Source organism: Saccostrea echinata, unplaced genomic scaffold (assembly GCF_033153115.1).
Source record: "Saccostrea echinata isolate AGI-Se365-2 ecotype Australia unplaced genomic scaffold, CSIRO_AGI_Sech_v1 ptg000033l, whole genome shotgun sequence".
NCBI classification, from domain to species: domain Eukaryota; kingdom Metazoa; phylum Mollusca; class Bivalvia; order Ostreida; family Ostreidae; genus Saccostrea; species Saccostrea echinata.
In genome coordinates this window covers 26,263,457-26,335,545 of record NW_026889782.1, presented here as the reverse complement: position 1 = coordinate 26,335,545, position 72,089 = coordinate 26,263,457, and the positions used below count along the sequence as shown (strand labels likewise).

General features: G+C 33.6%; 2 protein-coding genes across 2 annotated transcripts; both read right to left on the bottom strand.

Annotated features, from left to right (window-relative positions):
- Positions 1–15,345: 15,345 nt before the first annotated feature.
- On the bottom strand, positions 15,346–17,764 carry LOC133198333 (ficolin-1-like). Its single transcript, XM_061334438.1, has 4 exons — positions 17,738–17,764; positions 17,542–17,635; positions 16,200–16,364; positions 15,346–15,596 (listed from the first exon to the last, which is right to left on the bottom strand). Exons 1-4 carry the CDS (start codon positions 17,762–17,764, stop codon positions 15,346–15,348), a joined length of 537 nt encoding a protein of 178 aa, XP_061190422.1.
- Positions 17,765–56,316: 38,552 nt separating this feature from the next.
- On the bottom strand, positions 56,317–59,431 carry LOC133198332 (tropomyosin-1, isoforms 33/34-like). The gene is made up of 3 exons (XM_061334437.1): positions 59,386–59,431; positions 57,497–57,834; positions 56,317–57,114 (listed from the first exon to the last, which is right to left on the bottom strand). The coding sequence occupies exons 1-3, from the start codon at positions 59,429–59,431 to the stop codon at positions 56,317–56,319; spliced, it is 1,182 nt and encodes a 393-aa protein (XP_061190421.1).
- Between the last annotated feature and the right edge of the window lie 12,658 nt (positions 59,432–72,089).

Genomic DNA, 72,089 nt, shown 5'->3' with positions numbered 1-72,089 from the left:
ACGACGCATACAGTTATTACAATGACAGCTGTGTCTTATACTGTTTAATTTCAAATCTTGACATTTAAATATAAAACTCCAAAACATACATGACATTGTTCTATATTTCAATATTCAATAGGTACCATTTCGGGAAATAATTATATCTCTTGTGGACTATAAACAATGTTCAAACGTTATATGCATGTGTAAATATGTGAGCTAACGATTGCGTTTTTTAAATTTCTACTTAAAAATTCATACAAATTTAAAACAAACAACTGACACTTATTCAGAGAGATATGTTGAATGATAATTTCACTAATTCATCATCTTTGTGTGTCAATATTCATGCTTACCTTGCAATTTAACAGCTACCTTTTCTTCTCTCGGTTTGTTTACACGCTTCGATACGCAAGAACTTCCGCTATATTTAGTATGTGGGTTAGATACTGTGAATACCGAAAACGGCTGTCAAATACCCACCAAAGCAAGGCCTCGGTGCAGTAGTGTTGAAAAAGAACATGTGTTACCTCAAAGAATCTTAAAAACACTAAATTAGGGTTCACTTTATAAACAAACAAGCTGCAAACATTTCGGTGAATAACGGCTATTTAGGACTTGTAATATATCTGTTTTTACACAATAAGACCATTTTTGTTATTTAATTGCAATAAAAGAAATTATTTCTATCTTTTATTATTTTGCCCATCTTAAGTATTCTTGATCATAAAAAAGGCCAGTGTTTAAAAAATCCATTTACTTTCACCTGATGTTTACAGCAAACTTGTGACTTGCATACATGTGTAAGGGTGCAAACACATCCACCTACGAAATTATGCCTTACAATTATAGCACTATTGTTACTTTTAGAAAAAATAAAAGCATTTGACACATTCGCATTTTGCAAGACTCCAATTTCAAACTTAAAACATTCCTCAAATTGTGATCAAATTAAATTTTTAAAAGTATTTCATATAAATACTAATTAAAGAGGTTCGGTAATGAGCTTTGAGCAAATTTTTGTTTTGATCTCTATTTAAAAAATCTGCATAATGTTTTAGATCTTACAATAAATGTGGATTCTACAATGCTGATTAACCTATATTCAATTAAAACCCCATGGTTTTGTGGGGGAAGTTTTTTTTTTTAAAGAAAATGATTAATTTTTCTTTTTCGAAGTATTTACAGTATTGCTAAGTCTGGATTCCTATTTTTACATCCAGCCTGCACACAGAGTTAATTTGTGCAGTGACAAGTTTTATGCTGGTCCTAAATTATATATTTAATTTACTGTCATGAATTCTATCATCATATTTGACAAATATAGCAAAAATATTCTGAAAGTCCAGGGAAAAAAATAGCCCAATTTAAGCTTGAAATTAACACTATTTTAGTAATATGTAAAAATTAACATCACAGTCCGCACTTTTAATTTTCTTTTTTGAATATATAAGATGATTTTAACCATTCTGCTTACATTCGGGAAAATGTCAGAACTTTCAAATGATTTTATTGCTTGTTAATTTTTTAATGCCGTAAAAAATGACATTTTTTGAGTGCAGAAAGGTCAAATAAATGACTATGCGAAGTAATTTGAAACTTTTTTGTAGTCACAAATTTTAATGTGACTATTCAAGATGAAAAATGACTGTTCCCATAATTTTTTTGGATAAAAAAAGTAGAGGAAAAACTGAAAAAATTGATTTATGTACATAGTTAGACGCGATTACAGTGCAGAAAGGTTATATTAAATGCTCCGTAGCACCAAAACAAGTGCATTGACACCCATTTTTTGTTCTGATTTTTAATTAAGCTATGTGTGAAGATTTTAAAAATTTACTGCATAAAAAATTCTCATTACTTTTGATAACAGGATCCAACCTCCTTAAAACAATGACCGTCACGGTGGCTCAGTCGGTACAGCGCTTGCTCCGTGATCGGAAGGTCGTGAGCTCTAATCTCGGCCGCGACTGTCCTAAGTCGATAAAAAATAAGTAGCAACTGTTCTTTCGCCATGCGCTCAGCACTTTGAAGTGAAAGTTGCGGGTCTTTTGGATGAGACCTTAAAAAGGTTGAGGCTCTCTGGTACCGCTTGCAGGGTGGCTGGCAGGAGTTATCTCTCCATAAGTGCGTACGAGTTATCTCGCATTACAACGGTGATAACCATGAATTTGTACCCTTATTAAAAAGTTCCACATCAATCGCTCTATAGAAAGGTTAATGTTTATTTAATATGTAAAACGTAATAATTAAGAAAAAGAAAGGGATCGAGACAAATAAAGTCCTCTAATTACTGATTTGGGAGCATATAGTGCTCGAAGCCCTCCCCCCCCCCCCCAAAAAAAAAAAAAATGTATGATGAAGTTTATTTTTTAAATTATTTAGTTATATATATATATATATATATATATATATATATATATATATATATATATATATATATATATATATAATTATTCGTATTATTGATTAATAAATATAAACATCAGGAAAAAAAATAGATGTGCAGGTACCTGTAACCATTCCAAACAAGTTTTGTTAAGAATAAAGGTTTTGTATTTCACTTCAAATTCAAAAACCTCGATAGCTCAGTGGTTAAAGCGTTCGCCCTCAAATCTAAAGATCGTGGGATCGAATCCTGTTGGGAGTGCTCTTTCTGTTTTCATTTATTTTTTTTTTAATTTTCTTTCTTTTACATTATTTTCGCCGAATTAACAAATGTATAAACTCGACATTTATAATTTTTGTGAAGAAATCATTATAAAAATAATATTTAACCTGTAAAAGCAATTTTATCGACTGCGTAATGGTGACTTAATGGTGGCTTAAAGGTGGTTTAATGGTAGCTTAATGGAGTTTGGACATTAAGCACCTATAAGTCTGGCTTAATGGTGGCTTAATGGTGACTTAATGATTGTCTAGAAGCTACCATTAAGCACCTATAAGCCACCATTAAGCCACCATTAAGCTACACTACTGGCTTTCAAAACCCCTTTCCGTATGAAAATCCCCTGTCTTTCTCTGTAACCTACAGCATTTCCACAATTATCTACGGTATATCTACAGTATGGTACGGTGTGTCTCCTCTGCATATACAGTAATTCTCAGTATGCCACTGTATGTCTCCCCAGCATGCCACAGTTACCTACAGTAGGTCCCAGTACGCCTACGGTAGGCCCCAGTATGGCTACTGCTTCCTACAGTGATCTACGGTATGCCACAGTATATACCCCAGTAGGCCCCTGTATTGTTCACCGAAGCAAAACGGTAGAAGTACACAATGTTTTAAGAAGCAATGTTTCTACAGTTGAAGCTATTCATCGCTAAAAATTATTTATGAAGAAGATTATGATGATTTATAGAATTGTTTTTGTACATTACATCTCTAAAGTAATGATATACTTGCTATGTTGTAACAAATAAAATTTAAAAAAAAATAGTATAATAGATTTATTTCTGACGGGGATGATTACGGTCAATATATTAGAAATAACGATAATTAATCACTATTATTTCAAGAAAAAGTTCTGTCCTGTTGTAAGTGGCTGAGAATCTTTATATGACTTTGAATCATCGAATCATCAGCAAGGTCAGTCCGTTTTGACACATTGAATGTACATATTTGGACTTTCTTCGAACTTATTAAAAAGAAGAATTAGTTCGTATTAAGCCCGCATGTTTTTCAATCAGATAAAATGAACATGTTTGTAAAGAAGGTTTTTTTTTTAATCTAGGAGTATAATTCCCGATAAAATTGTTAAAAATGATGTCATTAATAAAAATGACAGTGGCTAATGAACTGATGGACGTGATAACAAATTATTCTTCCTGACGCTTACTTGATAAAAATGAATTATAAGTCGTATTCAGATAATATTTAATTTTTATGTATTTATGTAACGAATTCAGAAACAATTATTAACAGCACTGAAATGTTATTATTCTTTTCTCTTTTTCACGTTATTTTAAAACGGCCCAGAAATCATTTGAATGTAATTTTCCATTCTTTTTTTGTTGCATTTCTGACGACTCCTAATCTGCGTTTTGATTTACGTAATATTCTGCAAAAAGTCAATCAAGTTTCGATTGTGAAATCGATCAATCATTTTCTTATTAATCTATAGGCAACTTTTATAAATATTTCAAACTGCTGAGAGCTCATACTATTTATAATTGGAGGATAGTATAAAGCTTTTAAGTTTATAAGCCACCCCCTCTTGTCTCCGTAAAATACGCTAAAGACAGGACCTGATTACTTGTACACAGTTTTAGACATTAATTCTACGTCACCTTTTTGTTTAATATCGTGATGAGATTCTACATTATTTGGACCTTATCAGAACAAAATGTTCCGATTTCCGATCATAAAATTAATTAGTATGCACTTATGGTGATACAGAAGTAATTTGGTTTAAAATGAAATGAATTTATAATTCAATAATAATTTCATTAACTCTATCATCTAGTTTCAATTTTCAGACCCACTTATGATTAAGAATCATTGATCCGCCCCGCTCTTTTCTTTTATCAACTTCATTGTATGCACTGAGGCAGAACCAGGGTAGGTTCTAGTATATATATCTAATGTAATTTGCAATGGTCAGCTTAACAATAGGTCCTAATCATGCTAATTGCCTATTGTTCTCTATCTGCGTCTGACCACTGGCGTTAGGACTAAATAAACGACTGACCACTCGTAACAAGACTGTTTTCAAATTCACTATGAAATATCAGTTTAATTTATAGTATAGATATGCTAGAAAACTTTAATTAAAAAAAAATATCAAAAAAACGAACACTGAAAAACAATATATTTACAATTATTTTGTACTTTATCCTTGCTAATACTTTCAACATCGATGTTGTTTCTTATGCGCTTCTTTAAGGGGTGAAACGCATGACTTAAAAATGTATATAAGTTTCGGCTATATAATTTCTGTTTTAAGAATATCATATATTTGTAATGTAAAATGCATTGAAAAGCAAGCACGAATGAGTATAATCGTCTTATTCATAAGTACATTGAAATAAGCAGTCATTAAAGTAATTCGAGTCCAGAGAGAGAGAAAAAAAAAACATAATTACACTTTAGATTATGCAAAATAAATGAATAAGAAGTTATTTTAAACAAAGGTCAGCGAAAACAGTTGAGAAATAAGGAAAAAAAGATCCGTACATGAACCAAAATCTTCCGTCAGTTTTATATCAAAATCTACTAATTTAAAATTTACTCTGCTTTATATGCAGTTTGTATCGTACGCTAATTGATGTGAAAAAAAAATCGGAATATAAAACACCTGGATATATCTGTCAAACCTTTGGGAAAAAAGAAGATAATTCAATACTAAGTCTTTATTAATTCCTGAAATGCTATAAGTCGTATCATTTATTTTGAAAATTTATTTTAAATTGTGTCGTATCAAAGTCATTCTTTCTGACTATAACCTCAAGAACATACTTAGACACAAGACAGGGCACGGAAATATGCATGACTATTTTTTTTTTCTTAAACAATTCAGAGCGTCAAAAAAGAAATCTGACTTTTTAAAAACCCTAATTCCCCATTTCCTCACCCTCAAAACGGTGTCGGGGTTAAAAAAAAAAGATAACGTTTACCCATGGTCTATTCTGCATTACAGAAATCAGCAACATTTATAAATTCTGCTAATCATGTACATGATTCTACAGTCCACGGGCTCCTGATCAGATCATGGTCCGGTATACAAATTGGCGCAACGAACTAGCATGTTATTTTCAATTTATTCTCAGAAATCAAACACCGAAGAAAGTTTTTTTTACCTGAGATGACAAATTTCTGACTCCATTATAAATACCAAGGCACTACAGATGCATACGCTCTTTTGTCCTTTAAAAATATACATGTAGATCGATATCAAAAAAAAAAAAAAAAAAAAAAAAAAAAAAAAAAAAAAAAACAGGTGCAGATCCAGAAATATTTTTCCGAGAGAAGTTTTGGTGGGCGGGTGTGTTGTTTACATCAACTATTATAATTACACTTTGCTCGATCCTGGGAAACCTATTTCATGGAGGGGAGACTCTTTAGACATTTTCGTTTCTAAATTTTCTTCAGATACACGACTCTCCTTTCTATTATATGAGGAGCCCTTGTTTCCGGGGACAAAGTAACTTTAAAAATTTTCAGAAAATTCACTTCTCTTAAATAATTCCAGGGAGGCCAAAACTCACATCCGACATAACCCCTTTACACCCGCGCATGAAATAGACCTTGAAAATTGTGACACGTGCGAATATGAATTACGATTCTCCCGGCATGTAGACTGGCCCGAAGGTGTAAAAGTTTATATTGTTTGTAAATACATGTAATTAAATAAAGACATGTCAGCAATTTCAAAATAATCAAACATTTAAAATCAATAATTCGATTATTCAACATAAATTAGAGTGGGTTATCAATTTTCCCAACACCAACGCAAGCTAAGCGAGATCGAAGTCTGATATTATTCTTTGAACTGTAATTAAGGACAAACGGATTGAAATTAAAGTCCTTGCATAATTGAATTATCTTATATTAGAATTCATTGAACTAAACAGTGAAAATAAGAATTAAATCCTGTTATACTGTAAAAGAAATTATATATATAAGAGCGAATGAAATCTTAAACATGTACGCTGTTTCTGGGGGGGGGGGGGTAAAAATTATATTTCCATGTATACATACATCTACAATGCAAAAACGCCAAAACAAACGGAGTTGTTCACATTCGTTATTTGACACATGATATGAAATGCACGACAATGCTGGGGAAAGGATCGGACTTCCCCACCAATACCTGTTAATGTCATGTCAATGTGATACATATACATGTACATTTATCCTTCGTCTAACAGTATGCGATAAATATCGTAATATCCTAAATCCCCAATCTATAATGCTTACTTTACGAACTCCTTGCTCTTTACTACGTTATCATTATTCTAGACATAAGTATCGACAGCTAGCACTATGAACAGTAAACGAAGACTGTTCTTCAATCTAGTTACTTATTATGATTTTATGTGCTGATTTACTGCAAAGAGAATGGAAACACAAATTCTAAATTACAATTAACTTAAGATGAACAAATATAAAAGCAATTTTTTTTTGTAAACATGCATTTTTAGTATATACATGCATATATATGTATATTCATCCCTGACAATTAGAAATAACCCCCCCCCCCAAAAAAAAAAGAAAGAAAGAAATTAATATCAAATACTGAGTAACATTTTTTTAATTGCCACGACATGGCAAAATAATTTGTAGGGTCTCCATTTCTTGAAATTGTCGAACATGTTCAATATATTTTTAACACAGCTATAGACCTATATTGTGTTTCATAATATGAACATCACAATCACTGACACAAATAACGAATTCGTTTTAACTAGAGATTTTTCCATTAATCTAAAAAAATGTCATGCTACAGTAAACATAATCCATGCACATTGATCAAAATGTAGAAGTCAAGTCACAACAAAGTATTACTGTTACACTGTACACTATTACGTTAGACTGATACAGGTAATCAGGTCAATTTGCATCGTCACTGTCACCACCCCGATCACAGAATCCATACCATTTTCTGATTTTTAGCAGGAACAAGTGGCTTGCTAAGTCTGCTTACATGGAAAAGCTGTCCTCTAACTGGATTGTCTTCCTACTAAGGATTTCGGAAAACAAATCACTGACAATTACTACGTACGTTATTGATAATGGAAGTTGTATTACCAGATTATTTACAGCCTCAATCACAGGAGTTCGCAATTTTATCAATAAAGTTAATTTTATAAATAAAGTAAAATCATTCGATTGACCTAGCATCGATTGACCTAGCATGAGCTACATGTATGCGTTAGCACAGCGAATATAAGAACGCATAACTCATGCTTGGTCAATCGAGTGATTCTATTGACTTTATTGATAAAATTCCTGTGGCAACCAGTGTCCACTGAGTAATAAAAAAAGTAATGAAGTCCCGCACAATCATGACAATTGCACCTTTTAGGATTCACTATGAGAAACACACACTACAGCTTGTACTTACTATAATATATTCAGAAAGATGATTATGAAGAAAAATGCGTCCTCGTTTAATTCATCTGTCAAGGTCAGCCTCTTGCGATTTCTTTTGAGGAGTTTTTCCGGATCTCGATCCCGTAACATTATGATGAAACATTTGTGATGTTGTTATACTATTTAATCAACATTCAACATATTTGTAGTTATACCCTTTGATGTTTTTGCCCCCTAGCAAAAAAAAGGGGGGGTTCGCATGAATTTTGCTTTAAATTTATATACAATAAGTAAATATTTTATTATAGTGACTTGTGTATACAATAATTTTACGTTCATTAGACAAATAAGCATATATGTACAACACACGGCCCATCGGACCTATAAGTCACTTTTAGCAATATATATCAATTACATGCGTTTGATTTTTCTTTGTGTTACAGTGTATGTTATATGCATTATATATGATACTCGCAGTTTGACGTGGGAAATGAGTTAATAGATATTTGAATAGAACATTTAAATCGTTATTTTGTAAATTTGAAATGCCAATATTTCTAAGAAAATCATGTCTACAGTTTTTATACAGATTACACAATTAACTGTCCGTCCCATTGAGCAATTACATATAATTTACTTGTGCCTCTTTTGCATAAAATGATTTTGTATTATACGTTTAATATTGAATTCTCCAATTAGAATTAATACTGACAACATGCTCTAACCTAGAAAGGGGGGGGGGTCCGAACAAGTTATATTGAAGCAAATAAAAAATGACTTTGACCCCCCCCCCCCCTTCAGAAAGCGTGGATCCCACCACGAAATTTATAGGGTTTTTTCACGTTAAGGAAATGGAATTTGCGTTAATTTTTTTTGGAATTTGGGTGGAATATCCCCCCTCCTGGAAAAATTCTTGGATCCGCGCCTGGACAGCATGTTATTATACATGTATGTAAAATATAATTGTCAAAAAAAATGTTAAAGTTGAAGATAATGAACAAAGGTCGAATGAAAAAAAAAATTAATCGGTTGACAACAAAGAAAAAGAGCTGTGTTACCTAAAGATACCATGTCATTAGATACCATGACAGACACACTGCTGTCGTATACAGCTATGTTCATTTATTGGAATGGTTACATGTACCAAGATTAAAAGACTTTTTTTTCTCGCTGAGCAGGCAGAAAATCTAAATAAAATAAATTTTACATTCCTGTATCGACGCAGATTGCTTTTCAAATATATGCATCGGTGAGATTTACTTACACCAGGGACCTTTATACTAAAGATATAGGTCATTAGTTACACGACGTGTTCAAGTTTATTAAAACACCAAGGAATATATTTTACAAGCACATGTAGCCACTAGCCAGGAGCATATCATATATTAGCATATACATTTAGGTCTCTAATGTAGCCGTACTATAAGTGAATAAAATCTTCATTGCAGAATTATTGGTCGTAATGCATGCCCTTCCCAATTTGATGTTTTAAATTGAATATTTTTTGAATGAATGAAGGAATAAACTAACATACAAATAAATAAATAAACAAATAAATAAATAAATAAATAAATAAATAAACAATGAAAAAATAATGAATAAAAATCATAAATTGATTTTTTTTTTTTTTTTTTTTTTTTTTTTTTTTTTTTGCTTGAAGCAGTGATATGTAAACTTTTCAGAAGTACAGAATAACCTTATAAGTCTCTTAAGAATTCTAAACATAATGAAATGTACGAATAAATTAATAATTATAACAGTTTTAATGTTTAAAGCGTATTTTTGTTATTTTGTCAGCAAGAAATGTATACTTAAGAGTATTGACCATTTCGATATTTTCTTTGTGGCAATAAAATATGCGTGAATTTTTTGCCTAATGTGGATCACGAGACCCGTATCAGTTGACTACAGTTGTATTACTATGTATATAAAATAATGTTCAAAAGTTTCTCAAAGGAAAAACCCTGTGTACTGAACTGACAACCTCACATCTTAGACAAACAGTGCCTCTGGAAGTGTGTATACTTCTTCCGTTTTGCTTCGGTGAACAATACAGGGGCCTACTGGGGCATATACTGTGGCATACCGTAGGTCACTGTAGGAAGCAGTAGCCATACTGGGGCCTACCGTAGGGGTACTGGGGCCTACTGTAGGTAACTGTGGCATGCTGGGGATACATACAGTGGCATACTGAGAATTACTGTATGTACAGAGGAGACATACCGTACCATACTGTAGATATACCGTAGATAATTGTGGAAATGCTGTAGGTTACAGAGAAAGACAGGGGATTTTCATACGGACAGGGGTTTTGAAAGCCAGTAGTGCTACCTTTAAGCATCCATTAAGGACTTTGAGATGGCTTAATGGTAACTTAATGGTGGTGTATTTATTACTTAAATGTAGCTTAAAGGTGCTTAATGGTGACTTAAAGACAACCATTAAACCATCATTAAGGACCTATAAGCCACCATTAAGCCAAACTTAAAGGAAGTGTTTCATCTTGTGAACAGTGTCAAAGCCTGTAACATCATAGTTAAGTGGTTGAGAGGTCATACCTTAGCATTTGTGTACATGAAAACACTGTAGCCATTAGATTTCAACAACATAATTGTAGAAACTTTGGCAGTCTAGTCTCTATCGGGATTTATTTACTTTATCTTATAACAGACGATGGAGTATTTTTCACAAAACACTTCGTGAATGGAAGGAACTTTTACATTTTTGACACTGTGTCAGACCATCACTTTTATTCAATAAAATGTAAGTGCAATACTTTATCCATTATCGGTGAGTTACATGTACATACACAGATTTTAAATTTGAATTTCTTTGTTAGACCAGCATTCTACAGAATATTAGTCCAATAACAATATCAGCAGAGGAACGATTGTCTTTATATCTAAGATTTAAAAAGAATCAGGCCTTGATGAACTGGTAGAGATGTGAAAAGACATGGAGTATACAGTATCGTACAGTATAATGGAATTTGAATTTTTGTTTTTGTCGTCTTATGTTTCTTTTTTGTACTTGTATATCTCTTATAAATAAAATGTCAAGTAAACTGTACAATTTTGTCTTATGTAATCGGAATGCAAAAACAGCAAATACTGTACATGGGTTGTCATTAGAAGACTTAATATATTCAAAAGCAAGTTCTATGGCTTTTGCTTCTGCTGTAGAAAATGTTGGTTCCTTTGGAAGCCGTGATGAAAAAAAAATATTCTTAATTACTGCAGGCGCTGCTACTTTATTTTTCTCTTTTGATCTATCTGTATATGTCTCAACTGTAGAATTCTTAGATTGATTTAATTTAGCTACGCAGCACTGTTCAGGCGTACTTCAAAGAAATCAACAGAATATAAACGTGCATAAATACATACCTTTTTAAAATGAACTTTAATTTTGTAAAGGTTCTATATTATCTTATGACTTTAACATTCTTTGAAATAACATTGTTTACCCCGCTCTGTACTGAATTTGGTTTGGTCACGTTATTTGATAGTCAAGTGATAAATGCATATAATGTGTACTGTATGTAGGTCACAAACAAATTTCAATATCGCAAGGGCATACCCTAGTTAAAATTAAAAATTAAAGTAATAGACTGTTTCTACATAACTTGTAGTTAATGGAAAGTGCTGCTGCTTTAAATAGAATTCGCATTTTATTAGTTTAAATTTCAAGTTATCTTGCTAATGTCGAAATATGTGTGACCTTTACCAAGTATTTTATGTATTTATTAAGTTATGCTATCGATTTCAGGAAAGCAGCAGCACTTTTCAAGTTAAGGAATATGTCCATTATGTGTATTCAAAAAATTGTCAAGATCTCTTAAGTGTATGCCCTTGCGAAAAGGCGATTTAATGAGGCACCTCGGCGTGAAAGATGCACACCCTGTAGACAAAAACACGGTAGAATTAATTCAATACATTCTCTCGATATTTTTTGAATAATGGCACTAAACAAACGTTTCAGATCTGTATTAATAGTCTACCCAAGATTTTCAAATAATATTCTGTTTAATTATAAAATGCATTTTTCACTGTGAAAAAATTACTTGATCCGCCTTTCACTGCACATAAAATGCGTCAAACTTTACCATGATGACGTCATGTCGACAAGTGCATTGCGATCAGTGACTTGTTTATATCTTGTTGTGTGGGATTTAACTAGCGACAAAAATGAATGCAGTGGTAAGTTTTGATGTAGCTCATTACTCATATGCAGCTTAGATTCGCAAATTATTTCATTTCTGTTATTGTGAGGAATTGATATATTTGTGTGATGTCACAGTAATCTTTTCCCGTATAAATTAGGCCACGCCCCCTCAATGCAGCCTTAACAGAGCTGCGTAATTTCTGTTCAAAAATAAAAAAATTCGTTTCCGATTTCTAAATTTCTGTTAAAGATGTATTTACTTTTGGTTTAATTAATTTCCATGTGGCATTTTAGAGAAATTTATGGGTTTTATTATGTCCAAAGGTAGGTCAGTATCCCTGATATTTTTTTTTTTAATTCTTTTTCTTAAATCTGACTAAAGAGCGATAGAGTTTAAAAAGAGCATTTTTATCTGCCCCTATCTTGTACTTGAAATAACTTCTTAGCATCTAAATCCTTTTTACATTTCTCTTTGAGCATTTTAATTTGTGGCATTTTAGAGAAATTTATGGGTTTTATTATGTCCAAAGGTAGGTCAGTATCCCTGATATTTTTTTTTTAATTCTTTTTCTTAAATCTGACTAAAGAGCGATAGAGTTTAAAAAGAGCATTTTTATCTGCCCCTATCTTGTACTTGAAATAACTTCTAAGCATCTAAATCCTTTTTACATTTCTCTTTGAGCATTTTAATTTGTGATACAAAAGAGATTTTACTTTCAAAGATAATGCCTAAAACCTTTTTCTCTTTATTTACTTTTATAGGGATTCCATCTAGACGCAAATGTGATATGTGTGGTCCTTTCCCGGTAAAGGAATAGGAATAATTGTAGCTTGAGTCAAGGAAGGTGGAAAATGATCACACTCCCAGATCGTATTAAAAATTCGTATAAGACGTTCTTTACTGTTTAAAGGAAGGTGTTTTATTAGTTGATAGTGGATCTGGTCCGGTCCTACCGCTGTATTACAAAATTTATCCAGACACTTGTAGTTCATCTATAAATGGATAATTATAGCATTCATTGCTTTCAGATGTAAAATTAAACGTTATTTTTTTTCTTGTGGATTTTTATATTTACTGAATTTAGGGCTTATCTTGTTTGTGGAGGATTTTTTTTTTAGGAATTGCATTATCTATTTCATTTTTATTTGTAATAATTTGATTTTTCAACATTAAAATGTTGTTTTTCATGTTTTTGAATAGAATTATTTTCTGAGGAATTATTTATTTCAATGATAATTGGGAACGTCGTGTACTGACCAACTAAAATCCAAAAGTAAAGAAGGATGTACGAAAGTAATATCTATTGAGGAATACGAACCATTACCCGGATGCAATTAAGAAATAGAGCCGTTATTAAGTATACAGAGATTATGATGTGATATTGTATATTGTATTTTCAATTTTTCCCATTTATCAGTTATTTTGTCGCTACCCCATAGTAGATTATAGGCATTACAGTCACCCACAATCAAAAATAGAGCAGGAAGTTGTTTTAATTTTGTAAGTTCTAAAGCTTCTTAATGAAAGAGTTTGGAGGTAGGTACCTGTAGACAGAACAAATGGTTATTGTTTTTTCTAGAGAAAAGCGTACAGCTACTGCCTGGAGATTTGTTTGAAGATCTGATAGTACTCATAAGTACTCTAAATTGATATTAAAAAGATGCTTTAGTTTCTGATTTGCAATATCTATGTGGTTTTTAGAGTCAGGGTCTTTAGAACTTTTGTACTACAGTATATTCAAGAAGAGGTTAAATCAAATGTGGAAAACTCATCGAATAAACAAAATCTATAAAAGTACTAAAAAATAAAATTAAACGGGTCAATTTTTCAATGAAGTCATTTAAACTAAAACTATATCTGAAATAATAATTATATGCTTAATCAGGTGAATATGTAAAAGGTATTGGAAAGGTAAATGCCATAGGTGTCGGAACCGGGGGGAGGGGGGCTTAACACTGTACAAAAGTTAATATTTTTGTGAGTAGTAAAGATAGGGGTTTTGTGGGGCAGTTGAATAACGGAACTTTTTATATTTTACTCGCTCAATTTCCCTTTCATTAATTGCAGAGCAATAAAAACGTAACTGTTTTTTTTAAAGATACATTTCTTCTATCTTTACATTTATTCTACATAAGTGTACAAAATTAGACATAAACAAACACAAGAATATTTCAAACACTTTTAATATCTATTTACAGATTTCATAAATTAATATATAAGTGTCTTTGATTTTCATTTTCCTTCCTCTAAAAAATTTGAAGTCGTGAATGGATTTATTGAAGTTTTATTTAAGAGTTCAAAATAAACTTTTTTACTACATGACATCATACACTGTTAATTGTCTTTTTGCAAATGCTTTCATTGAATACAGGTGTATTCTCACTCATTGGAATATTAAACAATATAAGCTATAGAAAAAAAGGTTGATGTTGAAAAGGCCTACAGACCTCGTAGCATGCATCTCTAGATGCGTCATCACTGGAGATCTCTAAAAGTAGGATTGAAAGTTAATAAGAAATATAACTGCTCCAAAAACTTAAACCTTTCCATATAGTATAAAAACATTGAAGTCTTTCTTAGTCCCCTACCGGTGAAACCGGAGGGGACTATAGGTTTCCTCTGAGTCTTTTCCGTCTGTTTGTCTGTCTGTCAGTCAGTCTGTCCAACTTGGTTTTCCGCGCTATTTTCCTAAACGCTTGCAGATACTGAGCTGATTTTTGGTACGAGAGTGAATCTTAATTAGTTACAGATAAAATTTACATTTCATGATTCAATGATTTTTGACGGAAGTAGGACCTTATCAATTTTTCAGGGTTTTCCGCAATTTTTTTCTAAACGCTTGCAGATATTGAGCTGATTTTTGGCATGTGACTCTACCTTGATGATTTATAGATCAAGTTTGCATTTCGTTTCGCTTCAATGATTTTTAACGGAAGTATGGCATTTTCAATTTTTAACGGGAGCAAGATTACACTTGCCGGTATGGGACTAGTATTGCTAATTCAATACTCTCAGAATGCTTGTAAATTGTACATATTTAAGACTTGTACTTAAGCATGTTCTCGCGTGTGTGTAGGAATAAATGTATCCTCCGTTAATTCGTCTGCTCTAAAGATATCTATGCATTGATTAAAAAAGATTATATACGTATAAAGCGATTATTTTATTAACGGGATTTTATCATTATTTGAGTTTCAGCTATATCCAGTCCATTCCAGAAATATGGCGGCCAGGGTTCCAGCCAGTTTCCCGGGGCCCAGGGTCCGTTAAGGAAGGCTCGGTGACAGGCATTGAACCACCATCCCCCTTCCATTCTGACAGCACAGTTGTAATCCCCTGGCTTATTATCGTTATCCCTGTCTAGGGTGGAAAATCCCATTCCAAGAATAACTCGATCTGTATTTATCATATTGTCACCTGTTAATAATAAATTTTTGTTCAAAATGTATATTTCATTGTAAAGGTAAAATATTCCAAAAGTCAATACTGTTAATATTGACCCGGAAAAAAATCATCGAAAAAAGATATCAATATGACTTTACTTCGAATATTTTGAATCGTATCGGCTGTTTCAATTCCTTAAATATCCAACATACCTTGCATATATATTTCAGCAGCACATATTTGAGACTCCATTTGAAAATTATTAATGAGAAAAAAAGGACTCAATACCATAAGAAATATCAAAGACAATATATTGAAAAGAAAATAAACTCCTCTATTTTTGATTAAAGAGGTAGATAAACGCGACTGAAAGGTTCATCATTAGTCATCTTGAATCACAATTAAAAGATCATTAATCCAAAATTAACTAAAAAAAACAAAATACAAAACAAACAAACAAACAAACAAACCAAAAAATAAATAAATAAATAAATAAAAATAAAAAGAACAAATGCCACTTCTTTGTGAAGGGATTGTTTTAATATTTTTTTCCAACAGCGCCAACCTATTCATATAAATACTTACAAGCATTAATGAATCGACAAATTATTTGAACAATAAAATTCATGTCCTTACCAAGCGTTCCTGATACTGGTCCTGCAAGAAAGAGTCTGTAGTTGTCGTTTTCATCTGATACAGAGAACTGGTTATAAAGCTCGTATCTTTTATATCCATTTTTTGCTTTGATTGAAAGATAAAGAGATGGCCGATCCTTCGTTAGTTGGTGAATAGCAGCATGTCCTGTAACAAAAATTGGCACTTCAACTGTTATCTAAGTAACTGTGTGACTACATTTGGTAATATGGATCAACAATTATTTCTCCAAGACAAGCTCCTAGGTTAGGCTCCTAATTCAAAAAATTTAGTCGCCAGTGCAAATTTTTAGTTGCCAGGCAACACTTACAAAACCTCAAAAGCTTATATGAGTCATTAAAGGGACCAATGGGGGTGAGGGGGATTATCACGGGAGGGGTTGTTTAGTGCCCCTTCCACATTTAAATGTGGACGGAAAACAGCTGTCACCACCCCTACTCCTGGTCGAAACAGTATTGTAGGAGATACAGTGACTAGGAAATGTTCAAAGTAGAAATGTATAAAAACCGGTTTTCTTCTCAAATATTTACTTTATACTTGATTGAACACACAAACCTCCATCTTGTAACTTTCCATATGCAATCAATGCATTCGCTAAAACAATCGTTAAGAAAATTCCCCCATGAAACAAAAGCTAGTTAAGTGCCGAAACGTTTTAAGCATGCATGTTATACTTTGATATTCATTAAATGTTTTAATCGATCATTTCTTTTTTTAAAAATTTTGGAGCTAATGAAATATTCTTTAAAACTACAATAATATCGAGGATTGCTTAATACCTGATTAACATGTTATGCTCTTCCGCTAATTACAACCTAATATGTACATGTAACCTACTATGTAATCGATATCTCTGATTCGTAAGAGTTTCACTGGCCAAAATTGACCACATCCCGTCCAATTCACTGTATTTTACAAATGTTCCCATTTAAAAGCAAAAAATTACCGGGAACAGCTATTGTCTTATCTGGTCTACCTGAGTTCTGCGTGCACGTGCGTTTACTGTAAAAACAAATTACATAGAAAACAGAAGGCACGTCCATTGCTAAAAAGGGATTTTCCACCTTTAAATTTCTTATCATCTCCAGAAAAAAGCATTTATAGTTCCTTAATTCGATCGTCAAGTCAATTAAAAAACTGGCGACTAATAGAGAAATTTTAGGCGCCATAGCGACTAAATTTGTCGGCAATTTGTGCCCTGTTAAAATGTACGAGCTGTATATATATTTAAAATACCATTGTCATAATTTAGTATTTTTTTAATATATTTTTTAGTCAAAAATAAAATTTTAATACATCACGTCTTGCAACATTTTTATCTTACCTATCCAATAATCTTCTGGGATTCCAAACCCGACTTTGTAATCAGCCCACGTCCGTGTGAAGTTCACAGATCCTCTTGTTCGCCTTTGTATTGCCTTCAGAAAAGGAAAAAAAACCATTCAATTTTGTTTCATTTTTTTTCTTCTTTTTCCTTTTCTTCTTTTTTTATTCATATTTGTTTTTATCATCTAGCTTACAGTCCAGCCGCCACCAAGTAGCGCCATATCACAGAACACCTTCACAGAACGACAAGCAGGACTAGATCTTTCCCATGGATAGATAGTGTACACGCCAGACCTTACAGTCACGAGTATAAAATACATGCATATTTTAAAACTAATAATTAAATTATGAAATCAGCTTTACGTACATTTCATATTACATGTAGTTAATATTTGGAATCAATGATTTATGTCCTTTTAGGGTGCTTCCGATAATTACATATCCTTGATTACTCAGAGAAGGGATTATTTGTTTTGAGTGATATTTTAAGGAGTTACCCTTTTTCAATGCACGAGTTTACGTTATTATCGTCAAGTATTTAGTATCTGCTTTATTATTTTTCTTGCACATTTTTAATTTGAGCCTATAATATGCATCAATCCCGCTCTTGATTTAAATTAGGATTTCAAGCATTGTTTTATTATGTTGTTTCAGGCTGGATCCTAATAAGTTCTTACACTAAAATACCTTTTCACAAATTTAATTTAAAAGAAAAAAAATTCTGTTATTGCTGCTTCTTACATAGTCTGCTTTCATGGAAAAATTTTCATTTATCTGCTTAACTGCATTTGGTTTCAAGTTCCATCCTTAATAAATTCTAAAAAGATATAATAACACTTCCTTGTTACTTTCAGGTTTCTAAGACGCCATGTTTATTTCTTAAATGAGTACATACCATGTGGCTTAGGAGTATAGTATCTCCAAAAAGCTTCATACACTGTCATATCCGTTGTGTCACATGACTCTAGGACGCGACATTTCTTTGTGTGAATGTTAAATCCATAACAAGATCACCCACAAACACTGCCACATAAAACGGTACAGTGACAAAGAGAAGACGAGCTGTACTCTGCGACTGGACTATATGTAGATATCTTGTTGACAATATCCAGTTGTTCTACATAACCTTGTGAGTCCTCGGCATATAGGAGTTTTAAAAAGACCAAAAATGAAAATACGTACACAAGCATGTTGTTTAATTTCTTTATCTTAGAAATAATGAAAAAAAAAAAACTATTAAGGTCCATCTTAACCAATTGTGTGTTTCTAATTTATCCTCAAAACCTTCTTACTAAACCCAAACATTCTGTCATCGCAAAATGTTTTTAAACCTCAGCAACTCTTCGTAGACGCTGATTTGTTGGATCGTTTTCAAAATCAATATAACAGGTTTTCGCCATTAACTGTATCTGGGAATATTGAAAGTCGAAAGTTAATAATGATTTATGTTGAATTAATGAAATGTATGGAGAAAACGAACAGTATTCAAACTCAAAAGTCCATTAAGCAATACAAAATAGGAGCAGAGCAAACACGAGCCTCTAAAACATCAGAGGTGGGATCAGGTGCCATGGAGGAGTGAGCATCCCCTGTCGACCGGTCCCACCCACCGTATGCTCCTTGTCATGATCGGGAAATAGCGAAAAAAAAATCCGTCGACAATTCAGTGTGTTAATAATGAACTAATAATTCGTATGAAAAACGTCAGTCAGCATTTGACTTAATGATAAATTGTATTTGCTGACAAAGTCATTGTATCGACCATTGTTCTTACGAAATGACGACTTTAAACGAGACTGTTGATATTCTTGTTTCATCAACTTGTTTGTCAAGGAGAATTTCTTTTTATATAAAATTTGATATCATTTTTTAAAAAAGAAATAGTCTAAAATGAACTAAAAAATAATTCGGTTTGGTGAGGTAACTGTAAATCAACTGGGGTGGTAGGGGTTTGGAGGGGGTGGTAATATCAGTGTAACATCTGAGCTAATAGATATGACGTCAAGTTGGAACTAGACGTCATATCTTAAGCTGGCATGACGGGGGAAGTGTCCTAACTATTTTAACCATTTCTGGATGAAACAAAAGTGTTAACAAATAGTTGAAATAGAAATTATACTGATATGAAAATGCAATGATGTCTGTTGAATGCATACAAAGAACTGCGAACAATAGTTTTCTACTGCCGCCGTCATTCAAGTCAATTGTCATAAGTTAAAATATTTGATTTTTTCAAATTTATATAGATTATCTATAAAAAAAAAAATCATACATATCTTTAATTTATGTCAATTTCATGCAACGTAACTTTTAGGGAGAAAGGAGAGAGATAAATCCCTAATTTTGGTTTGATATTTTTAAAGAGAAACTTTTTTTTTACCTTTCGATGGAATTACTATAATCTTTCTAAGATCATAGAAATGACATTCTGTTTGATTTTAATATATTATCAAAAAGATTTTTAAATGATATTGATATCTATTCACCATTAGTCTTATTAGTAATTCCAAATGTTCTTTGTAATAAAATCAAGTTCAGAACGTCTTTTTCAGTGATGCAGTTTTATGATCAAAAGGATATAAGTGGGTGCACAGAAAACATCCACTCCTGTGAATTTTAAAGTGTGTTCAGGCACATGTATGATACAACAAAAAAGGTATTTCTATAAAGTGGACGAACTTATTTTTACATCAAGTTGATGGAATAACCAACATATATACATTTGTTACATTTTACAACAAATAGTTTGTGATTACCCACGGAAAATAAAATATATATGTCAAATATCTACGTATTTTTTAATGACGCTCGTATTACATATTTCAATAGAGTCTTGGTTCAATCACTCAATGAAAACATTCATTATTCATGGAACTAAAATTAGTCTCTGTTCTTAAATTATATTTAAAACAAGATAATAAAACCTATAGTGTGTACTTTTTATATTATGCCAAAAAGCATCTTTTTGAGTATGGAAAAATTGAACTAGTTTCCGCACAAGATTTGTTTTGTAAATCATAATTTTATAAAAGGGAGGCATTAAAGCAATTATCAAACTAAGAAGAAAAAAAAATCATTGTTCATCAACAGACAATCTTGTACAAAAGGAATAAATTTGTGCTTTAAATGATCAAGGCATTCACAAAATACAACTCATTATTTTCCTGAGAGTTGAAAACCTTTGAAGTCACCCCTCCGGACACAATACAAGCAAATCATGTATCGCGGGGAAAAAAAATTAAGACTTGCTTTAAAGAATAAAAAAAAACAAACTTAAATTCGTCCAGAATTAAAATTGAAATGTCATCTTCAAAATTAAATTTAAAAAAAAAAAAAATAAAAATACCCCCCCCCCCCAAAAAAAAGATAAAGGGAAGAAAGAAAGAAGTAAAAACAAGATGTGGTTGTGAAACACTGATGCCCCCGTATGGCAGCTTATGGCGTAGGTTAAAATATCTCAAATGCAAGTCAAAATCCAGGCCAAAAGATAAAAAATGTTAAATTTGAAAGCCCTAGCTGCAACTGTTCAAAAGTTATAGCCAAGGTTAAAGTTTTTCAAAAGTAAGTAAAACATCAAGGTCAAGGTCAAAGTTGTTGGTATCCAGAGGAAGGTCTTGTCACAAGGATTAAATATGTAAAGTATGAAAGCCCTAGCACCAACCATTCAAAAATTATGGCCAAGGTTAAAGTTTTTCAAAAGTAGGTCAAACTCCTAGGTCAAGGTCAAAGTGGTTGATATCCAAAGGAAGGTCTTGTCACAAGTATTACATATTTGAAGTATGAAAGCTCTAGCTCTAACCGTTCAAAAATTATGGCCAAGGTCAAAGTTTTTCAAAAGTAGGTCAAACTCCTAGGTCAAGGTCAAAGGGTAAAAGTGGTTGGTATCCAAAGGAAGGTGATGTCACAAGGATTACATATGTGAAGTATGAAAGCCCTAGCTCTAACCGTTCAAAGGTTATGACCAAAGTTAAAGTTTTCAAAAGTAGGTCAAACTCCAAGGTCAAGGTCAAAGTTGTTGGTATCCAAAGGAAGGCCTTGCCACAAAGAATACACATGTGAAGTTTGTTACCCCAAGCACCAACTGTTCAGAAGTTATGGCCAAGGTTAAAGTCTCATAAAATTTTGCAAAAGTGGGTCAAACTCCAAGGTCAAGGTCAAAAAGTCAAATATGATGGTACCCAAAGAAAGGTCTTGACACAGGGAATACACATGTGAAATATGAAAGTCATAGCTCCAATCAATCAAAAGTTATGGGCAAGGATAAAGTTGACAACAGACAGACAAACAGATAAACAGACTAACAGATAAACAGACAGACAGGACAAAAACAATATACCCCCGGGATCTTTCGATCCGGGGGCATAAAGAAAAGACTTTAGATTCACATCCAGTGAATATTAATTATGTATTTTAAAAGATTTATTCCTGCGCTTGTGCTTGAATACAAGTAGACTACAACTTTTTATCTCTACTAGTGTGAGACCAGATGAGCTTATGCGATAGTAAGGTGTCCGGAGTCCGTCCACCTATCTGTCTGTTTGTCCGTCTGTCTGTAAATAATTTTTCAAAACGCTACTACGCCTTCAGTTTTGGTATGATTAAAATATACATTGTAACTTGGCACAAAAGTAGACTACACTAAGATACTTTATTTAGTGCATCGGCTTTTGATTTCGATGAGCGTTGTTGCCATTGTTACTAAAATAGATTTTTTTTGATATTCCTTTAAAATGCTACTCCACCCACAGTTTTTGTTTGATTTCAGTATAACCTGGTAGTAGCCTACACAATGATACATAATTCATGCATCGGTTGTTGATTTGGTGAACGACGTTACAATGGTAATTTCTGTGAAATTCCTTTAAATGAAATATATGGAGATTACGAACTGTATTCAAGCTCAAAGGTCCATTAAACAATACAAAATAGGAGCAGAGCAAACACGGACCTCCAAAACATCAGAGTAGGGATCAGATGCCATGGAGGAGTGAGCATCCCCTGCCGAGCGGTCACACACGCCGTGTGCTCCTTGTCATGATCGGGATATTCTTGTTTCATCAACATGTTTGTCAATAATTTACCTCGTGTTAGAAATTGTACATACGTAGAGCATGCTCTTGCGTATCGAAGCAACTAAGAGATATAAACCCCATATGCAGGTAAATTTCTGGCAGTACGGCCGACGCCCTGCGTTTACATTAAGCTATGAAGATGAAATGTATGGAGATAAGGAACAGTATTCAAGCTCAAAAATCCATTAAACAATACAAAATTTGGAGCAGAGCAAAAATGGAAAAATGCATCCCCTGACGACCGGTCACACCCACCGTGTGCTCCATTTAGTACGGAAAGCACGTTCTATAATGTTTTTGTATTGAAATAAGAGTAGCGGCCCTTTTAAGAAATGACGCCAGATCCTCAAAAAATAAACCAAATTTTGTTTGTTACTGACTGTCTACAGAAATATATTGGGTTACAGTCAACAACAAATCTAGTAAGTTATATTGGAAAAATGGAAAGGGATTGAAGAACTTGTCTGCTCTGTAAAACCTCTTCGTGGTTATCGAGAGAAGGAGGCTGTTTAAAAAACAACAGGAATACCAGGTCTCAAACAGCCACCTTCTGGCAGAACAACTGAGTACTGGATCGTTATCTAGTGAAATTTTCAAACAGGTTAATAGATGAATAAATTATTTTCTAATTTTTATTTTGTGTCATCATTGACACCAAAGAGGTGACATTTAAGGCTTTCCAGAACGCAGCAATGTTAAGGCGTACTTCGTAGAAATCAACGGAATATTAACGTTCATAAATACATACCTTTTAAACTGAATTTATTTTTGTAAAGGTACTATATTATCTCATGACTCTTGATATTATTTGAAATAACATTGTATACCCCACTCTGTACTGACTTTGGCTTGGTCACGTTTTTTGACAGTCACGTGATAACTGCCTGTATAGTGCACTGTATGTAGGTCACAAACAAATTTCAATATCGCAAGGGCATACCCTAGTTAAAATTAAAAATTAAAGTAATAAATTGTTTCTACATTTCTTGTAGTTTATGGAAAGTGCTGCTGCTTTAATAGAATTCGCATTTTATTAGTTTAAATTTCAAGTTATCTGGTTTGAGTCGAAATATGTGTGACCTTTACCAAGTATTTTATATATTTATTAAGTTATGCTTTCGATATCAGGAAAGCAGCAGCACTTTTCAAGTTAAGGAATGTGTCCGTTATTTATATTAAAAATTGTCATGATCTATTTAGTGTATGTCCTTGCGAAGAGGCGATTTAATGAGGCACCTCGGCGTGAAACATGCAAATCCTGTAGACAAAACTCGGTAGAATTAATTCAATGCATCCTCTCCATAGTTTTTAAATAATTGCACTATACAAAGGTTTCGGATTTGTATTAATGGTCTACCTAAGATTTGCAAATAATATTCTGTTTGATAATAAAATGCATTTTTCACTGTGAAAAAAGTACTTGATCTGCCTCTCACTGCACATAAAATGCATCAAATTTTACCATGATGACGTCATGTCGACATGTGCATTGCGATCAGTGACTTGTTTATATCTTGCTGTGTGGGATTTAACTAGCGACAAAAATGAATGCAGTGGAAAGTTTTCATGTAGTTCATTACTCTTATGTAATTTTAAATCGCAAGTTATATCATTTTCTGTTATTGTGAGGAATTGATATATTTGTGTGATGTCACAGTAAACTTTTCCCGTATAAATTAGGTCCCGCCCCCTTTATGCAACCTTAACATGGCTGCGAAAGCCAAACTCCTTCCCATGGATAGTTTTGACGTCAGGCATCCGGAAGTTTCACTCAGGCGCCATTTTGTGGGTCAAGCTGTGTTTACAACCAGATGTACTGTTATAGCGCTTACCGCCCGCGGCGAGATGTAATTAATCAAGATTATTTGCGGAAAATTACGTAACAGAGACATTGGTTCATACATGTGTTGTTCACGGGTGTAGAATTAGGTCTGAGGATCCCGAGAAACGGAATTTTTTCAGCATTCCTGCAGTGCGTGTGAAAGAAGGCGAGAAAACTAAAGAACTCAGTGAACAAAGACATATGTTATGGATTGCACGTATATATCGGAAAGAATTCCAGCCATCTAAATATTCTAAAGTCTGATCAGATCATTTCATATCAGGTACGATAGGGGTTTACTTTTTCATAGTACTTCATATATATATTGCTCAGTAAAAAAGATGTCAGGGCACTAATTTTAGTTCAAATGTACACTGTTCACTGGACCCCTGTTCACTAAATTATTCCACTCTAGGAGCATGTGATATTTATAACGGAAGATACTGTGTGTAGTGTACAATAAATGTACTTAAGTCTAATATTGATTTCATTCATTTCACGTAACAGAGCAGACCTATATGATTTTGCAAACCCAGACTGGGCCCATCTCTTATGATGAATGCAAAAGACCAGCACTGCACTGAGGGGAGAATGGAGCGTCATGAAAGGTTGAAGAAACGTTGGGAATCCAAGAAATTGCAGGAGATTACCTCAGCATCAGACATAGAGCATCCAGTGTGTGGAGAGTATGCCCTGCCACAGTCTAACCAAGTGTGTACTTTTCTGTTCATGGGAAGTTAAGACAATGACACCAGAGCTGAATGTACTGTGGAGAAGAAATCAAATTATGACCAAGACTTTTTAGAAAAAATAAAAGAGGAATGTAAACAACTCCTTTGTCAGAATGCAGCTTTGAAATTACAAATTAACAGTTGCAGAACTTTCAATGTGGAATCATTTTGTGGAAATGACCGAAAAGTGAGTTATTTTACAGGACTACCTAGCTTTATAACTCTGATGGCCTTGTTTGATTTAATTGAACCTTTCATACCAGACAATACAAGGAGTTCAGTTACAAAGTTCAAAAAATTCATACTTTTTCTGATTAGACTTCGGCTGAATGTACAAGTGCAAGATCTGGCATACAGATTCCAAATTGGGACATCAACGGTGTCAAGAATTTTTCTGACAACCCTCCATGTACTGTATGTGCGGTTGAAAGACTTCATCTATTGGCCAAGCAGGGAGGAACTGCGGAAAACAATGCCGATGGAGTTTCGGAAATACTTTGGCCTGAAAGTAGCTGTTGTGATTGACTGCTTTGAGATATTTATCGAAAGACCATCCAATTTACTCGCAAGAGTTGCTACATGGTCCTCATACAAACACCATAACACAGTGAAATATTTAATAGGTATCACACCTCAAGGATGCATTTCTTTCATATCAGAAGCATGGGGAGGTAGAACAAGCGACAAACACATAACTGACCACTGTGGCTTTTTAAATAAACTTTTGCCAGGATATATTGTTCTTGCAGACAGGGGCTTTGACATCCAGGAGAACGTGGGACTTGTGTGTGCTGAAGTGAAAATCCCAAATTTTACTAAGGGAAAAACTCAACTTTCTGCTAGAGAAATTGAGAACTCTCATAAAATTGCCCATGTCCGTATCCACATTGAGAGAGTTATTGGACTATTGAGAAATAAGTATATGATAGTTTCCGACACTATGTCAGTTGACTTTTTAGTGACTTCTGAGGAAAATCAGATTCCAGTGGTAGACAAAATTGTTACTGTATGTTGTGGACTTACAAAGTTATGCCAATCTGTAGTTCCATTTAACTAATGTACACGGTATGTTTTTGCATTGTAGTGATGTGGAATAAATCCAATGTGGTTTATACACCTGTAACTGTATGTTGTGGACACACTTGTAAACTTATGTCATTCATTAACATGATTAATGTTTGTTTTTTGCATTTCTTTATATGAGGAATAAATCTCACTCATTTCTCTGAATGTGATTGAAATTTGTTGTGTTCAGGTAATATTCATGGTAAAAGACCAATTTAATCATTAGCAAGGACACAGGATACTCAAAATGACTTGCTTAGAAAAATGTGATGTGTTTTAGAAATTTGAAAGTCTGTACAAAATGTTTCAAATTGACAAATTTTTGCATTTCTTTTTGAGTATCCTATGCCCATACTATGAGTTTGAATCTTTCTCCAGAAGGAAACCAAGGCCATATTTAGCTGATTGAGTTGATATAAACAACTAAAAAAACAGTATTAAATTTATACCCAAAGACCAAAAATAGAGAACAGACCTCAGTAAATATACAAACACATGATGGAATTTTTTTTATTTTCTAAATGATTCAGGTCACACTAATTTGAAAACGGAATAAAGTCTGCTCTTGGTTTGAGGTTTTTGAGACCAGATCAGAGGACCTTTTCACAAAATATCTTATGACTAATACAGAACTTTTTCTGTCTTCAAAGAGTTTCTACAGTAGGTCACAAAACATTGAACTATGATTTTATTGTGAATAGTCCTTCAGAAAACTTTCAAAATTATTATTGATATTACAAAATGAAACAGAGTTGACAAATTTTAACCCTTGTCTTAAGATTTTTTGTGAAAAAAAGCTACAGGCTGGTTTTCTTGTTTCTTGATAATAAACAAATAACACAAAAATGAAATTCTGAATTATAATTCATATAGATATTAAACATCGAACACAATTAAATCAGACAGATTCTTTTGTTTTCATATTCATAAATTAAAAAACAAGAGGCCCAAGGGCCTTAACGGTCACTTGAGTACAACAATTTAGAGGATCTACAAACTGTAAAATGAAGCTTTTTTTTCCCAAAAGCAAGAAAAAAAGTACGATTAAGATCAACAAGTAATTGGTCTAGTATCCATCTATCTGTCCCCCATTTATCACTATTACCATGCAGACTTTTAACAAAATATCTATTTTTAACCCAATATTATTACCTCTCACATTGGCCTCACTTGGCCTTTGAAGAACATTTTAAAAGATAAGTTATTTTTGTTTCATTTTTATTCATCTATTACTTCCAAGTCTACCTTATCATTAAAACTAGGAAAGTACCTTTTGTATTATACAATCAATGTTCTTGCGTAATTCTCTTATTCTATTAACCTTTCAAATACATTATCTACAGTGATTAATTATCAAAGATGAATGGCAAAGGGGAATAACTTTACTCAGTAGAATACAAATGAATAGATCCCTGGCCAGGACCAGAACACTTGACAAAATGGTCCAGAAGTTTAAAATTCTGGTAAAAATACCCTTGCTTATTAAGACTTTTACTCTGTTTGCCCCCAATATACCCATGCCAGGAGCAGAGAAGATTTTGAAAGAAATAATGCATTTTTACTATTTAACACAGCCCTACCCTAACACCAGAATCCATGACCCAGGGTCATGAAATTTACAAATTTAAAAGAGGTACCCTCATCATCATAACTATGTAATTAGTTGAAGATTTTCAAAGAATTCACACATTTTCACTATATAATCAATAGAGCCACCCCCTTCAGAGAAACAACAGAACCCCGGGGACGACAAGTTTTAAAAAAATTGTAAAAGCATCCTTGCTCATCATAACTATACACTTGTTTCTTTGCTTTATAACCAGGAGTAGAAAAACATATTTTGAAAGAAATTATGAATTTTCACTATATAATCAGTAGAGCCCCCCCCCCCTTTTCACAAGAACCCCTGACTCTGGGGCCATGAATTTCACAATTTTGGAAGAGGCACTTTTGTTCATCATAACTATGTTCTGAGTTTATTTTATACCCATGAGCAGAGAAGAAGATTTTCAAAGAAATAATGCATTTTCACTATATAATCAATAGAGCCCCCCCCTTTCACCAGAACCCCTGATCCAGGGGCCATGAAATTCACAATTTTGGAAGACGGATTCTTGCTTATCATAACTATGTACTTAGTTAGTTTATTTAATACCCAGGAGAAAAGAAGAAGATTTTCAAAGAAATAATGTACTTTTACTATATGATCTATATAGCCCCACCCTAACCCAGAACCCCTAATCCTGGGGCCATGAATTTCAAAATTTTGGTAGAGGGCTCAATGAATATTACAATCATGCCAACAGTTTGACAGCTTGATTTCCAGGAGTAAAGAAGAAGATTTTTAAAGATTGCATTCATTTTAGTGGTTTTTGCCCCACCCCTCAGGCCCCCGGGGGGGTGGGGCAGGGACCCTGAAATACACATATTTGTCCCCCTTCACCCATAGATGCTATATGCCAAATTTGGTTGAAATTGGTTGAGCGGTTTCAGAGAAGAAGCTGGAAATGTTCAATGTTAACGCACGACGCACGCCGATGGACGAAAACGGATAGCAATAGTTTACTTAGGTGACCTAAAAATTGAATTAGAGAATCAATATTCATACAGACCAGGCTGGATCTATCGTTTTCAAATTGATAATATACATGTACAACCAGTAAAATTCATTTCAAAATTGAAATCCATAAATTAGAACACAAGAGTCCATACATATAGATAGGACAGGTGTGTCCGTCTTGCTCTTATCCAGAAAGTTAGTCCTTCACTTTAGGGCATTTCTGTTTCGGCTTGATTTGATTTTTATGCCCCCGGATTGAAAGATCCCGGGGGTATATTGTTTTTGTCCTGTCTGTCTGTTTGTCTGTCTGTTGTCAACTTTAACCTTGCCCATAACTTTTGATTGGTTGGAGCTATAATTTTCATATTTCACATGTGTATTCCCTATGACAAAACCTTTCTTTGGGTACCATCATATTTGACCTTTTGACCTTGGAGTTTGACCCACTTTTGCAAAATTTTATGAGACTTTAACCTTGGCCATAACTTCTGAACAGTTGGTGCTTGAGGTTTCAAACTTCACATGTGTATTCTTTTTGACAAGGCCTTCCTTTGGATACAAACCACTTTGACCCTTTGACCTTGACCTAGCAGTTTGACCTACTTTTGAAAAACTTTAACCTTGGCCATAATTTTTGAATGGTTGGTGCTAGGGCTTTCATACGTCACATATGTAATCCTTGTGATAAGTCCTTCCTTTGTATACCAACCACTTTGACCCTTTAACCTGATCTAAGAGTTTGACCTACTTTTGAAAAACTTTAACCTTGGCCATAACTTTTGAATGGTTAGCAGACCTTTTTTTGTATTCATATGAAGCAGAATTTGTCCAAAATCTTGTACGTGAAAAGAAGAAAACACTTGCTGTGGCCTTCAACTCGACATTTAGATATATCGACGACGTATTGTCAATTAACAATGGCTATTTCCATTCTTATGTCGATACGATATATCCTTGTGAACTTGAGATAAAAGATACCACAGAGTCTGACACATCTGTTTCATATTTGTATATTTTACTTGAAAAAGACGTTAATGGTAATCTAACAACCAAGCTTTATGATAAACGTGATGACTTTAACTTTTCAATCGTCAACTTCCTTTACTTATGCAGCAATATACCTTCATCACCTGCATACGGGGTATATATCTCTCAGTTGATTCGAGACGCAAGAGCATGCTCTACGTATGTACAATTTCTAAAACGAGGTAAATTATTGACAAATAAGTTGATGAAACAAGAATATCAGCTGCCTCGTTTAAAGTCATCATTTCGTAAGTTCTATGGTCGATACAATGACCTTGTCGGCAAATACAATTTATCATTGAGTCAAATGCTGACTGACGTTTTTCACACTAATTGTTAGACCATTGTTTACACACTGAATTGTCGACGGATTTTTCCGTTGTTTCCCGATCGTGACAAGGAGCACACGGCGGGTGTGACCGGTCGGCAGGGGATGCTCACTCCTCCATGGCACCTGATCCCACCTCTGATGTTTGGAGGTCCGTGTTTGCTCTGCTCCTATTTTGTATTGATTAATGGACTTTTGAGCTTGAATACTGTTCGTTATCTCCATATATTTCATTGGTGCTAGGGCTTTCATACTTTACATATGTACTCCTTGTGACAAGACCTTCCTTTGGATACCAACAACTTTGACCTTGACCTTGATATTTTACTTACTTTTAAAAAACTATAACCTTAGCCATAACTTTTGAACAGTTGCAGCTAGGGCTTTCAAATTTAACATTTTTTTTTTATCTTTTGGCTTGAATTTTGACTTGCATTTGAGAAACTTTAACATTCGCCATAGGATTCCATACTGGGGCGTCAGTGTTTCACAAACACATTATGTTCTCTCTGCATTCCATGCAGTACCACGAGCCTTTAGGGGGACGTTTGATCTTGACACACTTGAAATGGAACCAGCCATATTCACAGTTTTCACCATAGCACCCTATAACATCATCCTCTGAAGCATTATATACTTTCTGGCACACACAAACGACCTCTGAATCCTCAGTTTCATTATTGTTGTCATCCACACTTACAGATCTTAATTGTTTTTCACGTGGCTTACTAAACAGTCTTGAAAAAGAGGGTGGCCTTAGAAACAACTTCTACCCAAAAGTCCTCATCGGGTTCTATGCGTTCCACAGTCATATCTCCTTGGGTCCATGTGACTAAATCACAATATTCTTTCTTGCAGACAAAAATCTGGGTTTGGACTTGGTAATAATACATGTGTTGATTTCAATGTAGGACAACTATTTAGAATCACCAAGAAGGCAATGCTGTCTACGGCATCAGTGATCTGTTTGTCACGTATGCCAAATGGGCCTTTTTTTCCACACAACCAACACCACAACAATCATATGACACCACTGCATCAGGAGAGGCTTCAAAGTGTGGGAAGTTTGGATTTAATACAAGTCCACTTTTTTCACATTTAAAATTATGATGGTTTTTTTTCCTCTCCTTCCTGTACTTTTCCGGCTCCTTCCTGTACTTTTCCCGAGCTGTTTCCTCATGTTTACATCCCCAGCGAGTTGTGGAGAACTTTGTTGTGGTTGGGTGACAGATGGCATTTACCAAACTTTTTGATGGATTGTCTATTGATGTAACACACACACTCTTCATTCGAAGAAGCTGTAATCCTCCCTGTTCGTATATGATGCCATGTTTTGTTGCTAGACTGATCTCTTGTTTCTACTTCAGTAAACTTGCACTGTTCCTCTTTCACACACAAGGATGCAAATATATCTTCACATTTGGCCAAACACTCGTGCTTTGATAGTGTCTCACATTCTTCGCTATACAGTTCTGAAAGTAGAGTTGGAAAGGCTTCGTCAGTGCACTTTGGTACATATGCATTTGAGAATTCCTCCTTCACAGTTAGAATGACTGGTTTAATGTTATTGCAGTGGAGTTTCCTAAGAAATGTAGAGATTTGGCCTTCAGTAATTGGTGGAACATCTGGAAGCATCATCCCTCCTGCTCGTCTAGGGGTGTTTCCAGTAGTTGTGTTGTCCTCCAGAGTTTTCTTCATCGCCTTTGCTGACTGAAAGTTTATGTCTTGAATAGGTTTATACTGCACTTTCTGGAAGTCGGATGGGAGTTTCCAATATGCAGGTTTTTCTGTCACAGTCTTTGAGTTTTTAATTTTCACTGCTGCTTCGATATAAAATACTCGGGCACCAACATGGTTACAGGCCTCTCCGAGTCCAGCCATGCAGTTACAATGTGCAGTTTCTATGGTTCCACATTTCTCTGCTATCACCCATGGTTTCAGAGGGGGGTCATTCATTCTCTGTGAATGACGAACCTAAAAAGAAGATATTTATGTATATAATAAATATTTTTGTATAAATTTTAGATATTTCATTGCACAGCAAAGGTAATGTAAAATAACTAACTTCACAATAAATATATTGCATTTTGAATTTTAAAAAATTATATATTTATATAAGAAAACCATAGCAAGGTCATATACATTATACAGTAGCAAGTTACAGTTAGTTTACAGATGTTGCTTGGACATGCATCATACATTTTCCACTTTTTATTTCAAAAACATTCTAAATCTAGTCTACTACAAATGGTATGTCCATATACATTCTTCGTTATTTTTTTCTAAACATATTTTAGCCCACTCGGTGTTTAATAAAGTAACTTTTACTTATAATATAAATAAACATATAAATACAAGAAGTAATAAAAAAACATGTACTGTAGCTTTCTTTTGTCAGCAGAAGATGCTTACTGTTGATTACTGAATGGCAAACATCCGTAACCCAGGTTGTAAGCCTCCAATGATTTGTACGCCTTCAAGTCTTCAAAGGTATAAGCACTTTTGCCATAAACTAAATAGTTTACTACGTCAGGATACGTTATATCTGGAAAACTGTCCCTCTCCCTCGACCACTCTTTGTTAGAAACGTCCTCGTATGGATCTTTCCCGTCGATTAATTTACGTTTTTCGTTATATCTTTCTCTTGAAACGTAATCTAATGAGTCTGTGTACTTTAACTTTCCTGTTTTTTCTTTCGTTTTGGTTATGGTGGTCATAGCGTCACTGTTATTTATAAATAGACATATGATTCTCTTTCTCACGCGTCAGTCTTGACCCACAAAATGGCGGACAGCCGTAAATATCCGTAGTATTACATGTATTTATACTTTTAATCTGAGTTTCTTAGTACTCTGTAAAAAATATTTCTCTTATTCCGTTTTCGTCAAGAACCATATGACTAAATAGTTTTGAAATAATATATGAAATTAAATTAAAAAAAAAAAACAAAGACACATTTACAAGTTTTGCCATTTATTTATAAAAACAGTTAACACTTATTGTAATTAAGAAAAAAAAGGGAAAATATGAACAATTAAAGAAAAAAAGGTGAACATAATGAACAGGGATCGATCTAAACAAAATCTACAAACAATAAAAATCTGTGAATGTGACATAAAAAAAAAAACGGGCCACGGAAATTCCAGAGGTGGGATTAGTTGCCTAAAACAGAAAGGCATCCCCCGTCGACGGGTCACGTCAGCCGTGATGAAATAAAATTGAATCCTTAGTCTTTTTTTCACATCCTAATCTGTCGAGTAAGTCAAAGCCGACTTGCACTGGGGGAAATTCTGTGTCGAACTTGACAGGCTTACTCGGATTGCACAATCCAAAGAAAATTGAAAATAGTGAAATGCGAATGAAAATAAAGGTCGGAATTCACATGCACAGGCCTAGGTGTCAGACAACACAGTTTTCACTGCAATAGACTAAGCATGAATGATATATATTGTATCTAATGACGCCTGATCATCATTATGGTCTCCCTCACAGATGTCCCGTCCTTAATTATAGGATGCCAAACAAGCAGCCATTCTTTCGAGGACCAAAGACCGTTAAGATAGGCGAAATGGCAGTTGTTAAACCACCAACCTCCCGAAAAGCTACCGGCGCAGTTTGATACGCTTTTGTCGTTATCATTATCCGGGGTACTAAAGTCACTTCCGGATAGATCTAAGTCACTTCCGCTCTCAGTGTTCAACATACTATCACCTATTTAATTAAACATTATAAAGTATTACACACTTCATTCAGTTCAGAACATTACATACAGATGAAGACATTAACTGGGTTGAGGAAATTGTGAAATCAACGTTATAGGAACTGATTTTTTTTTTTACAAGAAGTAAAAAATATACTGTTGTTATTACATTTATGCGCACTTTTGCTGTGACTAGTTAAATTTTGTTCCATTGTACTGCATATAAAAATCGTATAGAAATGTATCATATAAATTCACAGTTTCATACTGTAAACATTTTTAGCAGTTATCATATTTTAACGCCTTTCGGTCTGTTTTTTGGGATTTTTTTTGTTTGGCATCTAATTTATGTACACGCCAAAATATTATTAAAACATATATATATATATATATATATATATATATATATATATATATATATATATATATATATATATATATATATATATATCGTTGTTTAAACTCTTTTGCACTAATTAATGATTGCGCAAGTCATTTGAGAAAGGCGATTGCGCTTAATTTTGAGTGCACTTATATATGAACATTAACAGTATGCATTATGTGAGTCGTTATATACCACACATTTCCACCTGTACAATGATAAATACGTATCACGTACTTAAGGTTCCTGTAGCATTTCCCGCCAAAAATAGTTTATACTTCTCGGCTTCATCGGACACAGAAAACTGATCGTACAACTCACACAGTGTTGTACCATTCACTAGTGTGATGGAAACATAAAAGGAGGAGTTTTCTCTCTTTGTTAACTGATGGATTACGTCATTTCCTATCAAAAATTAGAATAACTTAAGTCAATTTATTGGTATATAGCAGTAGTATATAACAATACAGTTAACTAATCTAATAGAATATTTCTTTATGAAGAATCACACTAGAATTAAAAGTATTTCAGATATTCGTTGGAACTGTCAATGTGCTCTAGTGTTATTCTAATTATCAATTCTAATCACGAAGTGAATGAATATCAAATGTATTACCTAGTCTAAAATTCTCATGTCTGATTGGCTTCCAAATATGACCATCTGAAATCATTCGTAAGATTTCAGAACAATGATATTACTTCTATGAGATTTATTCTTACCGCTCCATACTTCCTGTTCCGGTTCACCAAATCCATTCTTATATTCTGTCCAATTCTTGTTAAAGCTTACAGATCCGTCAACTCGTTTCTGGATTGTCTTTGAAAAAGTTGAATTATACAGGGTGTTTCATAATACATGTTACATTTTTATATCTAAATATTACCTTTCATATTTTTAACAAAACCCATTTATCATTTAAAACATCCAAAAGGGCTTCTGCTTTTTTATTCCATGTGAAAAAGTCAAGGAAATTGGGCTATTTTAATGTTTAATTGTGATATTAATGCCAATGTCATAATTTGAATTTTTTTCGAAATGGACATAACTTATCAACATTCTGCTGAATTGAAAAGCTGTTTATTTTTTTCATTTCAAATCACCAATATTCCTACAGAAGTTGATGAATAAATTTATTTCAAAATAATGGAAGTTTTCTGGGATGCTAATCGGAAGGCTGGTAACAAAGTAAAAGGACAGGGACTTGCTGTATGTGATAAATGACACGATAACCCCCCCCCCTCTTCAAAAAAGAAAAAAAATAAGGGCTTCCAGAATTGGAGATTTTATTGGAGAAGGGGAATCTCTAGAAAGTTTAGCAAAAAGTTTCAGAAATTGATGCTGGCAATAATCAGAATTTACAGAATACTTAATAATTTTGAAATTTAAATGAAGTTATCGAATAATGAAACACTCAAAGAAAAGAGCTTGACCCTTGCATTCGTCAGATCTCAATCTTTATGCCTTTTTCTTCAGAGATTCCTTGGGTCTAAAGTCCTAAACCACAGATACTGAATGAGCTCAAAAAGAGCATAAAAAATCAGCAAAAATGTGTGATAATGTTCTAAAAAATCAAGAAGCAACTTTCTTTTTCAGTTGAGGTAGACAGAGTTCTTTTTGATCATGTTATGTGAGTTTTGACTTTGTAAAATCAACGTAACAGAAATGACACAATTTAGAAATTTCGCTAATATTCATTAAAGTTTGAGATTTTGGTCATTGTTTAATATATTAGTTGTTAGTTGCACATAAAGAATCTAATGGATTCATGCATCAAATTCATGAAAACATTTGTCTTAATTTTTTTCTTGTGTTTGTTTAATTTGAGATTCAAAATCTAACATATATTATGAAACACCCTGTATATTCAATTATTATTGTAAAGAACATTTGTCTGATCAACTGATAGACTGAAATTTTTACATTACAAGTCTACTACTAATCGTATGAACCAAAAAGTCATTGATTCCATTTTAAAAGCTTTGTAAGTAAACTACATACCGTCCAACCTCCGTCTAATGTTTTCATATCAGAGTAGACTTTGATTGGCTGGGAGTGGGGTCCATAGGGGTAGATGTTATACACACCTGAATTAGTTTAACCATTCTCGAGAAGGTCTTTACATCTCGAGGAGGAACTAAAACAGGAAAAATACTATTTTGATACAAATTGAGGGTTTTATTTGACAAGAGATATACCTACGCAAACACAGGCAGAAGAAGTATGGACATTCAATTTGCAAGATAAATCTCAACCATCATCCTCGCTGGTGAACATCTTCACACTGTTGTTAAGCTTTTATTATAAAACTCTGTTAACAAGCATTCTGAGAGTATTGCATTAGCAATACTAGTCCCCTACCGGCAAGTGTAATCTGGTTCCCGTTAAGAATTGAAAATGCCATAATTCCGTCAAAAATCAATGAAGCGGGACGAAATGCAAACTTGATCTATAACTAATCAAGGTAAAGCCACATACCAAAAATCAGTTCAATATCTACAAGCGTTTAGAAGAAAATTTCGGAAAACCCTTAAAATTGAAAAGGCCGTAATTCCGTCAAAAATCAATGAAGCGGAACGAAATGCAAACTTGGTCTGTAACTCATCAAGATACACTCACATACCAAAAATCAGCTCAATATCTGCAAGAAAAAAGTGCGGAAAACAAAGTGGGACAGGCTGACAGACAGAGGGACAGACAGACAGACAGACGGACGGACAGACTCAGAGGAAACCTATAGTCCCCTCCGGTTTCACCGGTAGGGGACTAATTATCAAAACGTGATTCTATTTTCTTTTAGATAATGAAATGTAAGAAAAATGAAACTGGGATTAATCAATATAGATTATTTTGAAAAAAAAAAAAAACTCGTTGATCCGAACACATGTCTTCCTGAGCTTATTTCCTGGATTAAATGATGTTTCTGATTATTAAAAAATAAACTTTTGCCCACAAATTGAGCCCGAAAGGTAAAGTGTCAGGTTAAGTAAGCTCCACTGTATTTAATTTATTCATGTAGAAGTAACGGTATTGACGATATTCGCCTGACATTTTAGTGTATTTTTTTCTTTCATAATGGATAGTAAATTGCATGTTTCACATAACAAACGAACTACACATTCTCCTAAAAATTCGTTATTCGACTTTTTATTTATTAATTCATTTTTTGCGGAATATATTCTCGAAATAATGAAAGCTTGAGCTAGACACCGAGAAGACCAAAATCGAGCAAGTAACCCAAAACCTGCTCATAGTGCACTATATGATTAAAAACCCACTGCGTTCCTGTAAAAATTAAAATCTGATAATTAAACTACCAGGAATAAATATAACTAGTAGACTAATTGTTCTCGAACAATTAGAGGTCTTTCCACCTTCTTTAAATTTCATATATTCTTCACATTTAACTCTCTACTGTTTATTTTTTTACAAAAAAAGAAAAAAAAAGAAATGGCTTGAGAGATAGAAAAAATGAAAATTTAAAAAAAAATTGAAATGACCTTGACCTTTGACCTTGAACAAATATTCAAGGGCAAAGGTCAAGGGTCACATTGCATTTAACTCCATGCTTCTACGACTTTTAGTTTTAAAGTTATAAGGTTTACTAGTAAGCGCAAAGACGTTAAAGGGCGATAACTCATATAAGGGGTCACCGGATACTTTCGCACTGAATAGATTGAAATTGTGTCTAAAGACCCTGAATACATTAGTAAAGGTTTCGTGTCTCTGCGGTTTACGGTTTCAGAGGAGTAGTGATAACAAGGTTTTTCGCACAAGGGGCAATAACTTTTAAAGGGGTAAATCTTAGGGGACAAGTATTAAATCTTTCAAATAGTTTTAAGAGGACATAATATTGATGCAAAGATATTTAGTATATGCTGAAAGACAAAAGAGATATAAAAAGAACTTACTTTCTCATATTTTGAATGACCTTTGACCTTGACATAAACTTCAAGGTCTGAGGTCAAAGAATCTAATCCAGTTGGTTTCTTATCGTTTTGAAAAAAAAATTTAATTTGTAAACTTCAAAAATTTTCAGGAGCAATAACTCATAAAAGGGGTTGACGAATACTTTCACAATGAAAAGATTGAAGAGTCCCCTCAATTAGTCGAAGACATTGGTGAAGGTTCCGTACCTCTGCAGTTTACGGTTTTGGAGGAGTAGCGATAACAAGTTTTCTAGCGAAAGGGGCAATAACTGCGAAAGGGGTCATAGGTTATATGCGTTGGGTCAAATTTGTTCATAACTTTTCATGACCTTTACGATGAACAAAAAGTCTTTTCGATAAATGTCGAAACAAAAAATCAGCGGAAGAAAAATAATAATAACTAGTAGACTAATTGTTCTCGGAACAATTAGAGGTCTTTCCACCTTCCTTAAATTTCATATATTCTTCACATTTAACTCTCTTCTGTTTATTTTTTTTTTTACAAAAGAAACCAGAAATGGCTTAAGAGATGGAAAAAATGAAAATTTTAAAAATTTTGAGATGACCTTGACCTTTGACCTTGAACAAATATTCAAGGCCAAAGATCAAGGGTCACATTGCAATTAACCCCATGCTTCTATGACTTTTAGTATTAAAGTTATAAGGTTTAATAGTAAGCACAAAGACGTTAAAGGGCGATAACTCATATATGGGGTCACCGGATACTTTCGCACTGAATAGATTGAAGTTGTGTCTAAAGACCCTGAAGACATTAGTGAAGATTTCATGTCTCTGCGGTTTACGATTTCAGAGGAGTAGCGATAACAAGGTTTTTCGCACAAGGGGCAATAACTTTTAAAAGGGTTAAGCTTAGGGGACAAGATTGAAATCTTTGTAATAGTTTTAAAAGCACATTTTAAAGATGTTAAGATATACTGTATATGTTGAAAGACAAAAGAGCTATAAAAAGAGCTTAATTTCTCATATTTGAAATGACCTTGACCTTTGACCTTGACATAAACTTCAAGGTCTAAGGTCAAAGAATCTAATGCAGTTGGTTTCATGCCTCTACGGCTTATCGTTTTGAAAATTTTTCATTATTTGTAAACATCAAAAACTTTCAGGGGCAATAACTCATAAAAGGGGTCGACGAATACTTTCGCAATGATTCAATGAAGCAAGTACTTAGTTAGTCAAAGACAATGATGAAGGTTTCGTATCTCTACGGTTTATGCTTTCGGAGGAGTAGCGATAACAATCTTTCTAGCGAAAGGGGCAATAACTGCGAAAGGGGTCATAGGTTATATGCGTTGGGTCAAATTTGTTCATAACTTTTTATGACCTTTACGATGAACAAAAAATCTTTTCAATAAATGTCGAAACAAAAAATCAGCGGAAGAAAAATAATAATAAGAATAATAATAATAAACAGAAGAAAATCAATAGGTCTTTCCACAGAAAGGTGGAAAGACCTAATAAACAGAAGCATTTCAAGAGGTCTTTCCACAGAAAGGTGGAAAGACCTAATAATAAACAGAAGAAAATCAATAGGTCTTTCCACAGAAAGGTGGAAAGACCTAATAAGAATAATAAGAATAATAACTAGTAGACTAATTGTTCTCGAACAATTAGAGGTCTTTCCACCTTCCTTAAATTTCATATATTCTTCACATTTAACTCTCTACTGTTTATTTTTATACAAAAGAAACCAGAAATGGCTTGAGAGATGGAAGAAATGAAAATTTTAAAATTTTTGAAATGACCTTGACCTTTGACCTTGAAAAAATATTCAAGGTCAAAGGTCAAGGGTCACATTGCAATTAACCCCATGCTTCTACGACTTTTAGTTTTTAAGTTATAAAGCTTACTAGTAAGCACAAAGACATTAAAGGGCAATAACTCATATAAGGGGTCACCGGATACTTTCGCATTGAATAGATTGAAGTTGTGTCTAAAGACCCTGAGTACATTAGTGAAGGTTTCGTGTCTCTGCAGTTCACGGTTTCGGAGGAGTAGCGATGACAAGGTTTTTTGCACAAGGGGCAATAACTTTTAAAAGGGTTGAGCTTAGGGGACAAGATTGAAATCTTTGAAATAGTTTTAAAAGTACATATAAAAGATGCAAAGATATACTGTATATGTTGAAAGACAAAAAAGCTATAAAAAGAGCTTTATTTCTCATATTTGGAGTGACCTTGATCTTTGACCTTGATATAATCTTCAAGGTCTAGGGTTAAAGAATCCAATGCAGTTGGTTTCATGTCTTTACAACTTATCGTTTTGAAAATTTTTCATTATTTGTAAACTTCAAAAACTTTCAGGGGCAATAACTCATAAAAGAGGTCGACGAATACTTTCGCAATGATACAATGAAGCAAGTACTTAGATAGTCGAAGACATTGATGAAGGTTTTGTATCTCTACGGTTTACGCTTTCGGAGGAGTAGCGATAACAAGTTTTCTAGCGAAAGGGGCAATAACTGCGAAAGGGGTCATAGGTTATATGCGTTGGGTCAAATTTGTTCCTAACTTTTTATGACCTTTACGATGAACAAAAAATCTTTTCGATAAATGTCGAAACAAAAAATCAGCGGAAGAAAAATAATAATAACTAGTAAACTAATTGTTCTCGAACAATTAGAGGTCTTTCCACCTTCTTTAAATTTCATATATTTTTCACATTTTACTCTATAAAATTAATTTTTATACCAAAAGAATCCATAAATGGCTTGAAAGATAGAAAAAATGAAAAATTTAACAAATTTGAAATGACCTTGACCTTTGACCTTGAACAAATTTTCAAGGTCAAAGGTCAAGGGTCACATTGCACTTGACCCCATGCTTCTATGCCTTTAAGTTTTGAAGTTATAAGGTTTAATAGTAAGCGCAAATACATTAAAGGGCAATAACTCATATAAGGGGTCAATGGATACTTTCGCACTGAATAGATTGAAGTTGTGTCTAAAGACCCTGAAGACATTAGTGAAGGTTTTGTGTCTCTACGGTTTACGGTTTCGGAGGAGTAGCGATAACAAGGTTTTCAGTAAAAGGGGCAATAACTTTTAAAGGGGTAAATCTTAGGGGACAAGTACGAAATCTTTGAAATAGTTTTAAGAGGACATATTAATGATGCAAAGATATTTAGTATATGTTGAAAGACAAAAGAGATATAAAAAGAGCTTAATTTCTTATATTTTGAATGACCTTGACCTTTGACCTTGACATAAATTTCAAGATCTGTGGTCAAAGAATCTTATCCAGTTGCTCCCATGTCTCTATAACTTATTGTTTTGAAAATTTTTAATTATTTGTAAACATCAAAAACTTTCAGGGGCAATAACTCATAAAAGGGGTTGACGAATACTTTCGCAATGAAAAGATTGAAGAGTCCCCTCAATTAGTCAAAGTCATTTGTGAAGGTTCCGTACCTCTACGGTTTATGGTTTCGGAGGAGTAGCGATAACAAGGTTTCTATCAAAAGGGGCAATAACTGCGAAAGGGGTCATAGGTTATACGCGTTGGGTCAAATTTGTTCCTAACTTTTTATGACCTTTACGGTCAACGAATAATCTTTTCGATAAACATCGAAACAAAAAATCAGCGGAAGAAGAATAATAATAATAATAAACAGAAGAAAATCAATAGGTCTTTCCACAGAAAGGTGGAAAGACCTAACTAGTAGACTAATTGTTCTCGAACAATTAGAGGTCTTTCCACCTTTAAATTTCATATATTCTTCACATTTAACTCTCTACTGTTTATTTTTATACAAAAGAAACCAGAAATGGCTTGAGAGATGGAAGAAATGAAAATTTTAAAATTTTTGAAATGACCTTGACCTTTGACCTTGAAAAAATATTCAAGGTCAAAGGTCAAGGGTCACATTGCAATTAACCCCATGCTTCTACGACTTTTAGTTTTTAAGTTATAAAGCTTACTAGTAAGCACAAAGACATTAAAGGGCAATAACTCATATAAGGGGTCACCGGATACTTTCGCATTGAATAGATTGAAGTTGTGTCTAAAGACCCTGAGTACATTAGTGAAGGTTTCGTGTCTCTGCAGTTCACGGTTTCGGAGGAGTAGCGATAACAAGGTTTTTCGCACAAGGGGCAATAACTTTTAAAAGGGTTGAGCTTAGGGGACAAGATTGAAATCTTTGAAATAGTTTTAAAAGTACATATAAAAGATGCAAAGATACAGTCCCTGAAACGTTCTACTTTCCCATTTTTCCGTTCGCTCACCGTTCGTTCACCGTTCGTTCAGCGTGCGTTCACCGTTCGTTCACCGTGCGTTCACCGTTCGCTCTCCGTTCACAGTTTTGCGTTCACCGTTCACCGTGCGCTCGCGTTCACCGTTCACAAAGCGTTCAGCGTTCGCTCTTCGTTCCGTTCACTTTGCGTTCACCTTGCGTTCAGCGTTCACCTATCGTTCAGTTGTCATTGCCATTCGGAACTCCCAAGTGAAAGGACTTATCTTTTTGTAGGTAAGGAGTTACAGATTTTTTAATTTAATACTAACATATCGTGTTTGAAGAATCATTATTTCATGGGGGAAAAATCTAAGATATATATTTTTATTATTCTAACTTAGCTATTAGGTTATTTATTAAATTACTCTGGAAAAAAATGTTGTTATAAGCACATCCTGTACCTATGTAGAACGATGCTGAAATATTAAATTTAACTAAGGCCAATGTGCAAATACTTCAAGCACTGCAACATTTTGATGTTTTGTTAAAGACGACAAATCGTTAATGGAGATATAATTATCCAAGTCAAATAATTACGCAGCAAAATTACGAAAATATTTATTTCTAACGCGTTTTTTTTATTCAATTACTACAGAAAATATGATAGAACTAGTTCTGAGGGTTATACATAGTACTGCGGATATCCTGTAAATTTATTATCTTTGGAGCGAATTAAATTGATAGTGTGTTTAAAGGAAATATTTATTTAAAATGTAATGCACTACAGAATATTCGCTACTATAATACATGTATGTAAAGTTTATAGTTATAGAGAAAAAATCTTTCTTCACCGTAACTTTATATGTTTGCTATTCGATATAATTAATACCCCCCCCCCCCCTTTTCCCCTAAATCTGTTACTTAGTCAGTACTGTATTTCCAGAAAATTTTAATTAACCTGTTAAAAAAAAGTTAAGGTCTTTTTTAGAACAAAAATTTCAGTCTCAAAGCAAACATGCATCTAAAAAAAGTCACAAAACAATAGTAGTTCAAAATGTACACGTGTCGGCGGTGGTATTTGAAATTGGCAGAGAGTATGTTTCAAATTCAAGTGTTAATGCCCAATATATTTTATTCACTAATTATTCAAATGTTGGTATCAAATCTAGAAATGATAAAAATAAATGTTATAAACTTGTTGGAAATACTCGCACTTCGTCTTCGATGTGACGAAACTTTCACACCTGCACAGTGTCGAATGATTTTGATTGACAGGACAAGCACGTGGATTTCGTGTGAACTTGAAGCAGGAAAATAAAAACGAGTAATACTGTCAAACAGATGGATATGATTTGTTGATAAAAAAAAAAGAGTTACTTTCACTAATATATTTAGAAAAAAATATCAGAGTTATTGTTTGATATATATAGGTGCAAACATTTAGTGAAGCCTGAAAGGAAGGGGGGGGGGGCTGAAACGGAATCTCTCTCTCTCTCTCTCTCTCTCTCATTTGTCTGTTTGATAAAAATTATAACAGCATATTACTTAAATATCAAGTTATGAAAATTGAATTTATAACAAATAATATGAATATGTATCTTTGTATTATCTTGTCTGAGTATAATCACAGCCATCTACAGATACATGTAGAATTCGGCTCAATAAATCATCATGAAAAATAGAAATGACACATAATATATTATTGTATCAAACATTTAAAATACGAGCGTATAAATGCAAAACGTCCACTGACCTTTGTAATTAATTTTTTTTTATTACTTTACATGAAATCGCCTTGACACGGAGATACATATATGAATGGATGTTACAATCGCTTTAATTCATTCTATAAGTCAGAAGTTTTCTCTGATTTGTTATCAATTAAGAATAAACATTTTTATTTTCCAACTAAAAAAATATCTTTTATACTTCAGCGTTCGGCAACAATTGCAATGTTTTAATGCGTTTAAAATCGTGTGATTAAAAACTTAATGTGCATGAATCGTCTTTCTTAGGACAACTTTGGAGAATTTATTTTATTTACTTATTTATTCATTCATTTATTGGTTTACTTATTTATTTTTTTTTTTTTTTGGCACCTGACATTATAATACAATAAAATAGTTTCAATGCAAGGAAAAGATCAGAGGCATTCCGAATATATCGTTCATCTTGCGTTCACCGTTCGTTCACCGTTCACTTTGCGTTCGCGTTTGCGCTCCGTTCGCGTTCTGCGTTCGCTCACCGTTCACCGTTCACACATCGTTCACCAAGTTGCGTTCAGCGTTCACACATCGTTCACTCACCGTTCGCTCTGCGTTCGTTCAGCGTTCGTTCACCGTTCGTTCAGCGTTCGCTCACCGTTCAAGTGGGAAAGTAGAACGTTTCAGGGACTGTATACTGTATATGTTGAAAGACAAAAAAGCTATAAAAAGAGCTTTATTTCTCATATTTGGAGTGACCTTGATCTTTGACCTTGATATAATCTTCAAGGTCTAGGGTTAAAGAATCCAATGCAGTTGGTTTCATGTCTTTACAACTTATCGTTTTGAAAATTTTTCATTATTTGTAAACTTCAAAAACTTTCAGGGGCAATAACTCATAAAAGAGGTCGACGAATACTTTCGCAATGATACAATGAAGCAAGTACTTAGATAGTCGAAGACATTGATGAAGGTTTTGTATCTCTACGGTTTACGCTTTCGGAGGAGTAGCGATAACAAGTTTTCTAGCGAAAGGGGCAATAACTGCGAAAGGGGTCATAGGTTATATGCGTTGGGTCAAATTTGTTCCTAACTTTTTATGACCTTTACGATGAACAAAAAATCTTTTCGATAAATGTCGAAACAAAAAATCAGCGGAAGAAAAATAATAATAACTAGTAAACTAATTGTTCTCGAACAATTAGAGGTCTTTCCACCTTCTTTAAATTTCATATATTTTTCACATTTTACTCTATAAAATTAATTTTTATACCAAAAGAATCCATAAATGGCTTGAAAGATAGAAAAAATGAAAAATTTAACAAATTTGAAATGACCTTGACCTTTGACCTTGAACAAATTTTCAAGGTCAAAGGTCAAGGGTCACATTGCACTTGACCCCATGCTTCTATGCCTTTTAGTTTTGAAGTTATAAGGTTTAATAGTAAGCGCAAATACATTAAAGGGCAATAACTCATATAAGGGGTCAATGGATACTTTCGCACTGAATAGATTGAAGTTGTGTCTAAAGACCCTGAAGACATTAGTGAAGGTTTTGTGTCTCTACGGTTTACGGTTTCGGAGGAGTAGCGATAACAAGGTTTTCAGTAAAAGGGGCAATAACTTTTAAAGGGGTAAATCTTAGGGGACAAGTACGAAATCTTTGAAATAGTTTTAAGAGGACATATTAATGATGCAAAGATATTTAGTATATGTTGAAAGACAAAAGAGATATAAAAAGAGCTTAATTTCTTATATTTTGAATGACCTTGACCTTTGACCTTGACATAAATTTCAAGATCTGTGGTCAAAGAATCTTATCCAGTTGCTCCCATGTCTCTATAACTTATTGTTTTGAAAATTTTTAATTATTTGTAAACATCAAAAACTTTCAGGGGCAATAACTCATAAAAGGGGTTGACGAATACTTTCGCAATGAAAAGATTGAAGAGTCCCCTCAATTAGTCAAAGTCATTTGTGAAGGTTCCGTACCTCTACGGTTTATGGTTTCGGAGGAGTAGCGATAACAAGGTTTCTATCAAAAGGGACAATAACTGCGAAAGGGGTCATAGGTTATACGCGTTGGGTCAAATTTGTTCCTAACTTTTTATGACCTTTACGGTCAACGAATAATCTTTTCGATAAACATCGAAACAAAAAATCAGCGGAAGAAGAATAATAATAATAACTAGTAGACTAATTGTTCTCGAACAATTAGAGGTCTTTCCACCTTCTTTAAATTTCATATATTTTTCATATTTAACTCTCTATTGTTTATTTTTATACAAAAGAAACAAGAAATGGCTTGAGAGATGGAAAAAATGAAATTTAAAAAAAAAATTTAAATGACCTTGACCTTTGACCTTGAACAATTATTTAAGTTCATAAGTCAAGGGTCACATTGCACTTGACCCCATGCTTCTACGACTTTTAGTTTCAAAGTTATAAGGTTGAATAATAAGAGCAAAGATGTTAAAGGGCAATAACTCATATAAGGGGTCATCGGATCCTTTCGCACTGAATAGATTGAAGTTGTGCCTAAAGGCCCTGAAGACATTAGTGAAGGTTTCGTGTCTCTGCGGTTTACGGTTTCGGAGTAGTAGCGATAACAAGGTTTTCAATGAAAGGGGCAATAACTTTTAAAAGGGTAAATCTTAGGGGACAAGTATGAAATCATTGAAATAGTTTGAAGAGTACATATTAAAGATGCAAAGAGATTTAGTATATAATGAAAGACAAAAGAGATATAAAAAGAGCTTAATTTCTCAAATTTTGAATGACCTTGACCTTTGACCTTTACAAAAATTTCAAGGTCTGAGGTCAAAGAATCTAATGCAGTTGGTTCGATGTCTCTACGACTTATCGTTTTGAAAAATTTTCATTATTTGTAAACTTCAAAAACTTTCAGGGGCAATAACTCATTGAAGGGGTCGACAAATCATTTCGCAATGAATAGATTGAAAAGTCCTCTCAAGTAGTCAAAGACATTGGTGAAGGTTCTGTATCTCTACGATTTACGGTTTCGAAGGAGTAGCGATAACAAGCTATTCTTGCAAAAGGGGCAATAACTTTGTAAGAGGTCATAGGTCAAACACGTTGGGTCGTTTTTCGGAATAACTTTTAATATCCAGTATCATGAACAATAAAGTTTTTCGATAAGTCTTGTGGTTTCAAAAGTCCGGGAAGAAAAAGAATAATAATAATAACTAGTAGACTAATTGTTCTCGAACAATTAGAGGTCTTTCCACCTTCTTTAAATTTCATATATTTTTCATATTTTACTCTCTAAAGTTAATTTTTATTCAATAAGAATCCATAAATGGCTTGAAAGATAGAAAAAATGAAAATTTTAAAATTTTGAAATGACCTTGAACTATGACCTTGAACAAATATTGAAGGTCATAGGTCACGGGTCACACTGCACTTGACCCCATGCTTCTACGACTTTCAGTTTTAAAGTTATAAGGTTTAATAGTTGTCACAAAGACGTTAAGGGGTGATAACTCATATAAAGGGTCATCGGATACTTTCGCACTGAATAGACTGAAGTTGTGTCTAAAGACCCTGAAGACATTGGTGAAGGTTTTGTGTCTCTATGGTTTACAGTTTCGGAGGAGTAGCGATAACAAGGTTTTCAGTAAAAGGGGCAATAACTTTTTAAGGGGTAAATCTTAGGGGACAAGTATGAAATCTTTGAAATAGTTTTAAGGGGACATATTAATGATGCAAAGATATTTAGTATATGTTGAAAGACAAAAGAGATATAAAAAGAGCTTAATTTCTCATATTTTGAATGACCTTGACCTTTGACCTTTGCATATATTTTAAGGTCAAAGGTCAATGAATCTTATGCAGTTGGTCCCATGTCTCTACGTCTTATCGTTTTAAAAATTTCAAATTATTTCTAAAAATCAAAAACTTGGAGGGGCAATAACTCCTTGAAGGGGTCGACGAATACTTTCGCAATGAATAGATTGAAGAGTCCCCTAAATTAGTCGAGGACATTGGTGAAGGTTTCATATCTCTACGGTTTACGGTTTCAAAGGAGTAGCGATAACAAGCTTTTATTGCAAAAGGGGATGTAACTCCTCGAGGGGTCAAAGTTCATATACGCAGGGTCAACTGCAAAAATCTTTTACGAAGTACATTCTCATGAACTATAAATCTTTTCGATAAATCTTGAAACTCAAAATCTTGCGGCGGAAAAATAAGAAGAAGAATAATAAGAAACAGAAGAAAACCAATAGGTCTTTCCACAGAAAGGTGGAAAGACCTAATAATAATAATAAACATAAGCATTTCAAGAGGTCTTTCCACAGAAAGGTGGAAAGACCTAATAAACAGAAGAAAATCAATAGGTCTTTCCACAGAAAGGTAGAAAGACCTAACTAGTAGACTAGTTGTTCTCGAACAATTAGAGGTCTTTCCACCTTTAAATTTCATATATTCTTCATATTTAACTCTCTACTCTTTATTTTTATACAAAAGAAACCAGAAATGGCTTGAGAGATGGAAAAAATGAAAATTTAAAAATTTTGAAATGACCTTGACCTTTGACCTTGAACAAATATTCAAGGTCAAAGGCCAAGGGTCACATTACAATTAACCCCATGCTTCTACCACTTTTAGCTTTAAAGTTATAAGGTTTACAAGTAAGCGCAAAGACGTTAAAGGGCGATAACTCATATAAGGGGTCATCGGATACTTTCGCACTGAATAGATTGAAGTTGTGTCTAAAGACACTGAATACATTAGTGAAGGTTTCGTGTCTCTGCGGTTTACGGTTTCAGAGGAGTAGCGATAACAAAGTTTTTCTCACAAGGGGCAATAACTTTTAAAAGGGTTAAGCTAAGGGGACAAGATTGAAATCTTTGAAATAGTTTTAAAAGTACATATTAATGATGCAAAGATATACTGTATATGTTGAAAGATAAAAGAGCTATAAAAAGAGCTTTATTTCTTTTATTTGGAATGACCTTGACCTTTGACCTTGACATAAACTTCAAGGTCTAGGGTTAAGGAATCTAATGCAGTTAGTTTCATGTCTCTACGACTTATCGTTTTGAAAATTTTTCATTATTTGTAAACTTCAAAAACTTTCAGGGGCAACAACTCATAAAAGGGCTCAACGAATCCTTTCGTAATGAATAGATTGAAGAGTCTCCTCAATTAGTCGAAGACATTGGTGAAGGTTTCGTACCTCTATGGTTTACGGTTTCAGAGGAGTAGCGATAACAAGGTTTCTAGCGAAAGGGGCAATAACTGTGAAAGAGGTCATAGGTTATACGCGTTGGGTCAAATTTGTTCCTAACTTTTTATGACCTTTACGGTCAACGAATAATCTTTTCGATAAACATCGAAACAAAAAATCTGCGGAAGAATAATAATAATAATAGTAGTGGAGATTGTTCTATCTGACGTATCCGTATACGTATCCGTATACGTATCGAGGTGAGAGAGGCATCTCGATCCCGATGATTTATCCGTTGGGTAACATTTCCATCGTTTCTTGTTTGATTTTAACCTCATTCATTGGAAAATAAGATATATAGTAATATTTCTACTAAAACGTATCAAGTTGCTGTTCACACCTATCATTTTATGGAAGGATTTTTAAAAAAAATAAAATTAGTAAAAAAGTAAGTATATTTTATTGATTTGTTTAAAAATAAAAAAAGGTTCAAAAAGGGACTTCCCCCTTCTCTCTCTCTCTCTCTCTCTCTCTCAATATCAGGATATATTATTGTTTCATTCTCGAAGTAACCTTTACCAGTACAAGACATATTCCCCATAATGCATACAGTCAACACTCGTTATCTCAACTTGATTGGACCAATTCAAACTTCGATATATCCAAGGATTTCAGTTAACAAAGTTTAACTGTACGAGTTGTCAGAGATCAAACATTCTAGATGAGTATAAGTTTGTATACATCAAGCAGACACTTAAAATTGATTAACAAAGTGGAGAAGGTGGAAGCTGGGCCAAGGCATGGAGAAACCAAAAAATACCAAGTCACCTTTGCAAAACTTTGACAAAAAAAGGTGTAGAAATTAATCAAACCTTTAAAAAACCTATTACTGGGAATGTGTGTGTGTGTGTGTGGGGGGGGGGGGGGGGTATGGATATTAAGTCCTGAGTTTCTCTTTTCCACAAAAATAATTACGGATACATTAACTGTGAAAGATTAACTTGACCATATTGCATACTCTGTGTGTGTGTGGGGGGGGGGGGTGTCACTGAAAACTTCCATCCTTATTTTCTTAATATCATTATCAAAATTCTGTATATCATTTGATTATATTCGATGGACATAGTTCTTCAGAAAAGCTTTGGAAAGCTGGCAATTCTGGGGTGGTTTGAAGACCCTAAATTCCCTAAATTGTTAGGTTATAGCCGTATCCAATATTCCAGAGAGCTTGAGGAAGACTACCATTTCCGAAAGTGAGGCAATTACACGCAGTTTTTGTCGGGGATGAATTAACAATTGTCGATAAAAGGAGAAAATTTTTTATGTCTTATACATTACTTTATATTCATGTTGACTAAAGTTTACTTAATGATTTATTTATTGAAATTAAGATGACTGTAATTCTTTGTGTACAAGAGGGGTCAAAACTCTGAAAAAATGCTGACATTTTATCAGTTAAATGTTTTGTATAAATTTTATCCTTTATTCTGTGTTTTTTTTATTTTTCTGCTACGTTGAAGCAGCCTCTTCTCTTCACTTCTGTAAACTGCGTGTTGAATTGACTCACACTTTTGGGCCAAAATGCATAAATAAATAAATAAAAATAAATGAATAAATAAATAAAAATCACCTGGATGGACAAGGTAGCATAGAAGAAATAGATAAATCTATTGTTCTGGCATTTCTAGCCTAATAATTCTTTTCTTTCTTATGAAAAGAGAGTTAAGATAATGAATACCCTATTCTGAAACAGTTTCTATATGAAACCATGAATTATAATACGCATGTACGACAACAAGAGAACTAAAAGGAAAAATCAAATTTAACCATTGCAGTTTCATTTCATTACCTATTTTTTTGTCGCCATGAAGTCTTTTCAAGTTTATACTGCTGAAAGGACAAAATATAAAGCAAAATCAAGCCGTATGAGAATAGGCACGAAAGTAGCAATTTCAACTCGGGAGAGGAAGGGGAGATATACAGGTATTTGTCAATTAGTTCATTGAAAAAAAAAAAGAATGAAGAAAGTTAACAGACGCTATGAAAGTATATGCTTAAAATGCCAGTTCACCCCCCCCCCGGGAAGAGGGAGGGGGGGGGGGATGAACTGACATTTTTAAGCATATACTGGTAAGGGTCTGGAATCTAATTCTCTTTAGAAAACGGCTACATGGTTTTATTGATTGTGTGGATACAACGTCTTTTGCATTTTACTGTGTGTGTGTGTGTGTGTGAGTTGGCGGGGGTGGGGGGTTAATTTTATGTCATCTAATGTAAATTACAGAATCAATCAATAAAATGCCTGATGTTAAAGGAGAGAGGGGGGGATCCCGATAAATGTTTTTAAACAAAATTGCAATTAAAGTTTTAAATAATATAATGAAAACAAATACATTTATTTTTTAAGAAATTTTCCAGCGAAATGATAGACGTTTACAGCAGCTTAAGGAGGTTGGATCCTGTCATCAAAAGTAATGAGAATTTTTTATCATGTATATTTTTAGAATTTATACACATAGCTTTATTAAAAATCAAAACAAAAAATGGGGGTCAATACGCTTCTTTTGGCGCTACAGAGCATTTAGTTTGACCTTTTTGCACTGAAAATACATCTTACACATAAATCAATTTTTGAAGTTTTTCCTTCAATATTTTTTGTTCAAATAAATTATGGGAACAAAAACAGTCTTATTTTATCTTAAATAGACACATTAAAATTTGTTACAACGAAGAAATTTTCAAATTACTCCGCATGTTCAATTATTTGACCTTTTTGCACTCAAACATTTTCATTTTTCTGGCATTAAAAATTTAACAAGCAAAAAAATCATTTGAAAGTAATGACATTTTACTGAATTTAAGAAGAATGGTAAAGAGTATCGTATATATTCAGAAAAGAAAATTAAAAGTGGGGGTCTGTGATGTTAATTTTTAGATATTACTAAAATAGTCTAATTTTAAGCTTAAATTAGGGCTATTTTTTTTTCTTCATTTTCACAATTTATTTGCTATATTTATCAAATATCATGATAGAATTCATGACAGTTTATTTAATAGGTAATTTAGGACCAGTATAAAACAGTCCATTGCAAAAAAATAACTATGTGTGCAGACTGCATGTAAAAATAGGAATCCAAACTTAACATACTTTAGATACTTCGAAAGAAAAAAAATGATCATTTTCTTCTAAAAAACATTCCGCCACAAAATATAGTTCCTCGCTTAATGCTTTTGGTATGGAATTCAATCATGGAGTTTTAACTGAATATAGTTAAATTGGCATTGTAGAATCCAAATTTATTGTAAGAATTAAAACATTATGGAGAATTTTTGAAATATAAGTTAAGATAAAAATCTGCTCAAAAGCTCAGGAGCGAACCTCGTTAATACATTTTTTATTAGAAAAAAAAATAGCATATGCTATTCTTAAATGAATGGGGCTGCTCTAAAACTAAACAAATAACGATGGAAATTATAGTAAATAGTTTAGACATCGGGATCGAGATGCCTCCCTCACCTCGATACGTATACGGATACGGATACGTCAGAAAGAACAATCTCTAATAATAACTAGTAGACTAATTGTTCTCGAACAATTAGAGGTCTTTCCACCTTCTTTGAATTTCATATATCCTTCATATTTAACTCTCTACTGTTTATTTTTATACAAAAGAAACCAGAAATGGCTTGAAAAATGGAAAAAATGAAAATTTTGAAAATTTCCAAATGACCTTGACCTTTGACCTTGAACAAGTATTGAAGGTCAAAAGTCACATTGCACTTGACTCCATGCTTCTACGACTTTTAGTTTTAAAGTTATAAGGTTTAATAGTAAGCGCAAAGACATTAAAGGGCAATAGCTCATATAAGAGAAATACCGACATCTTACGAACGAACGTAACTCGCCCTAACTTCCCGTATCGCGGTAGTTTTCCCGGGACCAGTCATTGCAGTTTAAAATCGGAACAATTTAGTTTTTGTTAATTATAAAATATTTACAGTGTTTAATCTCTTTATAAATGATAATTTGTAATTTCTTATTTTTCTGTACTTCCACAGTCTACAATTTATAATTTAAAAAAAATAGAAATAGGAAAAAGCCATATACCTATGACGGTTTAGCAAATACGTTTGTCATGCGTCAGTGATTTTACTGGACAGGTGTGGAAAGAAACGTTATCTTAAAACATCGTGCAAAGGCGACAAGTTAGTACGAGATGCGCTTATATGTATATACAGTTACAAGTATGTGTGTTTGAGAGAGAGAGAGAGAGAGAGAGAGAGAGGGGGGGGGGGTTGTTTAAACGAGGTTATCTGTTTTGTGTTGGGAAAACATTCGGATAAAAATCTTGGAAAATTAGAAAAAAGAAAAATGGGGTCGGTACCTCAAATGTCTAGGTGTTATAGGTTTAACCCAGCGATATATATATATATATATATATATATATATATATATATATATATATATATATATATATATATATATATATATATATATATATGTCACAGCCTTATATATGTGGTAAAATACAACACAACACGACTGCTGGGTTCGATGTTTATATATAATATATATTCTACGATTGTGGAATTTTATAATATAGAAGGAAGGGTGACCTGAAGTATAACAACAGGTATTAAATATCTCTCGCCTCACTCACACTTTTACGCGGATCATAATTTAAATTTTATAAATTTGGAGAATTTATAAAATACTTGATTGAAATAAAATGATCAAATAGATATTGAATAGTAATTGAATCCTTAGAAATAATTTACCAGTTATTTCTTACCGTAAATCCTAGACAAAGTTCACAATTATCGTGAGATAAAGTTGTGTTGGGGAGAGAGAGCGTCTTCTCTCCCCAAAGTCTTAGGTTGGAGTCGCTTGAGAATTAGTATTGGCGCGAATGCGCAGGGGACAGAATAAAACCAGTTTGACCACTCACACACCCGTACTCTCACTGACCACTCACCCGTATAAATGAATGAATGAATGAATAAGGCAATGAATGAACATAGTAAATTCCGTAGTGAGAACGGAATTCACTAGTTACTATAATAATATAATGCCTTAAACAAATGTATGAATATGATATGAATGATAATTAGTAATATTAATTAATTAATTATAATTCACCCTGTGACATATATATATATATATATATATATATATATATATATATATATATATATATATATATATATATATATATATATATATATATATATATATATATATAAAATTATTAAAGAAAAGAAAATGCACAGTTTCCAAATTTCATTCAACACAAGCGCTTTCTGAATGAAAAAAATTGGAAACTGTGCATTTTCTTTTTCTTTTATGATTATTTTTACTGTGTGGTATGATACCAGGATTAATACATGTGGTATGTCAATTGTATTCTGAGTATTCTATATTTTTCTGAGTATAGTATTTTGCTGTAGTGAATTTTCCTTTAGATGCTGGTTGCCCCCCCCCCCCTTTCATAGTACATATAAATATATATATATATATATATATATTAGGTATGTCAATTTTGACAATAATTCATATTCGAATATTCAATGAAAGTATTCGAATATATTCGAATATTCGATAAAATAAATAAAATCTGTTTTATTTTAAATATGCATCATCCTACTCTCATGAAAGGTTTAGCGTAGGTATACTTATATTGGAAGTAAAATTGTAGGAAGACTTTTGTAGGTGTACAATAAGAAATTCCATTTGATATTTGTCAGTGTTTGAAATGAATAATTGACTGAAATGTAGAAAAGTATAATTTTAACAAATGAAACATGTGTATTTATATTTTAAAGTCGTCTTACCAAATGCAAGATATGTTCGTAACGGTATACTGTTCAGCTTTCAATACGTGTAATAAATTACAATTATCTGCCTAATAATAGATACATGTACGCTTATAACCTTTGATATAATGTTTTTAAAATATAAACAAATATTTCCATAGACAATTTTCTTAGGTAATTAACTAATTCCCGATAATGAATATAAAATTCAGGATTATGTACAACCCGATATAATCAAGTAATTTACACATTTATTCTGAAAGTGAGCCCTTTACAATATTAATTACAGACTAATTCTATCAGACATTCATTCAATGATCAATTAAATTTATTTTGATAAGTATACTCTTCACGTCTTTTAGACATTCTAAGAAGGTTTTCATTTTGTTGTCCTCGATTCTAATAAAAACTATGAAAGTACGTACGTTTTGTATTATACATAAAGCATTATTGTAACACCTTTAACACCTTTATTACTTTAAAACCTTACTCAAAACAAAATAAATGTAATTTAGTACATCTATAAGAAAGAAAATCAAAGAAAGAAATCAGGCGATCGAAATTGATCGCTAGTAAATTAAACAGGGATAATTCCAGCACTGTTCTAATCAAAATTTATTAATCACAGTACTTCTTTTTATGAAATCTGAAAAACACCGAATATTCGAATCTTAAATTCATATTCGAATATCAACTCATCGAATGAATATTCGAATGTTCGAATATTCGTTGCCATCCCTAATATATATATATATATATATATATATATATATATATATATATATATATATATATATATATATATATATATATATATATATATAAAATTTCAGAGATTGTTCAAAACATAAGCCCCGGGGTAGGCTGAGGCCACAATTGAAGGTCAATTTTGTTTACATAGGAATAAAGTTTCGGCTTCCTACGAGTTTTGATAATTAAGCACTAAGTTCTCAGTTATACCTTCTACAAATAATTTGTAACTTTTTTTAAATTAAGTAAAATTCTCTTTTATTCTGAACTTTCATTTGAATGGGTATTCATTTACGTGTATATTGTTATACATAAATATCACTGAACATAGTAGCCATACGTAGAACACCATTTTCCTGAATATTAATTATTGCATAAAAACAAAAACAAAAAATCTTTTAATATGATGACATAATTCTTAACACATTATTATTATTTCAGATAAACAATAAAAGCCTTTTATTGTTTTCGTAACAAATAATTAAATTAAAGTAATTATGCATAGCGGATATTACATGGACAAAAATTTATCCATGCATTGTTCCATTTTCCTTTCAAGACGCCTTGACCTTTCTGCGGATGACAAGTACACTTCATAGGCTTCCCTTGCAAGCTCAGAAGTTGTCTTCTTTTTAGGCGGCTCTTCCTGATCCGAGTCGTCATCGCTATCAAGCGGAATCGCTCTGCGGCGATTGACCTCACCTTCATCAACTTCAACAGCAGCAGGGGCAGGTCCTCTTAGTGGCGGTTTTCCTGCCCCAGGTGGCGCTGCACCTTCAGCTGCAGCAGGGGTGGGTCCTCTTAGTGGCGGTCTTCCTGCCCCAGGTGGCGCTGCACCTTCAGCTGCAGCAGGGGCGGGTCCTCTTAGTGGCGGTCTTCCTGCCCCAGGTGGCGCCGCACCTTCAGCTATAGCAGGGGCAGGTCCTCTTAGTGGTGGTCTTCCTGTCTCCAGTGGCGCCGCACCTTCAGCTGTACCAGGGGCAGGTCCTCCTAGTGGCCATCTTCCTGCCCCAGGTGGCGCCGCACCTTCAGCTGTAGCAGGGGCAGGTCCTCTTAGTGGAGGTCTTCCTTCCCCCAGTGGCGCCGCCCCTCCAGCTGTAGCAGGGGCAGGTCTTCTTAGTGGCGGTCTTTCTGACCCCAGTGGCGCTTCCCCTTCGGCTGCAGCAGGCGCAGGTCTCCTTAGTGGCGGTCTTTCTGTCCCAAGTGGCGTCGCCCTTACAGTTGCAGCTGGGGCGGATCTAGAAGATTGTGGCGCCCCTCCATCTACATCTTGTCGCCGATTGCTTGCAACATTTCTTGTATTCTGAAACTAAAAGAATTATATATTCAAGTTAGATATATAATAACAAATGCATGGATTTGCGGAGGACAGTAAAAAAACTATGTATTTTTTTCTAGTAAAACGGTGGTGTATACCTGTAGATAATACAAATTAAGCTAAAGCGAGTCTGTACAGACCGCATCACTTGATCGGTAGGCATCGGAAGCAAATTTAAAGGGGGCTAACTGAAAGGGGGCTAAACCAATAAAAAAACGTTTGGGGACTAATCCCCAATTTCAATGCCTATATTATGTCTATCTTTGCAAAAAATGGGAGGAGGCTAAGCCCCCCTAGCCCCCCCCCCCCCCCCGGTTTCGACTGCTATGTGAACATGTATTGATATGAAGACATTTGGAATACATGTACTTACCTTTCTTTTTCTTTCATTGGGGTGTTCTTTCGTGCTGTACCTTGAGTCATTTCCTTTTATGGACATAACAAGAGATTTTAATTCTTCATTTACGATAAACCCCCCGCTTTTGTGTGTGAGTTTCTGGACCTGGTCCGCCATTCTTCTTTTAATTTTATCGTAAGGTTTCTCTGCATACAAAACCTGAACCTTGGCTGGTAAATTTTCCTGTACCGCGGTTTTTACTTCTTTGTATATTTTAGGCCAATTACTTCTATTTTTTGAATAACTTCTTAAAATCAGAATTTGTTCTTGTGTGGATACCTCCACGTGGCTTCGTTTCTCCATGCCAGGTAACTCTATTGTGTTTTAACAAAATTCTTATTGTTATATTTCTAAAGGAACTCTTTTAAAACACCACGGATGGTTCCACTTTATATATTGGGGTATTGACATATACTGTGTACTTATTCCCCTCGGATACCTCAAAATGTGGATCTGAAACACATGTTATAATCTAATCTAGTGTTGCCAAGGAGGTTCCAAACGGGTATTTATTGATACATGTACATGTATATTTCAAAAATTCACATTTGCATAAGACTTGGATAAAATATAAGAATTACAATTATGCTAATTTTTGAAAGGTTTTTATAGTTTTAATTCAATGGATTCAAAATTTATAGGTAAACCCGTAAGCAGCAAGTTTTAATGCTACTCACTTATTCAATAAAGGTCCTTTATTCATAGGCTATCTCCCCTAAGAACTATATGTAAGTAGACTCGACTATCATGAAAAGAAATTTTTTTACCAAGTTCGTATTTCTATTGAGTGGATATTGTACAATGAAGCGCATTGAATGGTAAAATTTTCCATTTGAATAGAACGTTTTGAGCTTTCTTTAGAACGTTGATTGTCACATAATGACATGCCCACTTCTTTAGAAAGGAAAACAGCGGTCAAATGGTTCATTCGAATACCTGTAGAACAGCTTTTCTATAAATAGAATAGCCAATCAAATTGACAGTCTAGATAAACACCGAGTAAACGCGTGTTCGACCGATACATGCGTTGTGGTAACTTTAGTAAACATGATAAATTCATAATTATGTACAAATTCGTTGCAATACGTGTTTTACAGAAGTGGGGTCTCTAAATCTCTCTTCTAACTTTATAAAATCTCTATTTCGGTGTAACTCATGTTGCAAGTCGCAGAGAATGGGGTGTCCTAAAGCATACCGACGGATATTTCTTTCTCGTTTCTAAAGAAATGGGCGTGTCACCATGTAGCAATTGATGTTCGATAAGGAACACCCAAACTTTCCACTCAAACGAACAATTTTATCACTTCAATGCGCTTCATTGTATGTGCTCAGTGTTGGAAATAAAACGACCTTGAATTGGACTTGTATTTGACGAAATGAATGCTCAAGAAAAAAAATTCTGGATCATTTTATTTCAGTATTGGCGTTATAAGTTAGGTTTATTTCCTCCTTTGCCGCTTTTGCAATTTGAGCAAAATTTTGGAATTTTGTTTTTGATGAACCTTTATCAAACATTCAGTAGACTGACCAGAAGGCCTTTGCCGCACTATTTGTTTAATATTCGAACAAGGATGTTGGAAAATGAGTTAAACGGAATATTTGTTTGTAAGGATGTGTATGGTAGTCTGATATCAAGACCGTTCGAGTTCTGGATTTTATCTGGAGAGAACTTTCGATCTTTCAACGAACTTGTTGAAGAAGTTTCGCAGAGGGTCCCAGATAAGAGATTTGGAATAGACAAACTATCCCTAACAAACAGAGTTTTAATGACCTTAGTTTGGCTCAGACAATACCCCACCTACACTGTTCTTTCTTTGGCATTTGGGATAAGTCTTACCACAGTGGGACGAATTATTAATACATACTGGGTCTTGTTATGGGAAATTGTCCATCCTGTGATTTCTTGGCCATCTCTACGAGAGTGGAGGAGTTTCTGTGGGAATTGGCCAGAAATGCCTAATGTTATTGGTTGTATAGATGGAACTTCACATGAGATATTAATGCCAAATACCGAGAATCAAGCTGAATTCTACAGTGGTCACAGAAAGTACCATTGCATCCACACTCAGGTATTAAATATATGTAAATAACATATTTATCAGTACTCAGTGCCCCTAGTTGTCAATGTCGAGGTTACTACAAATTGCACTGCAAGCGTCAGCAAAATTACTCTTCCTTAAATCCCTCAAAACCTCACGATCTTGGATACCCGTGAACTGCATTTAACGAAATGAAACGAAACCTAACGAAATTCAAATAAACAAAAATAAACGCAACGAACACTTCATTCGATTTGGTTATGTTTTTGGTATTAATATAAACCTGTTCCATCAGGCAAGTATTCTTGTTTTGAAAGGGGACAACCAGAAAAAAGACATATCTGGAAAACTTAAAATTTTTAGAAGAAAAAAAGGGGGGTCCAAACTCGAAAATAATATTGTGAGTGTGTGGGTGTGGGTGGGTGGGTGTGTTTGGAGGGGAAGATATGTTTCAACTTTCTTTCAAAACCTATTTTATCATTACATTACAAAATTTTCCGTGATTTAACTATGCTACAACAAAAAGTGGGAGACCAGCCTTTCAATGAATATTTTCAATAGTAGAATCTTATGTTTGGAAAAAGATAGGAGGGCAGGCCTCCCAAATGATACTTCATGCCTGCTTAATGGTGACAATTTCTGCTTTATTAAACAATCCTAAATATGTTTGATTCGAGATGCTTAAAGAAGCAAAAAAGGGGAAAATAATTTTACGTATTTATTGACGATCGCATGAAAGCTATATTTATAATAAAAACAACCTAGTCTCATTTCACATTATGAAATAAATTACTTTAAAAATGAGACCATCGTTGATTTACAAAGTATACAAACAGATAAAGACAGAAGACAAATCCTTTTAAAAGGAATTACGTAAAATCAAACATAGTGTGTCACTGGCCCATTAAACATAGTGTGTTACTGGCCGCTGTGCTTGCACAGTTTTAAGAAAGGATTTTTGCGAATCATCTCTACATTTCTCTACCCAGAGTTGTCGTTCCCGCCCGTTGGGAGCGTAGCGGCAGACAACTCTGGATTCTATCCAGAGTTGTCTTCCGCATATGCTCCCAACACCTCTGTCAAGGCTCGTTGTACAACGCAGTTTAAAAGGTGAGTATTCAAATTTAACATCATAATAAATTAATGTAACTATCAATAAAGATTATAATTTATCATTTATTTTAAAACTGTCATCCCTTAAAACGATTTATTTTCTTGGTTACTAAGGAACTACCGGGGGTATTTTACAGAGTTAAAATTAAAACCTTAGAAAAAAAATCCTTTAAGGTGACGATAAATTAAAAATAAGTCCTTTTTACTGATAAATATTATGTTAAAAACTTTTTTAAATATAATTTTTCACAATTTTACAATTTTTCCAAGAATTTTGCAAACTGTATATGGGAGCGTTGCGGGAACGACAACTCTGGATAGAGAATGAGAACTCTCCCTACACAAAAGAGTTCTAATTGTGCTGAAGGTAACAGAGTTAATTCCCATTAACAGAGTAACAGTATTAGAACGGAAATAAATATGCATTATTAGTAATTACATATTAATACAAATCAATTAAAATAAACTTATTATGGAAAAACAAAAATTAGAAAGAAAATGTATTCTTTTACTAATGAATTATCTGACATTTAAATTTAACTTAAACATTTGAAACTTAAATGAAGAAATAATAAAATTTACATATGTTGAAAAAGAGCCAAATATTGGGATGTGTAGGGAAAGAAAACATATGTTCATAAAATTTTCGAATGAATGTTAAATTTGTCAACTTAGCGTGTCATATCGTAGTTAAAGCATTTATTTAATGCTGATAATATTTTTATCCCCCCCCCCACCCTTCGAAGAAAGGAGGGCATATTGCTTTGCTGATGCCTGTCTGTCGGTTGGTCTGTCTGTCGGTCCACCAACAATTTCCGTTCATTTTCTTCGCAGAGGTTGCACATACTGAAATGAAACTTTATATACAGATTTATCATAAAAATATCTAAGTCAAGTTCTTTTTCGGGTACGATTGAGCAATTTTTGAAAGAGTTATGCCCCTTGGACTTGGGGGGGGGGTAAGTATTTCACAAACATCCCTTGTTTGCATTCTACATTTTTGAAAGACAACATACCTGAAAAATCTTTGAGGAGATAAAAAGTAACAGGGTTTAGTAAAAATTTATGTGTGGGGAAAAGTCCCCCTTCCATACTACCTGCCTGAAGTATAGGAAGTTTTTCATCGCACATCTACTTAATTGCTTTAATTGACCTCGTTATTTTCAAACTTATTTTATATTTAGTTTTTCTTGCATTGCAGATATATAAAACCTGACTCTTAAACGTTTTCAGCCACATGTGGTATCTCATTTAATTATAGTTAATAAATTATGAAAGCATAAGAATAAATAAAACTAATGATTTCATTTGGATTTTAGAAGTAAGTTTATTTTGTATGTGTGTACAAAAACTGTAATGAAGTAAATGAAACCTTATATGCTATGTTTTATAGTATTTTAATATATGATCGCTGACACATCATCAATGTAGATTTCGTTTTGATAAGCTTTGAATTCGGAAAATCTGTAGATCCTAGCCTAATGATTATACCGGGCACCCTCCTTCCTATCATTAAGCTGACTTAGTCTCGCTTGGTTTCAGTTTTGGTTTTGTTTCGCACCGTATGATTTATTTCGTTGGTTTCGTTTCGATTTCGTTTCGGAGTATACAGGTGTCCCACACTCTTAGCCTCGTAACCTAAATTTTCTTTGATTTTTTTATCTATCTTGTATCCCTGAAAAAATTGAAATTGAAATGCTTGTAGGTTTAAATTTCATAAATAAATAAATAAAGTTAACAAGTGTTCTTAGCAAGGCATTAGATACGTCGAAATGAAATGTAAAATTACATACTTATTTGAATGACCATTTGTTTCGCAATTTTTCCCAAACTTCACCAGTTTGCTCAACATTGTGTGTACAGAAAATATATCTCTGCTATTTACCTGCTCCAATATATAACACACAATAGTGTATATACATATATAAGCAATGATTCTGCAATTGGTTTTTGAAAGATTCTGGGGGCCCCGGGAGTGGGAGGGGTGGGGGTATGCGTATAAGCTTCTTTCCTGCCCTTTCGACTTTTCTGAAAATGTCCACCCTTTTCAGATCGATTCCATAAAAACAATTTATATATATAAATATAAATATATATAAATATATATATATATATATATATATATATATATATATATATATATATATATATATATATATATATATATATATATTCTACGCATTTCAGGTGATAATCGACAACAAGAAGAATATCAGATATGTTCATTCTGGTTTTCTTGGTCATGAAAACGATGCTGGTACATACCAGCAGATTGGACCTATTGGTCCAGGACAACAACTAGATTTCCCTGGCGAATGTTATTTTCTAGCGGATGGAATTTATCCCAACGAACATCCATTAGTAACGCCATATAAATCTACGGACATTATTCGGAGACCACCTAATGAACAGCGTAAGCGCCGAAAGTTTAATCTGCTACACAGACAGAGACGTGTGTATGTAGAGCATGTTATCAAGGAACTGAAAACGTATCAAGTAATAGGTTCCCTCTACAGGCACCCAAGATGGCAACTAGCCCCGATTGTTGAACTGTGCGTAGGACTGTCAAAACGACACGCTGATTCGATAGCTCTGCTGTAGTGTGAATTTTTTTTTAAATATGTCTTAACATCATCAATACAGGAGGAGTGTTGCTACCCCTTTGTATTGAGTAAATATAAAGAGTATACATCATGACTTTAAGAGGGAGAGAGAGAAGCATATTGAAAAATCAATATTGTATGCAATGAGTTAGCATTGTTTTCAAAATTTCAGTAATCAAACGCAAAAAACGTAAAAAAAAAAAAAAAAAAAAAAAAAAAAAAAAAAAAAGAAATATTAAAAAAGATGGCACTATTTCGAAAAACGTATAATTTTTCTTTAGCGGGCGTGTATAGGTGGATGTGTGGGAGGGGTGTGTGTGTCTAGGCTTAGTTTTCATATGTATACTATGGTGCTTAAAAAGTAAAAATGGGCTATGTATGCATATGCAATAGGTCAAAAACACATTTTCCATTTTGTATGCATTAAAGAAAGTAACTTCATGAGGTAGGTAGGGTGGGCCCCTTTCACTGTTTTTTACAAGTTCTTATACTGTATTTATCTGGCGGCTGCACTTCATTATAATATCTATATGGAAATATGTATTTTAAAAAATATCAAGTTTAGCATAAAATAACCAGTTAAAAAAATCTTATTGGTTATAACGTGTTTTAATTGTAATTTTTAAAATAACATCTACAAAGTAAAGCCAGTGGCATGAATAGGAAGTCCATCATTTTAAGAATTTTTTTTTCTTTTACCTCTCCTTCTTTACATAAGCGAATACTTCAAAATAGGATATTTTTATTAACCTTGTTGGAACCCTTTCGTTGGTTTAAATAATGTAGCCTCACGGTCACGACGAGAAGTAGTTTTGAGGTATCTTACTTGAATATTATCTATTGAAATCTAAATAATATTGACGATATGAATTATACAACTCTGAATTCAATGAACGGTCCCTTTTTCTTGTTGCGTTCGTTCGTAAGATGTCGGTATTTCTCTAATAAGACATTTTTCATTTTCCCTGCATTTCCCTTTTCGGAACCCCTTCGCTCGTTTAAATGTCCATTGAAATGTATTGTAGCGTCATGGTAGCGACTACGACAAGAAGTAGTTTTGAGGTATCCTGCGGGGATTTTATCTTTTGAAATCTCGATAACATTGAAGAATTCAATTATGCAACTGTGAATACAATGAACGATCCCCTTTTTTGGTTACGTTCGTTCGTAAGATGTCGGTATTTCTCTAATAGGGGTCATCGGATCCTTTCGCACTGAATAGATTGAAGTTGTGTCTAAAGACCCTGAAGACATTAGTGAAGGTTTGATGTCTTTACAGTCTACGGTTTTGGAGGAGTAGCGATAACAAGGTTTTTAATGAAAAGGGCAATAATTTTTAAAGGGGTCAAACTTTGGGGACAAGTAAAATATTTCAAATAGTTTTAAGAGGACATATTAAAGATGCAAAGATATATATTATATGTTGAAAGACAAAAAAAATATAAAAAGAGCTTAATTTCTCATTTTTGGAATGACCTTGACCTTTGACCTTTGATATATTTTAAGGTCAAAGGTCAATGAATCTTATGCAGTTGGTTTCATGTCTCTACGACTTATCGTTTTGAAAATTTTTAATTATTTGTAAACATCAAAAACTTTCAGGGGCAATAACTCATAAAAGGGGTCCACGAATACTTTCGCAATGAAAAGATTGAAGAGTCCCCTCAATTAGTCGAAGACATTGGTGAAGGTTTCATACCTCTACGGTTTACGGTTTCGAAGGAGTAGCGATAACAAGGTTTTTCGTACAAGGGGCAATAACTGTGAAAGGGGTCATAGGTCATACTCGTTGGGTAGTTTTTCGAAATAACTTTTGATGTCGAGTATCATGAACTATAAAGTTTTTCGAAAAGTCTTTCGGTTCAAAAGGCCGTAGCGGAAAAATAATAATAATAATAATAATAATAATAATAAACAGAAGCATTTCAAGAGGTCTTTCCACAGAAAGGTGGAAAGACCTAATAAGAATAATAAGAATAACTAGTAGACTAATTATTCTCGAACAATTAGAGGTCTTTCCACCTTCTTTAAATTTCATATATTTTTCATATTTAACTCTCTTTTGTTTTATTTTTATACAAAAGAAACAAGAAATGGCTTGAGAAATGGAAAAAATGAAATTTTAAAAAAAAATTGAATGACCTTGACCTTTGACCTTGAACAATTATTTAAGTTCATAAGTCAAGGGTCACATTGCACTTGACCCCATGCTTCTACGACTTTTAGTTTTAAAGTTATAAGGTTTAATAGTAAGAGCAAAGATGTTAAAGGGCGATAACTCATATAAGGGGTCATCGGATCCTTTCGCAATGAATAGATTGAAGTTGTGTCTAAAGACCCTGAGGACATAAGTGAAGGTTTCGTGTCTCTGCGGTTTATGGTTTCGGAGTAGTAGCGATAACAAGGTTTTCAGTGAAAGGGGCAATAACTTTTGAAAGGGTAAATCTTAGGGGACAAGTATGAAATCTTTGAAATAATTTTAAGAGGACATATTAAAGATGCAAAGAGATTTAGTATATAATGAAAGACAAAAGAGATATAAAAAGAGCTTAATTTCTCAAATTTTGAATGACCTTGACCTTTACAAAAATTTCTAGGTCTGAGGTCAAAGAATCTAATGCAGTTGGTTCCATGTCTCTACGACTTATCGTTTTGAAAATTTTTCATTATTTGTAAACTTCAAAAACTTTCAGGGGCAATAACTCATTGAAGGGGTCGACAAATCATTTCGCAATGAATAGATTGAAAAGTCCTCTCAAGTAGTCAAAGACATTGGTGAAGGTTCTGTATCTCTATGATTTACGGTTTCGAAGGAGTAGCGATAACAAGCTATTCTTGCGAAAGGGGCAATAACTTCGTAAGAGGTCATGGGTCAAACACGTTTGGTCGTTTTTCGGAATAACTTTAAATATCCAGTATCATGAACTATAAAGTTTTTTGATAAGTCTTGCGGTTTCAAAAGTCCGGGAAGAAAAAGAATAATAACTAGTAGACTAATTGTTCTCGAACAATTAGAGGTCTTTCCACCTTCTTTGAATTTCATATATTTTTCATATTTTACTCTCTAAAGTTAATTTTTATACAAAAAGAATCTATAAATGGCTTGAAAGATAGAAAAAATGAAAATTTTCAAAATTTTGAAATGACCTTGACCTTTGACCTTGAACAAATATTCAAGGTCAAAGGTCAAGGGTCACATTGCACTTCACCCCATGCTTCTACGACTTTTAGTTTTAAAGTTATAAGGTTTAATAGTAAGCACAAAGACGTTAAAGGGCTATAACTCATATAAGGGGTCATCGGATACTTTCGCACTGAATAGATTGAAGTTGTGTCTAAAGACATTTAAGACATTAGTTAAGGTTTTGTGTCTCTACGGTTTACGGTTTCGGAGGAGTAGCGATAACAAGGTTTTCAGTAAAAGGGGCAATAACTTTTAAAGGGGTAAATCTTAGGGGACAAGTATGAAATCTTTGAAATAGTTTTAAGAGGACATATTAATGATGCAAAGATATTTAGGATTTGTTGAAAGACAAAAGAGATATAAAAAGAGCTTAATTTCTCATATTTTGAATGACCTTGACCTTTGACCTTTGCATATTTTTAAGGTCAAAGGTCTATGAATCTTATGCAGTTGGTTCCATGTCTCTACGACTTATTGTTTTGAAAATTTTTAATTATTTGTAAGTTTCATAAACTTTCAGCAATGAAAAGATTGAAGAGTCCCCTCAATTAGTCGAAGACATTGGTGAAGGTTTCGTACCTCTACTGTTTACGGTTTCGAAGGAGTAGCGATAACAGGCTATTCTTGCGAAAGGGGCAATAACTTCGTAAGAGGTCATGGGTCAAACACGGGGGGTCGTTTTTCGAAATAACTTTTAATATCCAGTATCATGAACTATAAAGTTTTTCGATAAGTCTTGCGGTTTCAAAAGTCCGGGAAGAAAAAGAAGAATAACTAGTAGACTAATTGTTCTCGAACAATTAGAGGTCTTTCCACCTTTAAATTTCATATATACTTTACATTTAACTCTTTACTGTTTATTTTTTTACAAAAGAAACCAGAAATGGCTTGAGAGATGGAAAAAATGAAAATTTCAAAAAATTTGAAATGACCTTCACCTTTGACCTTGAACAGATATTCAAGGTCAAAGGTCAGAGGTCACATTACAATTAACCCCATGCTTCTACCACTTTTAGTTTTGAAGTTATAAGGCTTACTAGTAAGCGCAAAGACGTTAAAGGGCGATAACTCATATAAGGGGTCATCGGATACTTTCGCACTGAATAGATTGAAGTTGTGTCTAAAGACTTTGAATACATTAGTGAAGGTTTCGTGTCTCTGCGGTTTACGGTTTCAGAGGAGTAACGATAACAAGGTCTTTCGAACAAGGGGCAATAACTTTTAAAAGGGTTAAGCTTAGGGGACAAGATTGAAATTTTTGAAAAGGTTTTAAAAGTACATATTAAAGATGTTAAGATGTACTGTATATGTTAAAAGACAGAAGAGCTATAAAAAGAGCTTTATTTCTCATATTTTAAATGACCTTGACCTTTGACCTTGACATAAACTTCAAGGTCTAAGGTCAAAGAATCTAATCCAGTTGGTTTCATGTCTCTACGATTTATCGTTTTGAAAATTTTTTATTATTTGTAAACTTCAAAAACTTTCAGGGGCAGTAACTCATAAAAGGGGTCAACGAATACTTTCGCAATGAATACATAGAAGCAAGTACTAAGTTAGTCGAAGACATTGATGAAGGTTTCGTACCTCTACGGTTTACGGTTTCGGAGGAGTAGCGATAACAAGGTTTCTAGCGAAAGGGGCAATAACTGTGAAAGGGGTCATAGGTTATATCTGTTGGGTCAAATTTGTTCATAACTTTTCATGCCCTTTACGATGAACAAAAAATATTTTCGATAAATGTCGAAACAAAAAATCAGCCGAAGAAAAATAATAATAACTAGGAGACTAATTGTTCAGAGAACAATTAGAGGCCTTTCCACCTTTTTAAGTGTTTCCGTGTCATTTGGGTTGAGAAAAAGTAGAAAAATGCAAAAAATGCAAAAAAAAAAAAAAAAAAAAAAAAAAAAAAAATTTGCTCCTCCAGCAGGGTTCGAACCCAAAACCCTTGGATTGAAAGGCAGGTGCGCTAACCATTCGGCCACGCATTCTGATATCCTTCGTAAGTTAATTGTTTAAGACTACAGAAGAAATGCAAGCGTATTTTTAGAATCGGTAGGGGAAGAAAGAAGTTCCGTAAAAGGAAATAGTTCCTGAATTTGCAAGCAGTATATAAAATAATAAGGGACGGGCTGCGTGAGAAAACGTTAACACTGTTCCCTAATGAAAATGTATTAATGGACTGTAGCCTGATTCATCGATATTGTGAGCATGCTGATTTTTTGTAAATAGCTTCGTTGTAAGCATAAAGATCGGGTTCGGATTTTAACATTTCTGACTGAATATCCTGAAATAAATATGAAACATTTAAATAAGCATTTCTTTGGGTTTAATTAAATATGTGTAGCCCAAATTAAATTCCCAACATGCATTTTTAGAAGGGAAACACGACAATGAAAGCGAGAATTGTTTTTAATCTACCGAAAATCGCTATTTCTGGAAACTGATTAATTCTAAATGAAAATCAAATAAATTCCAAATGTAAAAGAAAGAGAGAATGCTTGGTATTAAAATGTCGTATCATATCAGGAGAATCTAATGCTACTAACGACATCTGAAGAAATAGCCGATAAAAGGTTTAGATCATTTCTTCGTTCACCTGCACTTTAATTTCAAACACAACAGAACTTGTAGTTTTTGCTGTGAAACTTTATGACTTCTATAAACTTATAAGACTCACCGTAAAACTCTCCAGAAAGTTTTTCTGAGGTCTATACTACATTTGTACCAAATATGGTGTCGATCCGAGGTCTGGTTTGAATTTTCCAGAAATATTCTACGTTGTTGTTGATGCGATTTTTTTTTTAAGAAGGGGGGGGGGGGTGATGAAGTATTTATTTTATGCCTCTTTTAAACTAAGAATTGTAACTACGTCCACATCCTTAAGCCTGATTGTGACCTTTGGGTCAAGGGTCAAAGGTCAAAGGTCAAGGTCATTACAAAAAAAAAAAAAAAAAAAAAAAAACCAAGAAATCTTTACTTTCTGTGTTTTTACCTGATACTGGAGCTGGATGCATGTCCTAACTTTTCCATTTGACCCAATGTCAAGGTCAAAGGTCAAGGTCAAAGTTCAAGGTCATTTGGTGAATTGCTATATTTTACACATATATAAGGGATTTCTTATGTTTTTAAATGACCTTGACCTTTGACCCTGACCTATATTTCAAGGTCAAAGATCAAATATGCCGATGCAGTTGGTTCCATGTCTCTAGGTTAGACCCTTTGAAAAAAAGTTCATTAAATGTAAGCAGCGAAAACTTTCAGGGACAGTAACTCATAGAAGGGGCCGAAAAACCCTTTCGCACTGTATAGATTGAAGAGTGTACTAAATGAGTCAAAGACACTGATGAAGGTTTGGAATCTCTACGCTTTACGGTTTCGGAGGAGTAGCGATAACAAGGTTTTATTGCGAAAGGGGTGACAACTTTTGAATGGGTCAAGCTTGGGGGACAAGAATGAAATCTTTAAAATAGTTTTAGAAGGAGAAATTCCATATGCAAAGATATGTAGTATATGTTGAAAGACAAAAGAGCTATAAAAAGAGCTAATTTTCTTATATTTTGAATGACCTTGACCTTTGACCTTGACCTTAACTTCAAGGTATAAGGTCAAAGAATCTTATGCAGTTGGTCCTATTTCTTTACGACTTATCGTTAAGAAAATTTTTCATTATTCGTAAACATCAAAAAATCTCAGGGGCGATAACTTATTAAAGGGCTCGACAAATCATTTCGCAATGAAAAGATTGAAAAGTCCTCTCAAGTAGTCGAAAACATTGGTAATGGTTTCGAACCTCTGCGGTTTATGATTTCGAAGGAGTAGCGATAACAAGGTTTTTCATTCAAAGGGCAAGAACTCCGAAAGGGGTCATAGGTCATACTCGTTGGGTAGTTTTTCGAAATAACTTTTGATGTCGAGTATCATGAACTATAAAGTTCTTCGAAAAGTCTTTCGGTTCAAAAGGCGGTAACGGAAAAATAATAATAATAATAAACATAAGCATTTCAAGAGGTCTTTCCACAGAAAGGTGGAAAGACCTAACTAGGAGACTAATTGTTCAGAGAACAATTAGAGGCCTTTCCACCTTTTTAAGTGTTTCCATGTCATTTGGGTTGAAAAAAAGGAGAAAAATGCAAAAAAAAAAAAAAAAAAAAAAAAAAAAAAAAAAAAATGCTCCTCCAGCTGGGATCGAACTCAAAACCCTTGAGTTGAAAGGCAGGTGCGCTAACCATTCGGCCACGCATTCCGATAACATACGTAAGTTAATTGTTTAAGACTATAGAAGAAATGCAAGCGTATTTTTAGAATCGGTAGGGGAAGAAAGAAGTTCCGTAAAAGGAAATAGTTCCTGAATTTGCAAGCAGTATACAAAATAATAAGGGACGGGCTGCGTGAGAAAACGTTAACACTGTTCCCTAATGAAAATGTATTAATGGACTGTAGCCTGATTCATCGATATTGTGAGCATGCTGATTTTTTGTAAATAGCTTCGTTGTAAGCATAAAGATCGGGTTCGGATTTTAACATTTCTGACTGAATATCCTGAAATAAATATGAAACATTTAAATAAGCATTTCTTTGGGTTTAATTAAATATGTGTAGCCCAAATTAAATTCCCAACATGCATTTTTAGAAGGGAAACACGACAATGAAAGCGAGAATTGTTTTTAATCTACCGAAAATCGCTATTTCTGGAAACTGATTAATTCTAAATGAAAATCAAATAAATTCCAAATGTAAAAGAAAGAGAGAATGCTTGGTATTAAAATGTCGTATCATATCAGGAGAATCTAATGCTACTAACGACATCTGAAGAAATAGCCGATAAAAGGTTTAGATCATTTCTTCGTTCACCTGCACTTTAATTTCAAACACAACAGAACTTGTAGTTTTTGCTGTGAAACTTTATGACTTCTATAAACTTATAAGACTCACCGTAAAACTCTCCAGAAAGTTTTTCTGAGGTCTATACTACATTTGTACCAAATATGGTGTCGATCCGAGGTCTGGTTTGAATTTTCCAGAAATATTCTACGTTGTTGTTGATGCGATTTTTTTTTTAAGAAGGGGGGGGGGGTGATGAAGTATTTATTTTATGCCTCTTTTAAACTAAGAATTGTAACTACGTCCACATCCTTAAGCCTGATTGTGACCTTTGGGTCAAGGGTCAAAGGTCAAAGGTCAAGGTCATTACAAAAAAAAAAAAAAAAAAAAAAAACCAAGAAATCTTTACTTTCTGTGTTTTTACCTGATACTGGAGCTGGATGCATGTCCTAACTTTTCCATTTGACCCAATGTCAAGGTCAAAGGTCAAGGTCAAAGTTCAAGGTCATTTGGTGAATTGCTATATTTTACACATATATAAGGGATTTCTTATGTTTTTAAATGACCTTGACCTTTGACCCTGACCTATATTTCAAGGTCAAAGATCAAATATGCCGATGCAGTTGGTTCCATGTCTCTAGGTTAGACCCTTTGAAAAAAAGTTCATTAAATGTAAGCAGCGAAAACTTTCAGGGACAGTAACTCATAGAAGGGGCCGAAAAACCCTTTCGCACTGTATAGATTGAAGAGTGTACTAAATGAGTCAAAGACACTGATGAAGGTTTGGAATCTCTACGCTTTACGGT

Coding starts and splice junctions, on each gene's coding strand:
- LOC133198333 (XM_061334438.1), bottom strand. CDS start 17,764: ATGGCGCTACTTGGTGGCGGCTGGACT. Junction 16,365..17,541: donor CCCAGAAGATTATTGGATAG/GTAAGATAAAAA, acceptor TTTTTGTTACAG/GACATGCTGCTATTCACCAA. Junction 15,597..16,199: donor ACCAGTATCAGGAACGCTTG/GTAAGGACATGA, acceptor TATTATTAACAG/GTGACAATATGATAAATACA.
- LOC133198332 (XM_061334437.1), bottom strand. CDS start 59,431: ATGGCCAAGAAATCACAGGATGGACAATTTCCCATAACAAGACCCA. Junction 57,835..59,385: donor ATTTCCCATAACAAGACCCA/GTATGTATTAAT, acceptor AAAACACAATAG/AGTTACCTGGCATGGAGAAA. Junction 57,115..57,496: donor CCAATGAAAGAAAAAGAAAG/GTAAGTACATGT, acceptor TAATTCTTTTAG/TTTCAGAATACAAGAAATGT.